This window comes from Populus trichocarpa, chromosome 14 (assembly GCF_000002775.5).
Source record: "Populus trichocarpa isolate Nisqually-1 chromosome 14, P.trichocarpa_v4.1, whole genome shotgun sequence".
Classification (NCBI taxonomy): Eukaryota; Viridiplantae; Streptophyta; class Magnoliopsida; order Malpighiales; family Salicaceae; genus Populus; species Populus trichocarpa.
This window is the reverse complement of record NC_037298.2, coordinates 12,745,667-12,806,614: the sequence shown is the minus strand read 5'-3', so window position 1 is coordinate 12,806,614 and position 60,948 is coordinate 12,745,667. Positions and strand designations below refer to the sequence as shown.

The 60,948-nt window shown below is 33.9% G+C and overlaps 5 protein-coding genes across 6 annotated transcripts in view; 3 read left to right on the top strand and 2 right to left on the bottom strand.

Annotated features, from left to right (window-relative positions):
* Window positions 1–12,603: 12,603 nt before the first annotated feature.
* LOC7469351 (transmembrane 9 superfamily member 12) lies at window positions 12,604–15,625 on the top strand. The gene is made up of 2 exons (XM_002321180.4): window positions 12,604–12,877; window positions 13,316–15,625. The coding sequence occupies exon 2, from the start codon at window positions 13,342–13,344 to the stop codon at window positions 15,304–15,306; it is 1,965 nt and encodes a 654-aa protein (XP_002321216.3). The 5' UTR covers window positions 12,604–12,877; window positions 13,316–13,341; the 3' UTR covers window positions 15,307–15,625.
* A 440-nt stretch (window positions 15,626–16,065) lies between these two features.
* LOC7456027 (uncharacterized) lies at window positions 16,066–22,011 on the bottom strand. Its single transcript, XM_052446805.1, has 6 exons — window positions 21,135–22,011; window positions 17,986–18,062; window positions 17,811–17,865; window positions 17,257–17,326; window positions 17,062–17,125; window positions 16,066–16,757 (listed from the first exon to the last, which is right to left on the bottom strand). The coding sequence occupies exons 1-6, from the start codon at window positions 21,688–21,690 to the stop codon at window positions 16,251–16,253; spliced, it is 1,329 nt and encodes a 442-aa protein (XP_052302765.1). The 5' UTR covers window positions 21,691–22,011; the 3' UTR covers window positions 16,066–16,250.
* A 1,557-nt stretch (window positions 22,012–23,568) lies between these two features.
* On the top strand, window positions 23,569–32,938 carry LOC7469350 (uncharacterized). The gene is made up of 22 exons (XM_024584705.2): window positions 23,569–23,840; window positions 23,920–24,522; window positions 24,615–24,832; window positions 24,939–25,028; window positions 25,330–25,464; window positions 25,589–25,710; window positions 26,020–26,184; window positions 26,457–26,562; window positions 26,897–27,002; window positions 27,092–27,202; window positions 27,545–27,708; window positions 27,818–27,935; window positions 29,127–29,351; window positions 29,721–29,911; window positions 30,272–30,439; window positions 30,631–30,736; window positions 30,967–31,104; window positions 31,297–31,455; window positions 31,551–31,757; window positions 32,109–32,303; window positions 32,396–32,467; window positions 32,557–32,938. Exons 1-22 carry the CDS (start codon window positions 23,793–23,795, stop codon window positions 32,710–32,712), a joined length of 3,603 nt encoding a protein of 1,200 aa, XP_024440473.2. The 5' UTR covers window positions 23,569–23,792; the 3' UTR covers window positions 32,713–32,938.
* Window positions 32,939–35,728: 2,790 nt separating this feature from the next.
* On the bottom strand, window positions 35,729–42,102 carry LOC7456026 (flowering time control protein FPA). 2 transcript variants are annotated; one of them, XM_024584730.2, is made up of 5 exons: window positions 41,893–42,102; window positions 41,467–41,805; window positions 38,133–39,352; window positions 37,269–37,544; window positions 35,729–37,187 (listed from the first exon to the last, which is right to left on the bottom strand). In XM_024584730.2, exons 1-5 carry the CDS (start codon window positions 41,893–41,895, stop codon window positions 36,296–36,298), a joined length of 2,730 nt encoding a protein of 909 aa, XP_024440498.1. In that variant the 5' UTR covers window positions 41,896–42,102; the 3' UTR covers window positions 35,729–36,295. The 2 variants fall into 2 exon arrangements, with proteins under 2 accessions (XP_024440498.1, XP_024440497.1); XM_024584729.2 differs by having other exon boundaries at window positions 35,729–37,544.
* Window positions 42,103–57,403: 15,301 nt separating this feature from the next.
* The window catches only part of LOC7456025 (glucose-1-phosphate adenylyltransferase small subunit 2, chloroplastic), a 3,713-nt gene continuing 168 nt past the window's right edge, over window positions 57,404–60,948 (top strand). The window contains exons 1-9 of the mRNA XM_002321178.3: window positions 57,404–57,749; window positions 58,053–58,349; window positions 58,550–58,819; window positions 58,926–59,105; window positions 59,451–59,554; window positions 59,644–59,755; window positions 60,071–60,169; window positions 60,312–60,431; window positions 60,773–60,948. The exon at window positions 60,773–60,948 is cut by the window's right edge and continues 168 nt beyond it. Of these exons, the coding sequence (XP_002321214.2) occupies window positions 57,480–57,749; window positions 58,053–58,349; window positions 58,550–58,819; window positions 58,926–59,105; window positions 59,451–59,554; window positions 59,644–59,755; window positions 60,071–60,169; window positions 60,312–60,431; window positions 60,773–60,889 (1,569 nt within the window). The 5' untranslated portion in view covers window positions 57,404–57,479 and the 3' untranslated portion in view covers window positions 60,890–60,948. The remainder of the gene's footprint in view (window positions 57,750–58,052; window positions 58,350–58,549; window positions 58,820–58,925; window positions 59,106–59,450; window positions 59,555–59,643; window positions 59,756–60,070; window positions 60,170–60,311; window positions 60,432–60,772) is intronic.

Here is a 60,948-nt window from a genome sequence, read left to right as displayed (position 1 = left end):
AAAACATGCACTAATGCTTAAGTTTATATGAAATATGCATGAGTACTTAAGTTATATGATGATTATATACAAAGTCAAGGTATGCTTATGAGCTAGGATAAGTAGTTCTACTTAATGAATATATATATAAAGCTTTGTGATGATTTATACAGGCTTCAAGAGAATGAAATCATTCAAGGAAATTGTTAACCTAATTTTGACCTATTTGCTATTAATTTATCTTTTAGAGGGGTTAAGAAATAGATATTAAAATATCAGGGATTAATTTCGATTAAAGGTGTGATTTGTCAACTTGTGGGAAAACTAGGTACTATAGTGTGCATTTACCCTTTTCTCCTGATCTTCAATTTGAAAAAGATCATCAAAATATTTTCAGTTAACCCTTTTGATTTTAAATTTTAAACAAATTTAAATTTGAAAAAAAAAGATAGAGTTTGTGTTTGTTTGGAACTTTGAAACTCTCTACTATAAATGCATACCTCATTATACAAAAAAGGGGAGGGGGAACATATAAAAAAAAGAGATAAAAAAGAGCATACACAAAAAAATCACGAGATTAGAGTGAAAACCCAAAAAAAAAATAAAAAAGACCCAAAACCCTGTCTATTTTCTTCCTAAAAAAAACATAAAAGAAAAAAGACAAGACCAATTGCCTTTCCTCCCCTTCCCTCTCAGTCAACCACTCCTCACAGACCAAGACTCTCCCTCACTGTGACTAACAAATAAAAACCCTAAGCTTTTTATTTGTTTCTCTCTCTTTTCAGCGCTACCTAGACCAGCTGCCCCTTTTCTCCCTCAATTTGTTTTTTGAAACCAAAGCCACCAATGATGCCAAGCTCTCTTCCTCTTCCTCCTCTTCCTCCTCATGTCAGCCTCTCTTCTACAAGTAACAACTTTAGCTCCACCACCCACCAGCAACCTAGTCATGGATCAGTAGCTCACCCACCACAACCTTTCCCTTCATTGCACCTTCAACCGACTAAACCAGCACTGAACTGCCACAAGCTTACACACGATCAAACCACCACAAACAACGATCCAACACTAGCCTCCTCGTTCAGTCAACACCATAAGACCGACCGATCAAGACCCATAAAACCACCATAGACCCATTAAACCTGAACTTAAAACATACCCAAAGATATCCTCCCTCTCCTCTACTTCAAGCTTTCAACCTAACACCACCTACACACGACCCATAGACCAAACATGACCCACTCATTAACATATTTCCATATCCACTGTTGTTCCTTTGATTTTCACAAGCTAGACCCTGTTTTCCTTCTTAACCAAAGAAGTATATATATGTAAAAAATAAAATCCAAAACTTTGCTTGTGTGGTGTTTTTGTTTGTATATGATAGTGAATTTCACCGCTAGTATAAAGAGGAGAGGAAGAGTTTCCCAATCCACTCCGCCATGCACCTCTCAATACACCATAACGTCATTTGCACGCCCTACCATCCTCGGCTGTGCGTGTCACCTACATATTGCCATAAACTGACACTGTTCTAACAATTTTTTTTTTGTTAATTTTGACAGTTTCATTTGCCTTTAGAGGTGGATTTTGGGAGCTTAGAGGGATTTTATTTACATTGATATGTTCATTGTGTGTTTGCTTGTGATTTAAATTGTAAATGTGTAATTATAAGTGTGTGAGAGTGGATTAGTAAAGAATGAGTGTGTGCGTTATGCATGATTTTATTTTATTTTGTTATTTTTTTGGTTTGTGTTAACAAATAACATATAAAAAAAGAACGAATAAAGAATACTAAAAAATCATTTTTTTCTTAAAAAATTGCACATGGCCAAGACTAAAAAAATATCTCTTTGTATAATATAGCATAAAAAGTATCATGATTAGCATAAAAAAAAGATGTTTGTGTTTTTAGCATTAAAAGATGTATTGTTTTTTACCCTGATAACAAGTTTATCAAGTTCATTAAAAGTTTGGCCTAAAATAAATGGCTTATTGGGCTTATATACAAAAAACTAAAATCAAACTCATCATTTTTTCATCTTTGAAAATAAACAATGAGAAGGTTTTTAAAAGGATTCAAAGTTTATTTTTGCTATTCTCGAGGGTTCAATGTTCATCTCAAAACTTAACCTAAGATTGTTCAAGATAAGTTGATTCACAATTAGTATTAACTGATGATAGAGTAAAAAATATTCACTAATATCAGTTAGAAATACCAACCCTGGTATTTGCCGATGCCAAAATAAAAAATATCATTCTTTGTATTTACTAACCAAAATCAGAAATAATAAACCTAATATTTATTGAAGCCAGAGTAAAAAATAATATAGGCAAACCATTGATAACATAACAACCCATAGCGATTTAAGACAAAACCAACAATACAACCTCCCTTAAGTAGAATGCTTTGTGGGTAATGATATCTTCTTCTTTTTTGCATGGTTAGACCTGAACCATAAAATCTTTGTTAACCGGCTAGAGTTTCTAATAACTACAATACTAGGTGACAACTCCTTAAACAAGACCTTTCCATCTAAGAATATATGTCATATATTTATTTTTTTCTTCTAATTTTTAAAGGTCACCGAGATATCGATCGTGACAGAAATCATCAAAGTAGCAAGGTATAGATACATGACTGATGTAATGATAATTTTCTACTTCAAATAAGAATCTTGAGACAATAACGACTTTCAACTTAAAATATCAAGATTTTGTAAAGAAGGTTTTACCAAATAACTTTCAAGTCATTTAGGAATAATTTTTCATACCTACAAAACCTCAACAAACTCAAAAGAACATAAGAAAACCAAGAAAATACCAAAGTACACAAAATAGGAGAATTCTTCTAGTAGCTAAATCGGTAGTTGATTTAAAAATCAGGTTACCATTTGGTAAAATGGTCTAAACGGTTTTAGCAATGATCTAACCAATTCTTCAACAGACAAAAATATTTTGAAAAGTGTGCTGAATGGATAATTTGATCTTTTAGCTTTATAAATACCTCTTACTTCAGCAAAATGATTGAAGACATTCAAGGCAAAATTATGATCATATTCTCACTCTTAACAACCTCCTGCAACTTTAGCTTTACTTTTGATTTATCTAGAAACAAGGTTGAATTATTATTGGTAAAGTTTCTTCAAGCGCTTCATTTGTATTCCATTCAATTATATTAAGAGGGTAGTATTGTGGAAAGTATAAGTGACACTTAACACTTGAAAAAACCTCTTAAAGACTATTTAAGTGATTTAATAGTTGTCTAATTACAAGTATGGGTCAGAAAAGGTTTTCTAATCTTGTACTCGTTAGAGGATAAAGTGTTAAGTTTGATCCTTAGCCTGTGCAGAAGGATTGAATTTGATCTTGAGCCCGTAAAATGATTGAGTTTGATCTTAGACCCCAAAAAAGATTGAGAAAGGTTTCAATTTTTGACATGTAAAAAGATTGTGTAAAGACTTGGTTTTACCCATGAAGTAGACCAATTTGCCCTGTTTGATGTGACTGGTATGAGCTAACCAATTTGCCTTGTTTGATGAGACTGGTGCCTTGTTCTAGGCTAAGTTGACCAATTTTTCCTATTTGATAAGACTAGTGTTAGTTGACCAATTTTCCATGTTTGATGGAATTGATGTTTTGATGGGATTAATATGAGTTGATTAATTTGCCCTGTTTGATGAGACTGGTATGAGTTGACAAGTTTTCCCTATTTGATGGGACTAGTGTGAGTTAGCTAGTTTTCTCCTTTTTGATGGGACTAATGTGAGTTAGCTAGTTTGCTCTATAAGATGGGACTGATATCCTGTTCTGGAATGAGTTGACCAGTTTGCCATGTATAATAGGACTGGTGCCCTATTCTAGGCATTTGGATGGATGAATTCCTTAGTTTTTTGGAATGTGCCTGGGTCTGGGCGGTGAGTGTTGGAACCCGGATTGGGAGTTGCCAACTAAGGTTGGATTGTAAGAATTATCCTTGTTTGTGAAGGAAATGAATTAAGTTATTCGATAACTTAATTATAAATAGGAATAATAGTTCGGTTAAATTTGTATTTGTTATGTTGTCACTCTATTTGTCATGCAAATCAAATTTTCTTAATATTAAATTAACTTTTAGGTTCGGCCCCACTTGACAAGATTTAGTAGATTTGAGACCTTACTTTTTGTTTAAGATTAATACATGTAATCTTGATAAAATTAACATATAATTTTGGAAAGGAATATAATTTACATTATTTTGTTTTGCCATTCTTTTGTCAAATTGGTATTTTGTTATGCCTTAGGGTATTTTATTTGAATTGTTAAAGTCATGTAATGAAGGAATTTAAATATTATGATGGATTTAATTTAATCACTTTTATAAATGAAGGAATTTATTACCATGTTGAATTTAATTTAGTTACATATATTTTATGTGAGGTAGCATTAAATTTCTATTATGTCATTTTAATTATTTGGATGAGGAATGAGTTCCTTATGTGGTTGCAATTCAAAAAAAAAATTACTTGAATTTTCACATGTGTGATTGTGGAAAATTCCGGGATGTTACATCTTGAAACACTTTTTGAGCTTTATGAATTCCTTTTTCTCATAACCATGAGCTAGCCTACATTATGTGCTTTTAAAAGTTCTTTCTAATCAAACAAGCAAGCAATCTAGACCAATAAACGGTGCTCTCAAAATGCAAAAGATTTTTTAATAAGAGTCGTGATATCGTGAATAAGCTACTCGTTATATTCATGCTGATAAAATGAGTGCTAAAAAAATTTAATTTCTCTCAAATAAAATCTCGAGCTTTTACTTGAGCCTCTTACTTTGAAACCCATAAAAGTAGAAGATCACCTTATCATGTACCTTCAACAATTTCAATCTCGCCAATACAAGAATAAATCATTTTTTTCCCCAAAAAATTCCAAGAGAGTTGGAAGATTTCAATAGCAATTTATTTTAAACTCACATTGAAACAATTTTTGTTTTTAAAAAATAAGATGTTCAAGATTTCAAAATTCATTATGGATAAAAGATTTCTTTACTGAAACTAAGCAAAAAATAAAGAGAGAAGGGTTGCTCAAAGCCATTGTTTTTTCGAGTAACTAACAAAGCTCACTGAGGGGTAATGGTCAAAACAAGAGGGCAATGTTGTATCTAGAAGGCAATTTGATTCCTTCAAGGTAATAGTGAAAAGGAAATGTTTCTGGTAACGAGACAAGATTGCATTGTTATTTACAAGAGGCAGTTTAGACCTTTTAAGATAACAAATGACATTTAATGTTATTAGCAATGAGACAAGGAAGTAATGAATGATCCCCTCAAATTAATCAACAAGACAAAGAATTTACAGCAAGTAAATGGATCGAGATGAGCACCATAAAGACTGAGTTGTGTAAAATTACAAATACTCTAGAAAAAAACTTATTTGGGCTAGCTTGAGTGGGCTAAAAACCAAACAGCTAAGAAGACTCAAATAAAAAACAACAAGACCTTACCAATCAAGCAACAAAGAGACTGAGAAGGAAATAGGGGTTTATATTTTAAATTAGGTAAAAATACATGCACATCATCTAACTCCAAAGCATGGAACAATGTGTTTTGCAAAATATTTACAAGAAAAATCCTCGATGAGGTCCATCAAAAGGCAGACCACCTAAAAAATGACCAAATTTGAAAATACTTCTGAAATTTTTTCACTTTTGAGAAATCTTTGTATTTTTCACTTGGATATGAGAATTAGACTAACCTAAAAAATCTTTGTATTTTTATCAGTAGATAGGTCACCCACCACAACGAGATCAATGTTGAAAAACTTTTATTTTTTTCACGAATAGGAAGGTCATCTGGAAAAATGAGACTAATCCTAATTTTTTTTTGTATTTTTTCACCTAGGTAGGTCATCCATGAGAATTAGATCAACCTGAAAAATCTTTGTATTTTTCATCAATAGGCAGGCCACCCATTACAATGAGACTAATGTTGAAAAACTTTAATGTTTTTCATGAACGAGCAGGCCATCTGGAAAAATAAGACCAATTGTGTAAAATCTTTGTAATTTTCAATTATACAGGTCGCTCATTAGAATTAGATCAACCTAAAAAATCTGTGTTTTTCATTAGTGGGCAGGTCGCCTAAAAAAATGATACCAATGTTGAAATCACTTTTATATATTTCACAAACGAGTAGGTCACTTGGAAAATAAGACTAAGGTTAAAATCATTTTCATGTATTTCACAAACATGTAGGTCACCTGGAAAATAAGACCATTGTTAAAATCACTTTCATTTATTTTCACAAACGGGTAGGTCACCCATTACAATGAGACCAATGTTGAAAAACTTTTGTGTTTTTTCTTCATGAATGGGTAGGTCACCTGGAAAAATGAGACAAATCTTCAAAATTCTTCATATTTTTCACTTGGACAAGTTGCTCATGAGAATTAGACCAACCTAAAAAATCTTTGTATTTTTCATCAACAAGTAGGTCACTTGGAAAATAAGATCAATGTTGAAATCACTTTCATGTATTTCACAAACGGGCAGGTTGTTTGGAACAATTAGACCACTTTTGTAAAATCTTTGAATTTAACACTAACTACCAGGTTGCCTGGAACAAGTAGACCATTTTTGAAAGATCTTTGAGTTTTTCACAAACGGACAGGTCGCATGAAACAATTAAACCACTTTTAAAAAATCTTTGAATTTTCACACCAACGGGTAGGTCGTTTGGAACAATTAGATCATTTTTGAAAAATCTTTGAGTTTTTCACACCAACAACCAGGTCGTTTGAAACAATTAAACCATCTTTGAAAAATATTTGAATGCTTCACCAATAGGCAACTTGCCTGAAACAAATAGACCATTTATGAAAATCTTTGGATTTTTCATTGACAAGATAGGTCAACGACCAATTTTAAAATCTCAGTGTTTCTCAAGGAAGATCACCTCTCAAATGACCACTTTTGAAGTTTTGTTAGATTTGATAAGAAAGGGGGTTTAATGCTTAGAGGTGCTTTTGCCCTTTTCTCCTGATCTTTAGTTTGAAAAAGATTATCAGAATATTTTTAGTTAACCCTTTTGATTTTAAATTTTAAACAAATTGTTTTTTTTAAAGAGAGTTCGTGTTTGTTTGGAACTTTGAAACTCTCAAATATAAATACATAACTTATACGACAAAAAAAGAGAGGGAGTATATAAAAAAATGATATAAAAAAAAAGTATATACCAAAAAATTACGAGAGAGTGAAAACCCAAAAAACAATAAATAAAGAAGACCTAAAATACTGTTCATTTTCTGCCTAAAAAAAAAGAGATAAGACCGATTGCCTTTCCTTTTTCTCCCTCCCCGTAGTTAGCCACTCCTCACTGTGACCGCCAAATAAAAACCCCAAGCCTTTTATTTGTTTTTCTCTCTTTTCAGCTGCCACTTAGATCACCTGCCCCTTCTCTTCCTCATTTTTTTTTTAACCAAAGCCACCCACGATGCCAAGCTTTCCTCCTCCTCTTTAAGCCAACCTCTCTTTCATAAGCAACAACTTCAACTCCACCACCCTATCAGCAGCCCAGCCATAAACTAGTAGCTCACACCCAACACGACTTTTCCCTTCATCGCACCTTCAACCGACTGAACTAGCACCATATTGCCACCAACTCACACATGGTCGAACCATCACCAGCAACGACCCAACACCAACCTCCTTATTTGGTCAACACCAGAAGATAGACCGATCAAGACCCATAAAACCACCATAGACTCATTAAACCTGAAGCTAAAACATACCTAATGATAGCCTCTCTATCCTTTACTTCAAACTTTCAACCTGACACCACCTACACACCACCCACAAACTAAACACGATTCAGTCACTAGCAAATTTCCATCTCCACTGTCATTCCTTTGATTTTCACAAGCTAGTCTCTATTTCCCTCCTAAACTAGAAGAAGAAGATCTGTGTAAAAAATAAAATTCAAAACTTTGCTTGTGATTTAAATTGTAAATGTGCAATTATAAATGTGTGAGAGTGAATTGTTAAAGAATGGGTGTATGTGTTATGCATGATTTTATTTTATTATTATTATTATGTTAGAACAACTAATATAAAAAAAAGAACAAATAAAGAATGCCAAAAAAATTCATTTTTTCTTAAAAAAATTGCATATGGCCAAGACTAAAAAATATCTCTTTGTATAACTTAACATAAAAATATCATTATTAGCATAAAAAATAGATGTTTGTGTTTTTGGCATTAAAAGATGTATTGTTTTTTGCCTTGATAACAAGTTTATTAAGTCCATTAAAAGCTTACCCAAAAATAAATGGCTTATTGGGCCTATGTATAAAAAAAATAAAATCAAACTCTTTTTTTTTTTTATCTTTGAAAATAAACAATGAGAAGGTTTTTAAAAGGGTTCAAATTCTATTTTTGCTATTCTCGTGGTTTCAATGTCCATCTGAGAACTCAACTCAAGATTGTTCGTGGTAAATTGATTCACAACTAGTATTAACTGACATCAAAGTCAAAAATATTCACTAATAACAATTAAAAATACCAACCCTGATATTTATTGATGCTAGAATTAGAAATATCAATCTTGGTATTTATTGATGTCAATGTAAAAAAATATCAAACATGATATTTATTGACGCCAGAGTAAAAATAATATAGGCAAACCATTGATAATATAACACAACAACCCATAACAATTTAAGACAAAACCATCAATGCAGCCTACCTTAGGTAGAATGCTTTAAGGGTGATAGTATCCTCTTTTTAGTGTAACTAGTCTCGGATCATAGAATCTTTGTTGATCAGTTAGTGTTCCCAATGACTATAATACTAGATGACAACTCCTTAAACAAGACCTTTCCATTTAAGAATAAGATGTCATATATCTATTTTTCTTTTCTTTTTTCTTCTAATTTTTAAAGGTCATCGCGATGTAGAGTGCGACATAAATCATCAAAGAGGCAAGACATGTATACATGAAGTGATGTAATGATGATTTTCGACTTCAAACAAGAATCTTGAGACAATAACGACTTTCAACTTAAAAGATTAAGATTTTGTAAAGAATATTTTGCCAAATAACTTTAAAGTCGTTTAGGAATCATTTTTCATACCTACAAAACCTCAACAAACCCAAAAAAACATAAGAAAACCAAGAAAATACCAAAGTACACAAAACAAAAGAATTCTTCTAGTAGCTAAATCGATCTAGCTGATTTAAAAATCAGCTTACCATTTGGTAAAATGGTTTAACCGGTTTTAGCAATGATCTAACCAATTCTTCAACAGACAAAAATATTTTGAAAAGTGTGCTGAATGGATAATTTGATCTTTTAGCCCTATAAATACCTCTTACTTCAGCAAAATGATTGAAGACATTCAAGGCGAAATTATGATCATATTCTCACTCTTAACAACCTCCTGCAACTTTAGCCTTACTTTTGATTTATCTAGAAACAAGGTTGAATTATTATTGGTAAAGTTTCTTCAAGCACTTCATTTGTATTCCATTCAATTATATTAAGAGGGTAGTATTGTGGAAAGTATAAGTGACACTTAAACACTTGAAAAAACCTCTTAAAGACTATTTAAGTGATTTAATAGTTGTCTAATTACAAGTATGGGTCAGAAAAGGTTTTCTAATCTTGTACTCGTTAGAGGATAAAGTGTTAAGTTTGATCCTTAGCCTGTGCAGAAGGATTGAATTTAATCTTGAGCCCGTAAAATGATTGAGTTTGATCTTAAACTCCAAAAAAGATTGAGAAAGGTTTTAATCTTTAACATGTAAAAAAGATTGTGTAAAGGTTTGGTCTCACCCATGAAGTATACCAAGTGAGTGTTAGTGAAACTCTTAAACGGTGGTTTGGGGAGAGGAGTAGGCGATTGTTCAAACCTCTATATAAATCTGAGTGCATAACCTCTTAACTCTCTTTTCTATTTATTTATGATCGTCTTAAAATGTTGATTGTTTCAATGTTTATTTAAGTTTGTTTCTATTGATACTTGAGTTACTTATTTGGTTTGATCTTTAGGTTGTGTTGTATTGTGCTTTAAGCTATGAAGAAGTTTTTAATGGGTAACCTAATCCACCCCCTCCTGGGTTCACCTAAACTTTCAAATGCTAAATTCGCGACCTAATTGTGATATAATGGTAATCTCGTCAAAAACATATTAAATAAAACTATGAAGCTTAATTATTATAAAACTCAATGTTGAAAGTGGGATAACTTGAATCATTTTCAAAATCGGTGAAAAATCCAATAGAAAAAAAATAAAAAAAATAACAAGCCCAATCTCCAATTAAATAAATGCTAAAAAATGAAATTGAAAAAACATGAGCTTAAAAAAAGAAAAAAAACATGTAAATTCAGGTAAATCTTTTAAAACTATGTTAATCTCCTAAACTCACAACTCATGAAATTCTAGACATGTGCTCAATCAAGAAACTCAATTTTCAACCAATTTAATATTGAAAGATGAATTAAAAAAAATCAACTTAAAAAATTTGCCAAAGGAAAAAAACTATCAATCAAAAGAATGAGGATGGAAAATTATTGGAAAAAACTAAAGAAGGATAAAATCATAAAAAAAAATTCAATTTAAAAAATTACCTTAAATTAAAAAAATAGCAATAAAAAGAAAAATGACTAATTCTGTTATATGAGAAAAATTCAAAGGAGGATGAAATTAAAAATAAATTTCAATTTTATAAATTATTTCATATAAATAAATAGTAATTAAAAGAACATGGATCAAATTTGAAGGAAAAACAAATTGAAGAGTTGCTCTGAAAATTTTAAGGGTTAGACATGAAAATCGAGGAGGAGAAAGAAAAGAAAAGAAAAAGATCATTGGCACCAAACCAGATGTTGTGACCACACATGCTACCTAGGAATGGAGGGCGAAGCATCAACCACTTTCTTTGTTTTAATAATATTTATGTTTGTTAAATTACTAAATAACACTTAAGTGGATCTCATTATAAAAAAACCATAACAAAGAGATTAAAATGCCCCTTGATGCAAGTTAAAGAAATTTTGATTTTAAGAGTATTTTTATCATTTCATTGTGTTTTAAAAATTGATAAGATGAAAAAGCTCATTAACCCAAGTTTAATATTTTTTTTTTGCTTTTAATAGTAATCAAGTTATTTTAGTGTACTAAAAATTATGATAAGACCGATTTATCCAAATCAGTTTGACATTAACTCGCGGATCATGTGGTAAAGATTATATTATTTCTGATAGCAAATTAGTTAATTTTGTTTGAGTAGGGCAAAATAATCATTACACTGTTCTAATTTACAATGGGCCACAATGATTTGCTAATCCCTTGTAGTTTTTTTTTTTAATTATCAATATGACTCTTGGAATAATGCGCATAAGAAACATCTAACCATGTTTGCCTTTTATTTTTCATTTTCATTTTCAAAACTTTTTAGACATAAAATAACATAATTCTTTTTTAGATTTTTTTATTAAAATACAAAAAGTAAAACTAATGACTCCTATAAAAAAAGCAAAGTAGAGACAATGTGAAAATAAAAATGCTTGGTTGAAGAGATAGTGATAAGAACATAAAAATAAACCTACTTCTTAAACAATTTTATAATGAACTTTTACACTTTCAAAATAGAAGCTATAAAGTGGATATGTCTTCAACGACAATTTTTTTTTAAAGTTTTTATCTCTAAAATATCATTGTAAAAAACTCTTAATTCTAAAATTATCCAACTAAGACATGTAACAATAAAAATAATAATTATTATAGTTTTAAGATTTGACTCGTGTTCAAACTGAGATAATGCTTGAGTCATGGTTAGGAGGGTCAACTTGTGTTAATTCTATTTTTTTAAAATGATCAGAATAACATTGTTTTGATAAAAAAATAAAAAAAAGCCAATGGTTTTTTAACTTAGGTTTTACCTTGGGTTGACCTAGTCATAGGTTGATTTGAGTTTTTGATCGAAACTATTTATGTCAATTATTCCTCTATTTTTTCTTAAACTAGATTGGTCTAGGTCTCGGGTTAACTTGCTAGGGTGAACCATATATTATAACTTGGATTATTATATTATTATTAATTTTAATACTCAATATAGACTATAATAAAAAATAATATTTAATTACTTTTTAAATATGTAAATTTAATAATAATATATATTAAAAATAAAATAAATTTTTTATATTTTATTCTCATCAATCAAATATAGAGACCTTGCCTCCTGTAAGGTTAGTTTTCAAAAACTCTTTTGATTTTACGACAAAGGATACATCAAAATTAACTTTTTAATAACTCCTTGCACTATTTTCTCATTAAATACCGGTTATCTTAATCTCCACCAACGGTCGGGGGATTTATGAGAATTTTTGAATACCGACAAGTCGGTCAGCAAATTAAGTTAACCCATCCCATACATAGTGGGGCCAAGCCGTAACGACCCAATTTCTTTTTAAAGTATTTTATGTATATTTATAAATACGGTTAAGATTATATTTTTTTATTTTTAATTTAAAATTTTTATGTTTTTAAATTATTTTAATATATTTATATAAAAAGTAATTTTTTTATAATATTATTTTAATACATTAAAAAAAATATATTTTGAACTATAACCATTCTACATTTTTCTAAAGACACCCTTCGTTAAGTAACCCTGTAACTCTCTCCATACCTCACACGCACCCGATTCGTGCTTTCCCTTTTCATTTCAGTGATTTCTCTTCCCTTTCTCCATCTTCAGTTCACCCACGCACAAAACAAGACAAAAAAAAACCCACAGAAGAATCTTCCACTTCGCGAGAGAAAGAGCGAGCGCTCTGCGTAACGCCCTGGGCATCTCCGAATCCGGATCCGATCTCTCTCCACACGAACCGTTTACGACTTTTCTAGATCTGATTGAGGTAACTAACCTCCTCCTCAAATTTATTGTTAATTTAATGCTATACCTATGGATTTTAGTAGATCTGGGTATGATGCGTTGCTAGTATTGTTTCATGGTGGATTCGGTTTTGGTGTCTGGAATGTGCTTTTACTCTTTTATTTTAAATAAGTAATTGCATTGCTCTGCAGTTCTAAATATCTGATCTGCTATTGATTTTTTTTTAAAGTAAAGCTTCCTAATCAGATCTAACTGTATTAAGATGATGCTCGTATCGATAGATATACGAGTTTATGGTTAATTAATGGATCTATCATTGGCTAAGAGTTTTGGAATTTTGAATGACTCTATTGTTTTGGTGTGGCGTGCGTGTTGATCCAATCATGTTTGATTGATGTGCATTGTGGCATAAGATTGGGTTGAGTACTGAGTTAAAATTGTTTTGTTTTGTTTAATCCAGTGGCTTTTTTTTTGCTGGTATTGAAAATGAGGACGCCCATGATCTGTTGGGCTTTCCTTCTTCTGGTTTTGTTTGGCAAAGCATGCAATGGGTTTTATTTGCCTGGTAGCTATATGCACACGTATTCAACCGGGGATGAAATCGTTGCCAAAGTTAACTCCTTAACTTCTATTGAAACCGAGCTTCCTTTTAGCTACTACAGTCTCCCTTATTGCCAACCCCATGGTGGAATAAAAAAAAGTGCTGAGAATCTTGGGGAGCTTCTTATGGGAGATCAGATCGATAACTCTCCTTACAGGTTTAGAATGAATGTGAATGAGTCTGTTTACCTTTGCACTACCAAGCCTTTGAGTGAGCATGAGGTTAAGCTTCTGAAGCAGAGAACACGTGATCTATATCAAGTGAACATGATTTTGGATAATTTGCCTGTGATGAGGTATGCCAAGCAAAATGGAATTGACATTCAGTGGACCGGTTTCCCTGTTGGGTATACACCACAAAATAGTAATGATGATTATATAATCAATCACCTCAAGTTCACTGTGTTGGTTCATGAGTATGAAGGGAGTGGTGTTGAGGTTATTGGTACTGGGGAAGAAGGCATGGGTATGATTTCTGAATCTGATAAGAAGAAGGCATCTGGTTTCGAGATTGTTGGTTTTGTGGTTGTGCCTTGCAGTGTTAAGTATGATCCTGAAGTGATGACAAAGCACCATATCTATGACAACATCTCACTTGTGGACTGCCCCTCGGATCTCGACAAGTCTCAGATCATAAGGGAGCAAGAGAGGATATCCTTCACCTACGTGGTTGAATTTGTGAAAAGTGACATTAGATGGCCATCTCGTTGGGATGCGTACTTGAAGATGGAAGGTGCTCGCGTTCACTGGTTCTCAATCCTGAACTCACTCATGGTGATCTTTTTCCTGGCTGGTATTGTTTTCGTCATCTTCTTAAGGACTGTGAGAAGGGATTTGACTAGGTACGAGGAACTAGACAAAGAAGCTCAAGCACAGATGAATGAGGAGCTTTCTGGATGGAAGCTTGTTGTCGGTGATGTGTTCAGAGAACCAGATTGCCCAAAGCTTCTCTGTGTGATGGTTGGAGATGGTGTTCAAATTACAGGGATGGCAGTAGTTACTATTGTTTTTGCAGCCTTTGGTTTCATGTCGCCAGCTTCACGAGGAATGCTGCTGACAGGGATGATTCTTCTGTATCTTTTCCTAGGTACTGCTGCAGGCTATGCTGCAGTACGCATGTGGAGAACCATCAAAGGAACTTCAGAAGGATGGAGGTCCATCTCTTGGTCAGTTGCGTCCTTCTTCCCTGGGATTGTCTTTGTTATCCTAACAATTTTGAATTTCATTCTCTGGGGAAGCCATAGTACTGGTGCTATTCCTATTTCCTTGTATTTTGTCCTTTTGTCCCTCTGGTTCTGCATTTCAGTGCCACTCACTCTCTTGGGAGGATTCATGGGGACACGAGCTGAGGCAATTCAATACCCAGTGAGAACAAACCAGATACCAAGAGAAATTCCTGCACGTAAATTGCCATCATGGGTGCTTGTCCTGGGTGCCGGAACCCTTCCCTTTGGGACCCTTTTCATTGAACTGTTTTTTATTCTCTCAAGCATCTGGCTTGGACGGTTTTATTATGTATTCGGTTTCTTGCTGATAGTTCTGCTGCTCCTGGTTATTGTCTGTGCTGAAGTGTCTGTGGTTCTTACCTACATGCATCTTTGTGTGGAGGATTGGCGGTGGTGGTGGAAGGCTTTCTTTGCTTCTGGTTCAGTTTCAATCTTTGTCTTTCTGTACTCCATCAATTACCTGGTCTTTGACCTACAGAGTTTGAGTGGACCCGTGTCAGCCATACTCTATCTGGGCTATTCACTGATCATGGCAATTGCAATCATGTTGTCTACTGGCACCATTGGTCTCCTTACATCGTTCTACTTTGTGCATTACCTTTTCTCATCTGTAAAGATAGACTAAAACGTTGCCATTGGTGTCTGCTCCATAGTATGAGGAAATTCTCTTGGTTCACATCTTTCGCACGTGCTAAATTCTAGCTGATCAACTTGTGCTGTATTAAAGACTCGGATGATATCCTGAATCCATCAAGGCCTGTTATATTACATACGTTTTTTCCAGGTTAGAAGACATGATAGTAGTTTGCAGCTTCATTTGGGGCGCGTAAAATGTTTTGATCATTTCCGTTGCTCTAGAAATGTTGTAGTGTTGATTTACTTTGTTGTATCCTTTTCTTTTTGATAAAAGAAGTGCATATGGCAGGCAATGCAATTCCTTAAAATCTCCAAACAATTTGAATGCATCTTCCTTAGTTTCATTAATTAGCTCTCTCATGGAAACTGGAGAAATATTTATTGGTAACATTGTCCAGGCAGGTTAGGAGTACCCTCAGGCCTCAATAACGCCTCCTGCTCCTATCATGTGTCTGCCAGTGCACTTTAGATACAGTAACTCTTAATCTATAGATAAATTGCCTTGTAATGCAAGATCAAATTTCGTTTTGCACGCCTTGTCACGCAAGATCAAAACTTGCCTTGCTTAAGGTGGGGAGGACGTCAGCCACGTGCCAAAATCCACCTTTGTTTAAACAAATAATTTAAATCTGGATCTTGCAATACCTTAATCCCAAGGTTGAGAGATTTCAGTAGGAAACAAAATTCCGACCTAGAAGAAGGTACGGGCGTTAGCAGATAGAAAATGCAGGAGTAGGTGAGTGGAATATTTACTTGAAACATTCAAAGCACTTTCTTCATAAATAAAAACCATAACACTAACTGCTGAAAGTCTTCACAATCCAGTCTTACTGCTGTTAATTACATCATAGATAGGTAGGGAGGTCACTCCTGATGCAAGGGTAGAAATTCACTGGCCAGACCAACCAAATTCTGATGATTGATTTCGGCCTGTCATTTAGAGGTCCCGGCACCTCTGTCGGGATCGAAGCGACCATAGTCGATAGCTAGGATGTTTGCGCAGGTGTCATCCCAGTTCAAATAGTCGTCCACAGGGCCCTCATATGATTCCCCATCCCCCTCGCTTCCTTGTCCAGGAAGTGTTTTGGAACCTTCCAGATATGAACCTGCTGAATGCCCGACTGGAACGAAGCTGTTCTCAGTCCCAGATTGAACTGTCGTTGGGGTTTGGAAACTACTCCGTGGCATTTCAACAGAAATACCTGCATTGACTGCCTCCATTGAATTACATGCATAACTCGCGTTCAGCTGGTTCTGGTAAAAATACGGCATCAGCAGGGCCGCGTTTCCTGATCCGGTGAAGCCTTGCCCATAGTAATTGCCATTCTCCAGGGCTGTGCCTTCAACGCACTGGTTAGAAACAAACTTACACGCGTTATTTATTGCTATGCTGAGGTAACTCCCTTGTGCATGCAGATACCTATGTATAGTCCGCTGGGCCTGCACACGATGAAAGTAGATGAACTTCAACTCTGGTATGAAGTTCAAAGGAAAATAAAAATAAAAATTATATCCATTTCCTTAAGAAATGAATACAAAATCCACAAGCATAGGAGTAGCTTGTTGATTGCTGTTTTGATCCGCAGCAGACAACCACAAACCAAGTTGTCCATGTAACATTCCGAATGTAGAGGCTATCAAACACATGTGTAATGCTTAGAACTGAATATCAATAATGAACAGTGAGATCCTTTCAACTTAAAGAATAAAGAGAATAATTCTTAAACAAGGAGAAGAAGCTTGCCTGAATCTGCAGATAAAGGCTGCCTCGATCTTCTTTCTTAACCTTTGATTTGCCTTTGGGTCGACTATATATGACATGGAAGCACCAGGAAACAACAAATTTGGAGCTGTTAGCTTGATTGCAAAATGAAAATAAAACCCCAAATACTAGCAGAACAAGGGTTTTCCCAAATGACAACAAAAATATTAATCATACTTCTTCGTTTGCGACGGGGGCAAGTTCATAGAGCTACTTGGGCCTTCGGATCCCTGAGCAGCTGAGATACCTTCCATTCATTCAGAATACAATATCAGGTTCATGATGACATGCTCTACTCAAAGTTATAGAAAGCTTTTCGTTTTGCATAGAAAGATCAAGCATGCTCTCTCTTTCTCTCTGTTTTCTTAACTATCAAGCCCTCGATAGCACCGGCATTAAATCAGAACTTTCCCTTTTCCCTCGTGGGAGATATCTAGAGGATAACGAAGGCTTAGAATAATGAATTTCCAATATAATTCGAACATAACAACCGGAGAAAATACCAAACATTTCACCCTAATATGTATTTCCAATATAATTCGAACATAACAACTGGAGAAAATACCAAACATTTCACCCTAATATGATTCTAAAATGTTAGCACAAAAGGATGTTGCTGAATCTTACAGAAGTTATTTGTGTTCAATTTACTAAATTGATGACCTTGAATTTTCAGATAGAAGAATAATGACAGGTAGATTCCCAACTAGGTGTTGTTTAGAAAGACTCACCATTTCTGAGTGGCTCGCTGAATTCCCTTACCGAATGTCTGCCTTGTCTATACTTCTGCAATAATCATATATAAATAAATCAACACCTCGTATAAAATTAAATTTTCACTCTTATTCTAAAATGTTAACAATTTGAAGTGCTAACATTCAACTCTAGCAATTGAAATAAACATACTTGGAGGTGGCTCTTGACATGGAAAAGGGTTAATCCCTCAACATCCATCAACTTTAGAACAGACCTTGGAGTTGCTTCTGCAAATATGATTCACAGGTCATGCATGGCATGAGATGCTTAAGCTACTAAAACACCTAAAAGAAGTGGTATAAATATAATAAAGAAAGCAAATGATGTAATATTTCGTGAGCTATTATGGTTAGATACTTGAAAGTTTGAAACAAAATACAACACAATTCACCTGCTAGAGACAGTATCAGGCCCGACAAGAAATAAATTTAGTAAATTACTTGTTGAGAATGATACAACATTCTAGGTAAACTAATGAATTTTAAGTAAAATAAAATTGTATCTCATATTATGCGCAAAATATGTGTCGTGAAAAATCTTTTGCAATTATTAATGAATATTGCAATAGAAGAGAAACTAGAAAGAACACAATATTTAACGTGGTTCCGCAACGTGCATATATCCACAGGAGCAACATGCTTTTATTCACTATATCGAAATAGGGTTACATGATATGTATTTATAGTAAAACCTAAACCGCCCAAGGAATCCTAACCGTCCAACAAGTAGACTAAGCAAACAGTTTCATTACCATCCATATAGTTGTTTGGATAATGAAGTGATATGTATATTAGTCAATTCACACAAATTAGGATGATTAAAAACTATAAATGAAGAAGGAATCGAGGGATCCTCCCAACACGTCCTTGGGTTCTTATCCTTCTAGCCAAACCAAGGAAACACCCCATCCTTCACTTCTTATCCCTCCCTCCTCCCCTAGTCCCTCCTAGCATACTATCTTTTTCCCACTGCATCTCAGTCTGATGGAACCAAATCCCAAAGAATATATGGATTGAGCCCTCCAGGCCACTAGGTTTAGATGAGTCCACATTGTCTTCTTTTACTATCAAATGATTCTATTGTGCTTTCCCTGCTTTTTGCACCTATATTCCCATGCATGCTAAGACCAACGTATTGAACCATATAGCTGAATATGATAGTTAGCATTATCAGCTGAAACAGTAATTTCTAAAGAAGGAAACATAGTGAATTACACAACAAATGGCTTTACATATCCTAAGCAACATTTAGTATAAAATTACAAAATGAAAATAATAATAGTAACTCTGCATTACCATGTGACTGAGACTAGTAAGTAGTAATAGTTAGCTCAATTCTAAATACAGAAACACAAAAAAAAAAAGAAAACATGAGTTGGTAATGGACTTCTATGGTAAAAAAAGAAAAGAAACACAAAGCTAGCTAGAGTAAAAATGGAAAGGAGTGCACTAATGGACTTCTATGGTAAATTCTTATCTGTGCAATCAAAACTACTGCATCCTAAGCCATTTATGAAAAAGGGAAAGAATACCAGCAGGAACTCTCAGTTGGTAATGTGACTCAAACTAGGAACAATAAGCTCAAATAACTGCTGAAACACATAAAACCAAAGGAAAACAAAAATTGAAGCCGTGCACGTGTCTGAAAATCAAAGAAGACTGGAAAAAAGATGAAAACAAAAAAGAGAGCGCTAACGGCTATTTGCAATAAAGACTCATTGGTGCAAGCCATGAATTGCCAGATTTTCTCTAAAATCATCCAATCAAACTAGGGGAACATTTACGAAACCAACAAATACGCATAAACGTCCACCAAACACATTTTGAACAACAAATTTCTCATGGTTTTCTATTTATCAAAACTACGAGAACACGACAAACATTAAGAAACAAAAAATCAGTTAGAATTTAAATCCGAGTCGACAAATTTGCGATACTGACAAGCTCGCTCTACGTGCATGGCAAAGGATCAATTATGATCCCAAGTGCAGTTTATGAGAACCACTAGAAATACCAAAATCTCCAAGTAGGGATTCAATAGTGTGACATATAATCCATTAACCAATACAAAAAAGATCTTCCACCAAAAGAACATGCGATTGCTAGATTTCCATCACATATATAGTGATAACAGAATCGAACAAAAGTGTTGCTACCTTTAAGAGAAAACCTTAACAAATCACATCCACAGAACTTCTACGACATGCATGCTTCACAATACCAAACATAGAAAAAAATTTATAAGTAAATCATAACTTCATTTGAGCACCAAATTGGTCTCAATAATATTTCAATAATCGCATCTGGTGAAACTAATTAATAAAAACAACTCATTAAGAGAGCATTACAAAATACTGAACTTGTTTCAAAGAAATCATACATCACAACATTATCCATCACAATGGCTTGCATTAAACTAATCTACACAATATTAAAGATGAAAAATAAAAACTAAGAACATAACACCAGATAATAAACAGAGAGCACAGACAATGACCTGCATGCTAAGAGGACAAAGAATAAGAAAGCCACACAGTTGAGGAAGAATTTCCATATATTAGAGTGACATCTCTTTGAGAGAAAAGGTCACATAGCAGATAGAGACCGTAGTGCTTTATGCAATTGTTTTCTTTAGATGAAAACACAATATGATGCACACAGAAGGGAAGAAAAATAAAGAGAGAGAGGCAAATTCGCTGAAGTAAAAAGCATTTCAAAGAAGAAATCTTTAACAGAAGAAGGAAAAAAAATGATTTTCTTCAAGGAGCGCATGCAAAGGAAAATTCAGAAGGTTATTAAAAAAAGATCCAACCAGGCAAACTTCAGATCTAGATGTAAACAACTATGAATTCTAGTAAAACAAAAAAACTTTGGCTCATCATAGGATGCATGCAGATGAAGATCCTATTTGATCAATAGAGATTTTAGTACAGATAAAATTAAGAAAGAGCAAAAAGATAATCATAAAATCATCAACAACTAGTCATCCTTGGCATATCAAAAGAGGCATATATCCTGTTCAATCGAGTAGAGGTTTTTGTAACTATATTTATTTTTTTAGAAAAAGCAAAAAGATGATCTTATAATCATCAACAACTAGGCCTCTCTAGCATACCAAAAGAAGCGTGCAGATGGAAATTAATGCAGAAAAAAAAGAAACAGCAGAGAGATGATCATATAATCATTAAATATTTCAGAACATGCACTGAGAAAAAGTACTATTAAAACACATAATAATAACTTAAGAAATAGAAAAACCAAATAACGATGTTTTTTTTTTCAAGAGGGGGATAGACTAACTTTGGGGTCCCCCAAGCTCTTTGACAGCATTAACGAAACATGAATGAAGGTCTCGTGTCCATCTAAGACGAGGTTTAAGATCAGAAGTAAAACTAATGCGAAGGTGATTATGAAGTTGTTGTGGAGGAGGAGGAGGGGATGGAGCCTGCTGCTCAAGCCCCTCCTTGTTGTTCTCTTCCTTTTTTTTCTCCACCACCACCCCACCGACCTCCTCGTTAGAAGAAACAATGGCAGGGTGGTAAGTTTCATTTTGAGGCACATGATGAGGAGTTGGGGCTTCTAGAGTTTCTTGGAGTTCAAGAAACGGATCATCATTTTCATCAGAGTCACCAAGTGGACTGAGGTGACCAAGTTGAGTATCATCATGTGGGAGTTTGAGCTCAAAGTACTGATGGTTAGGGTACCCATACCCAAATTCAAGAAACCCTGATCTCCCATCATTTTCCTTGTCAAAACCATCCAAGAAATGATGGCCCTCCATTGAAAACCCCCCCATTTCTCCTCCAAGAAACGTATCCTCACGATCATCATCATGACCCCCTTTCTTGTCACTCATTTCTCTCTGTCTCACAGCTCAAAATCTTCCTTGTTGCATTTGCACTCACTTACAGGGGTTAGAAATACAGAGAGCAGACCCCAAAATTCGCTGACACGTAGGCCCAACCGCTAATCTAGTGGGGCCCATGGAAATGGAACAGTAGCAAAACATCAATAAATAAAAAGCTAGAAGAGTCCAAAGATGCACACAACAGCCACTTTGTATGCATTAGAGAACGGAAGTTAGACTTTTGCAACAAGGAGATGAAACCGAGGCAATTGAGACCCGAGGAGAAGAGAAGGAGCGAATTTCTTCCTCTCGTTGCGCCCCCCACCCCCCCCCCCCCCAACGTACCTGCCTGGCGAGGGTGACAATGGAGTAATTGGGTTGAATTGAGAGAGGGTGCACTGCAACCATGATTGTTCCGTACGTAGTTCAGGGCTGGCGAGGTGGCATTGTGCGATTGTGCTCGGCTGTGTGACTGAGAAGCTCACCTTTTGGCCTGTCACTCTGTGTTGGCGCATGAAGGGAAACGTGGAGCCCTTTTCTCTCGATGTGGCTGTCTTGTTCTCTGGGTGAAGTGAGCACAGTCAAATCAAGGAAGTCCACAATCCTTATCATCTTTTCCTTTCCTTTCCTAAAAAGAGTCATCATAATAATCTCAGTTGTCATTATCGCAGAGAGTTAGATTTCAGGATCATTTCCGACATGGCTTAATGCTAGCAGCTATCTGGAACTGGATCCATCGCATCCTGTAGAGATTTTCTGTCTTTAGGGAAATTGGTTTCCTTTCATGTCGGATTGGAGTTTTTAGGTTAATTCAATTTTTAACTGAAAATATATTAAAAATTTATTTATTTATTTATTTTTTACATCAATTATTAAAAAAACAACAACTAATAACCAATTTAATACTTTTCAGAAGAAATAATATAATTCTTTAAAAAATAACCAAGTACAATAAAAACAAAACATTGACTCTTTAATGCTTAACTCATTAATGAATCCCACATTGTAACTGACTCTAGTTTATTTTTATATTTTAAAAATATTTTAAAAGAAATTTAATTTTTTTATTTTTTATTTTAAATTAATATTTTTTGATGTTTTCAAATCATTTTGATGTATTAATATCAAAAATAAATTTAAAAAAATAAAAAAACTTTATTCTGATATATTTTCAAGCAAAAATACTTTAAAAAACAACCATTACTACATTCACAAACACCCCCTAAATAATTATTATTTAAAATGCATTCAAATTACTATTTAATAAAAATATTTAAACTAAAAACTTGAAGAATTAAAAAAATAATATGATAAAAAAATAATTAATTTTCATTTTATGAATAATTTAAATTTCGACTCTGTTTTATTTATTTAACTATTTTGTTTCTAAATAATAATTAAGAGTATTTATGTCAATTCTCTAATTGTTTTTGGTGATTAATGTTATTTAATGATACCGTGTAATTTACATTTTTTTTTATACCTAGTAAAGGTAATTATTATGAATTATAGTTATTTTAATTTTATATTTCACTTAAAAATCAAATATTTCCATCACCTATTTATTTACAAAGCAATAAGTGGTGTACTTAAGTGTGAGGAACACGGCTCAAATAATATTTTATAAAAACCTATTTTTTATTTAAAATTATTTTAATATATTTTTAAATAATTATTATTTAAAAAAATAAAATTATCCTGCGCAGCAGAATATCCTATTTATTTACGAAGCAATAAATTCCCTTTTTTAACCCTTCACAACAACGCACTTTCCGTATAATTCCCTTTCTATCTGGGACCCGATGAGGGATGGCAACTCACTCACTCGCAGTCGCCACCATATAATAGAAAGAAATGTATATTCTTTTATTTCTTTCTTTTAAATATAAAAAAGGAAGCCTCAAACTAGCCGTTGCCTTTTCAAAACGCTCCCTTCCCTTCCCTTCTCCTTTACCTTCTTGTCTAAGCTCTCCTCTCATTAGGAAAAGGAAATAACAGCCCCTTGAATCTCTTCATACCCCCCCTTTTCTTTTTTTCCTTTTGATTAATTCTATCTTTGAGACGTTGATTCTTTCTCTTGGCAGCAGAAAGCTCAAAAGCAAAGAATAAGAATGTTCACTGAAGGTCTGGATGAATCCGCCATTAACTGGATCAAGCGGGTATTGCATGCTGATCTTTCTTTCTTTTCAAAAATTTATTATTTAATGAGAATGATAGTAGTAATTCATGTATCTGCAGGGATCAGATGCAGAAGAATCTCAACCTAAAGTTCGATCTCCGCTATCTCCGTTATCAGCAGAGAAGCTATCACCACCAGCAGCAGCAGAAAACCCATTTCCGAAATCTCCATTTTTCTACAATAGCTCTTCCCATTTATTGCCTCCGCTTAAATTCCATTCTGGGTTACTGACCCCTCACAGTATAGTCTCTCCGTGCCTTCAGAACAAAGAAGAAGACGACGATAATGTGAGCGTGGCTTCAGTTTCTGATTACGAGATTGGTCGTAGAAACTACACTGAAGAGGATGGTTTTGAGGATATAGGTCCTTCCGATTTTGATTACTTGGAGAAGCCTGTGATGCAAAGTTATCAGGATGAAGATGAGGAGGAGATTTTTGGGGTTACTAGAAATAGGCCTACTGCTAAAACCAAGTTGAATAGAGGGGTTTTGAAGGAGGATTTGAAGATTGAATTGCCTGGTCACTTTAGAAGGCTTAAGAGTGCCACTCAAGTTGATGGTGATCTAGGGTTTAGAAAATCTGGAACACCCAAGAAGAATTCGGTGGGCCCGGGTGGTAGTTTTTCGCTTCGAGAGAGAGTTCAGCTACGCAATGCACAATTGGTATGTTGGGTTCGTGTTTGCTGTTGATTGATGATCTCTTCGGTTTTTTTTTTAGTACCGGTGATTAATGCTGGTTGTGAATGTGATTATAGGATAATTTCAGCAATGAAGCAAATGTATTTAGACCGGTGGAGGAGATGGGGACTCCAAGTGCTCCTCCAATAATTGAAATTGGAGGAGAAGAAGGGAATGTTACGTTTGACACAGAAACTGAGCAAATTGCGTATGGAGTTGGCAAGCCAAGAGAATCAGCGGAAGGTTTATTTGATCAAACATCACAATCTATGCAAAGTACCGAATGTGATGAAAGGTATTGCAATTATTAGTGGCATTAGGCATTTAATAATTCATCTATAATTATCATTTCTTTGTTCTGTTAGTCACTTACTACTAATCTGCTTTATCTTCTGGCGCAGAATAAATAGCTTTATGACAGGAGAAATGGAAGGAAAGATGCCTTATTGGCAGACTAGTTCATCAGACCGTTCACCTTGTTATAACACGGGGTATGATCTGATTTAAATTCAAACTCATTAATGCTATAGTGATATTTTAGTTATTTTAATGGAGTTTAATTTCTAAGTTTGCTATTGGTTGATCCCTTTAGGATTTGAATATAAAAACTAAATGAATTTGTTTTAAATTCTGGATTTTTGACTGAATGTTGTCTGGAACATTTTCATTTTCTGCCCTTTATGGATTATGAGTCTGTTTGATATCCATCTGAACAGGTTTTTTTCTTTTTTCATGCACACAACTATCATTGCCAGCGTGTGTTCTGATGGCTGGTTAATTTAATTGTTGCAGCGGTCAATATGCGTGGCAAACTATGATTGCTTACGATGCATGTATCCGCTTATGTCTATATGCCTGGGCTAGAGGTCGCACTGAGGCTCCTGAGTTTCTGCGTGATGAGTGTCTGATTCTTAGAAGTGCTTTTGGGTAGGATTCCTTATGCTTATACGGTGAAAATATAATATAGCTACTAAAAATGGTGATTTTTTTTTGTTAATTTATGGCTAATATGCAACTCTGATTGGTATTTATTTTGCTATTAATATTGTAGACTACACAAATTTTTGTTGCAACCACGCCGTATACAACCTGTAGCAGTCAACTCAACTAAAATTGCAGAACAAACATGCCCTTTGAAGGCAAAAAAGGTTGTTGGGAAGATAAGAGTTGAAGGTAAGATCTCTTGTGTCATTGCTACACAAGGAAGTCGAATAATTAGAATGAAGCGTTAGAATTTCTTTTCTTTAATTCTGTCCTGTTAATTTGGCTGTCATGTTTTAAATTCCCAGTTCCATTCTTTTTTCATAATTTAGTCATCTGTAGATTCACATCAAGGATATTCATTATTTAGTCATGACAGACAAAAAGGATGTCCAATGCTGAGTAACTGGATATGCAATAATGAGAAAAAATAGTTTTCCACCAAAATTAAGCTTTAATTGTTTCTTAATTCAACTAAATTACACTTGGTGACTTTGGCAGTAAAGAAACTCCGGATAATACCAAGGCGGAAACTTATGAGCACTTACTCCCAGCGTAGTGCAATCTACATGCAAATGGGGAAAGAGTATGTCCAGCATGTTTCATCGCTAGTGAAAACTGGCATGAATTCGCTTAAAATAGCTTCGTTTCCAGTGCCAACAGAAGGTTTGTGTTTTCATTAAAATGGCTGCAAAGTCTATTGCTCATATACGTGTAGCAAGTTAACGACAGATCCACTTTTAATCACATTTTCAGATTATCATTAGGGTAAATGAATTCTGTCTATATCCTAAAGAAGATACTGCAAGTGGTTGTCTTAAATCACATCAATCATGTGGATTCCACTTGTTTTGGCATTTTGAATTGTGCAAAATTTTTGAAACTTCTCTGCTGCACTATTTCGATGGACAGTTAAAATTATTTTTTCTGGTTTGCAGAGAAACTGACATGCTTATTCCAACTGAAGAGTACTACTGAAAATTCTCAAGTTGAACCAGGTTCTGCTATTTGTTTACACCCAGGAAGTGGGGATTACCACATCTTGTAAGTTCTGAACTTACTTTCAACTTGTCATACAGTTGGCTGCTATGAGGTTTTTTTTTTACTACAAAAAAAATATTAGCATGAGATGGTAAAAATTGTAGACAGCTCAGTCTCAATTGAAAGGCTAGCAGATTGGGCCATTAATGTACCTTGTAATATGATATATGGCCCAAAAGATTTTCATTTCTGTTCATCTATCAATTTTATACTTATGAAAATCATATGGTTGACAAAGTAAAACCACTGATCACCCTCACAAAACAAAGGACTGTATAATTTCCGGTATAATTGTTCTACATGGAATGGGAAAATCTCACATGTTTACGTAATTCAGTTTTCCAGAAAGTGAAGGGGAAGCACTTTTGGTAGAGGTACAAGATACAAAAAAGTCACTCCAAGGCCGAGCTACAATTGCTATTTCATCTTTCAATGATAATCCTGTATGTATCTTTTTCCTGTATCTTCCAGCATGAGGTACTTGTAAGTATAAATAATTACTTTAGATGATGTGATTATTCAAATTATGCAGAGTGATAGAATTCGATGGTGGCCCTTATACCATGAAGATCAAGAATGTGTTGGGAAGATACAACTCTTCATTGGCAGTACTATTACACAGGATGAGACTAATAATATTAAGGTTTCAGTTCTTTCAACTCAAATTAGCCGAATAGATAATACCTGTTTATCTTTATGCCTTCTTTTGGAATAATTTTGTGGTAGCAATTATGCTGTTTTGTCTTTTCCATTTTTAGTATAAATTCAATGTTCAAGTGCTAGAATTACGAGCATGTGAATGTAAATGAGTGCTTGTGCAGGCTGTCTTCTTGCATATCATTTGCAGTGTGCATGCATTGTCAAGTGCTTTCATGTGGTCTACAAGTGTGTGCTTATTACTATTATACAAGGTGCTTCCATGATGCAGTGCTTGCCATGTTTTACTTCCATAATTTCATTTTTTTGTGCTGTTAATAATATACAGAGTGGTCCTGTTGTGGAAACAATAGCTTATGATCTACTACTGGAGGCTGCTATGCACGCACAGCTTTTTCATTCTCGAAATTTGAGATTACATGGATCTTGGAAGTGGCTGTTGATTGAATTTGCAGATTATTATGGAGTTTCTGATTCATATACAAAATTGAGGTGCTTATAACTGCAAATTTATTGAATATCTCAGTGGGTCTAGTTGTTCATTTTTACCTTTATCTTTCTATTTCCTTCCATATCTTAACTTGTCTAAATTTCTTTCTAGATATCTTTCACGGGTCATGGATGTGGCCCTTCCAAAGAAAGACTGCTTGGAGCTTGTCAATGAGTTACTTGTACCCATTATGAAGGCTAGGAGTGAGAAGAGTTTAACCGTGCAAGAGGTAGGCTCCTAATAATTGCTGAGATTACATACACTACTTACAAATAATCTCTTGAATGCATATCCAAGCGTTCTATTAACTTCAAAATCAAACCAGAAAATGAAAAATAACCTATTTAAGTAGCTAGCACTCAACACACCGAATTCAGGGAACTTTGCTTTTGATGCTAATTTGGATGAAACCTAATGCCCCCCCCCCTCTCTTTTTTATGCTATAAAAGTATAATTTATATTTAATTTTCATCGTCAGTGACAAAATGAATAGAAAAAAGCTGAAATATCAATTTGATGCAAGTTAACGAAGCTAAACTCTCAAATAGTTTAAATAGGCCTTATATTTTGGCAAGTATATTAGGCAAAAAAGCTTTTCGTGGTTCTCTTACTGATAAGAAAGGATTTTGCCACTCCAGTTATGGTTTGTTTGGAACATGGAAGAAGCAAATTCACAGAAGATAATTTATATGCTAAGTACAATTTGTATTTAATTTTCACTGTTAGTGACAAAATGAATAGAAGCAAAAGCTGAAATAGTAATTGGAAACCAAGTTAACGAAGCTAAACTCTCAAATAGTTTAAACAGGCCTTATATTTTGGCAAGGATAATTAGGCAAAAAAGCTTTTGTGGTTCTCTTACTGATGAGAATGGATTGTGCCACTCCAATTATGGTTTGTTTGGGACATGGAAGAAGCAAGTTCACAGAGGATTTCCCTTGCTGAAGGTTGGCTCTACCATGACCAGTCCATGAATTTGGCGAGATCATCCTTTTGTGTTTGTGATTGTAGTAGACACCCTGCAACACTTCTATTTCTTTTAACTTTTTAGGTAACTGTTTGAACAATGAAGAAAGAAAACACTTGACATGAATGATACATAAATATGAAGATGCTATGAAAAGAATTTAGTAAGAATCTGAATGTTATGCTCGGTCATCAGTTTTTGGATGGTTGTTGAGGGTTTTTCTTTTTATATATATATCCATTGCCAACCAAGCTAGTTGACATCTTGTTATTTTTTTTTGCTATTGTTGTGTTAATGTTTTCTAGAAATTGGCTTGCATGGCTTCCAATGATAGGGAAGAGCATGGCATGGGTGCTACCATCTTATCTGAAATTCACCTTTTATTCTATGCTTTATAAATTGTCCCAGTGCACCAAAGAAATAACTCTTACTGTCCTCATTGTATTACTGCAGAAAAGTATATTTTTAGATTGCGAAACACGAATTGAGAGTCTCTTGGCACAAGTTTTTGAGAACTACAAATCACTGGATGAAAACTCACCCACAGGGTTGGCAGACCTGTTCAACCCGATGCAAGAGTCTGCAGCACCAGCTCTAGGTGAAGCTGTTAAAGTCTACACCCTACTCCATGACATACTATCTCAAGATGCGCAGACTATGCTGAGGAACTATTTGCAGGTAAATTAAAGTTGACATCAATGTTCTCAATGAACCTAACAAGCATAGGGATGTTTATTGTGCAATCTTCAGCCTCTTAATCTTCCAAGTCTTCAATTAGACCTTCTCACAAAAGTTACATGAAATGTTCTCATACAAAAATCGAGTAAATGTCCTCATACAAAAACACTCTCACATTTGAGTTACATGAATGTTAGAGATCAGCTAAGAAAGGGTCTTATGGTACCCAAATTCGCACTGATTTTCGTCCACTGACTGCATTTGTGCTTTGAAATCATGTGTTGGAACTAGAAGTCTATTCATCCTATTTTCGCAACATATAACATATTAGCACGATACAACTCTAAATTGAATAAATATTTTTTACAGACAGCAGCGAAGAAGAGATGTCGAAAACACATGGTAGAGACTGATGAGTTTGTTTCTGGCAACTCTGAAGGCTTCCTCTTAGACTCTATAACTATCTCCACAGCCTATTTAAAAATGAAAAATTTGTGTCTGAATATTGGGAAGGAAATTCAGGCAGACATCAGGATCCACAACCAGCATCTACTCCCAAGGTATTGGTATCTTTCTTTCTTACGTGAATATTATATCCCCTCATTAGCTGATATGACCCAAAATGATCTTAAGTTGAAGTTTTAACTAATGAGCACTACATATTTTGCTTCTATGAAAACCCTAACCCTTAAACCTTACAAAAGACAATTTGCTCCCTTTTGCTCGAGATTAGTTTCACCAAACTAGAGATTTTTATATCGTTCTTTCTTCACTCGCGACAAATTCGAAACTTTCTTCCCTAGTCATTGTGACTTTCATTCTCAAGTTAGTTGTAGGCAAAGTATTGAGCAAATATTGCATGCAATGAACTTCTTAATTGATCATTTTATGCTTATCTTAACACATTTCTCTATTTTCAGTTCAATCGACTTGTCAAACATCGCTGCTGCAGTTTATAGCACTGAGTTGTGTAACAGGCTTAGAATTTTTCTCTCTGCATGTCCTCCATCTAGCCCGCAACCACATGTAAATGAACTACTGATAGCAATTGCTGATTTTGAACGGGATCTTGAGTTATGGAATATCAGGTTAGTGATAGAAAAAAATACAAAATATGTTTTGGTTTCAAGTAGAACGAGTTTTAATATGTTCCCACAAAGAAAATTGAAGATGAAGTGTCATTAATAATGTAGTCCGAACATGGTATCAAAATAATTTACAACCCACTGTAGATGTAGAAGTTGAAGCTCTCTCATATTTTATATTTTGTTTGTTTCAGTCCAGTGCAAGGTGGCGTAGATTCGAGGGGATTGTTTCATAGTTACATAATGGTCTGGGTGCAGGATATGCAAATTAACTTGCTTGAACTTTGCAAAGCAGAAAAGGTACCTGTCATACTTCCTCTTCCTTCATGTGAAAAATTGTGGAAGCGAGGGTGGTCTCCAAATTCAAGTTCAAAGCAATTGTCCTATGTTTGTTCATAGAACATAATCCCTCCCGTTCTCATCCCTTTGCCCCCAACACACACACATGAAACAAAAGTAAAACCAGTTGTACTTTCAATTGAAAATGAGGATTTTCTTTCAATGCTCTAACCATTAACTACCTCTTGCAGGTGCCATGGGCTGGAGTAATGACGAATCATTCCACTTCTCCATTCGCTGAAGAAATGTATGAGAGAATCAAAGATGCACTTATTGAGTACGAAGTGGTGATCAACCGATGGCCTCGGTACTCCTTGATTTTGGAAAATGTAAGTATTGACTATCTTTTGCAAGATTTAGCAAGTTACTAGAGAGAAGCCTTTAGTACTTGTTCTTCCTCTTCTCCACATGTGCTCACTTAGGCATGTCTGGAAACCAATATATGGATGTTTTTTTGCGCTTGTATACTAATTTTTGTGTCACAGCTAATTTTCATTTTTTTATTCTCAATCTTGTCAAAGGCTGTTGCTGATGTGGAAAGAGCAATAGTTAAAGCTTTGGAGAAGCAATACAATGACATCTTGACTCCTTTGAAAGATAGCATTCCAAAGAGGCTTAATATGCATGTCCAAAAGCTGACAAGAAGACAATCAACAACACTTTATTCTGTACCTAATCAAGTGAGTGGTGCAAACATGAACATCCCACACACAAACACAGATGTTTTGCACTCCATTGTGTCCATTTACAACTCACCAATATTTTCTTGTGGCAGTTGGGAATTTTTCTGAATACAATCAAGAGAATCCTTGATGTCTTACATTGTAGAGTGGAGGACATTTTTAAGTCCTGGGCTTCCTATCTACCTCTCGTGGGAGATAAAAAGTCAATTTGCGGGGAGCAGATGAATGGAATTACTGTTCTGTTGAGAACAAAACACAAAAATTACTTGCAGGCAACAGTGGAGAAGCTCGTTAACAATGTAAGCTTCTATCCATTATCTGAGTTCCATTGTATCAGTGGTAGTTGTAAATCTAAAAATCTAATTTCCTTGAGATGATCAGTAATGCTGGTCATTTATTCAATAGTCAATTTGCTATCAAGGGATTGATTCTGTGCCTGATCATTAGGTAACATTGCATTTGAGGATATGTTGTGTATTACTTGCATTCCTGAATACTATGGAATTTTGCATGCTCATCATATACTACTAGTTGATGATAATTTTACTTGGTTAATCATCTTAACGGATCCTTCTTCCTCTTGCCGTGGTTGGTGTTTTTAGAATGCAAAAAGAGAAACTGTAACATTAATGAAATCACAATTCTTCCAGGTGCAAGCTAGTCGAAGCACACGACTAAAAAGAATTTTGGAGGACATAAGGGAAGAAGATGGAGAGGCTGAGGTCCGTGAAAGAATGCAGATTCTAAGTTCACAGCTCATTGATTGTATATCCAATTTGCATGATGTTTTTGCTAGCCGGATATTTGTCGCAACATGTCGTGGATTCTGGGATAGGATGGGAGAGGTAGAGTAACATTTTTATCTAAATTCCGCACTTCACCGGGGTTATTTTATTTCTATCCGCTATCCTGATGCTTTAACTGTGTAATGTTCTAGATCGTTTTGAAGTTTCTTGAGAGCAGGAAGGAGAACAAAGTGTGGTATAATGGTTCCTGCTATGCACTTGGGGTAGGTCTTGGAGTTCATATCTGGGCATTCCATGATTTGTCAATTCTGACCATCTCACATGCTAGTTTCTTCATGGTTTTCTTTTGCAGATACTGGATGACACATTTGCTTCGCAAATGCAGAGACTGCTAGGAAACTCACTTCAAGAGAAGGATCTAGAGCCCCCTCGCTCTGTAATTGAAGCTCGATCTATTCTTTGCAACACGGCGAACGCAACAGAGACATCTACCTACTTCTATGTTTAGCGGTTGAAACATCTGTACAGCAGCAGCAGCAGGGCAACAAACCTTTCAATGTCAGTTTTTTTGGTGATCTTATATTCAAGTACTGTGGTTTACCTTAAACTATACAGAGACCACACTAGTCGGCATGCAAGTGCATATTCTTTTGTTCGTTAGTAACTTGAGCTATATCCCCAAATAGGTTGTGTTTCTTTTTTACTTGATAGAATAAAGGCAATAGAATTCCTCACGTCCATGCTTTTCATTTGTTTTTTTCCCTCTCCCCCTCCCTTCCACTGCAGGGCCAAACCAGAAGTAGTGGATGTAGTGAAAAGTGGGATTGCTTTCTCTGTGTTTTGTTGGATACTTTTATATATATATATATATATATATAGCAATTAACAGAAAGAAGCAATTGATCCGTGCAAATCACTGAAATTTTGCAACTAACAATAATTGTTAATTTTAGGATGCACTCACTAGTTAGTTGAACTATGCTTAGCTAAGGGTTGGATGAGATTTTTTTAACACAAAAATAAAAAATAAAAAAATGCAGGGGTTGTCAACACAATTTTTAAAATCAATGTTTTTTTATATATATTTAACTGGAAGTTTGATGACTTTGTTTAATAAAACAAATTAAGAATGATATGTATAAATTAATAAATGTTAAAAAATATTGTTAATACTAATTAAAAACAAAAATTAAGAGATAAAGTAAATAAAGATGGAACCTTTTAATATTTTTTATTTAATTATATGGTAATTAATTTATTTTTTTGTAAGAAGAGTAGTAATATAAACTCTTTTGAAACAAAATAATTTATTAGTATAATTTCTTCTTTTCTAATTTTTTTTCCTACAAAAAAATGTAACTCTTTTGTTTCGTGTTCTTTACTTAATAAATATAAAAAAGCAATAAGAACAAATGTAAAAAATACTCGGGGATAAGATATCTCTCTATCTAAAATCTTTTTATCTTACCAACTCTCTCTATTTTTTACTTGGGTTTTTTATTAGAATATTTGGTTTTTAGACAAATAAAATTACTTCAGACAAATAAAGTCTATTGATATAAAGATCAGTCTTTTTAGTTGTCAGAACATGGACAACCGACAACTTAAAATGAAAAATATCACCTCGTCTCAACCCGAGCATATAAATCCACCTGATCGATGAAGACTTGAACTAGGATGTAAGTTGCAGCAATTAATTTTGAATGATGAAAGGTAAAAACATTATACTCTTAGACTCAATATATTATTCATTATAATATAACAACAAAATGATATTTTACTCTTTCTTTTTTAAAAATCAATTGACTTTGTGTCAAAAATGTTTTTATTTTTCACATGAGATATTAGTTATTAAAGAATTGTTTGTATTTTTCATCTTTTTAAGCATAATAAAATGATCCCATTGCTCTAGAATAATTTTTTTTTTATGAAACTAGCAAAAAAGAGTATAAATATCTTTTCATTAATCATGTACAATAAATTAATCACGTACAATAAATTGACAAGTATGCCCTTGGGATAAGAAAATTAAAACTTAGGTTTTGGGATGTTTTGGTCTTTTCTTTTAGAATTTTATTTTGTAATTACCGGAGTAATTAAATATATTTTTATCTTTTAGCATCAATTAAAAATTAATTAATTTAAAAAAGTTGTTGGTACGTGTAGGGCACACGCCAGCGTGTGGGAGGCACTCACGCATTTTGAGTGAAGAGTGTGACGCCTCCTGGTGGAAGAAAATAGCCTTTTGTTATGTCGTTAGATGCGCCACTATGTCCCTTTCTCTCAGTGCAACGTCGGTGGCAACGAGGTGGTTTGTCGTCGATTGACCTTTTTCTTCCTTTTTTCTCTCTACTGGTGTGGCGTCAATAGCGACTGGACAGTTTGTCCTCTTTGATCTTGATATTTCAACTTTAGTACTTATTTTTTTGATTTCTAATTTTTTTTCTTTGGTCTTTTGTTAAAGTTTTATTTATTTTCAATTTAATCCTTCAATTCTAATTTATCATATATATTTCAATTTCATCCTTCTTCTTTTAATTTTTAATTTTTTTCTTGAGTTTTTTGTAAAAAGTTTTGATGGTTTTCGATTTCATCATTCAATCCAAGTTTATGCTGAATTATTTTTTTTATTTGGTCATCATTCTTTTGATTTTTATTGTTCTTTTTTTAATTTAACCCTCCATTAAAAAAATTATTTTTGCCTAAATTATTTTTTATTTCAATTTTAACTCTCATTCTTTTAATTGCTATTTTTTTTAGATCCTTTTGCATAATTTATTTATTTTTTCGATTTCATCTTTCAATATTTGATTGGTTAGGAATTAGATTTTATGGTTTTTTCATATTTGGTGTTTCTGGTCTAATAACCTAGATCATGAGCTTGAAAAGTTAATGCGGGTAGACGTCCTTTTTTTTGCATATTTTCTTTTATGATTTCATCGTTTGATATTATTTTAAAAAAAATTAATTTTGTGATTTTTTTTTAATTTATTTTCTATCAAATTATTCGAATCTCGTAACTTCAATAATAAATTTTGCAAATTAACCTGAATTAACTCACTCTTTATTATCCAAGTTACATATTTATCACACTACACTACCTTGAGTTATTTCCGAAAACTCGCAAAAGATTTTTTTGATATTTTTTTTTTTATCAAGTTTTGTAACTCGCCTGCCTCTTTATCATTGAAATTTCACTATTTTCTTATGTTATGTGCCATGGACATTTACTTTTAAACTCGATTTTACATGATCAGCCTCAGTCTCCACAGATCGCACACCAGTTTGCTGCAACATATAATTTGATAAAAACAGCAGGCATCATTTACTTTTAATCCTCAAATTGAGGACACCATTACTCTTATAGTCATCAGTACAACACTGAATCTAACACTAATTATTGTACATTGGTAATTAATTAATCAAATTGAGGGAAACTTAACCAGACACCATAATAAATCTTTGGCGGAGCTGCAGCTCTCCGACCAGCCTTCAAGTACCAAAATTGAAAGAACTCCACAAGATTAAAGGGCTTAAAAAGCGAGAAGCATGTCCATTAACCAGCTCTTCCAAGGCTTTCATTACATAGCCTGCTTAACAAAGAGCATTTTTGCCGAAACTAATTTCTTCCACAGCATTTTTGCACGACTAAGCAACAAACATCAGTGGAATTACTTGAAATTTTCCACTTGAAGTTTAGAATAGATTAGCTGTGCAATGATATATTCCAAACCAGATGCAGAGATCTAATATAGTTCTATTCAACTGGAGGGAGAAAAAAAAAAGGACTAAAGATGAATCATGGATCTAGTTTTAATGGACCTGCATAAGAGCTTGGTATTTCCTGGAGCCCTGATGCAGCTACAAGTCCTCACTCTTCCGATCAAGTCAACAAAGAAAGGAGACATAAAGCAGCATATCATCGCCACACAAAATATAGCAGAATACAGCACTGGCATTACTCAATTGCAGCAATACTTTTTTGGTTAATAGTGCTACTACTGAGACATTCTGTAGCATCATCTGAAGAAAAGCTATTTTACCTACTTCACTCACGTGGTAGTGAAGGAATCAACATAATCAGGCACCACTCAAGTTCCTTTCCCTTGTTGTATTTGCTGAAGAAGAGCTGCTGCGAGCTGTAATGTTGCTTGCAGACGCTTTTGAGGATCTCCATCTGCTTCCTCTTGTGTGCCAGCACTTTCCATCCGTGGATTACCCTGAGCCCCTGGCTGAAGCTCTTTTCTAACTGGGGGTGGCACTGAAGTAGGCACATTTGATACCTGCTGCTGTTGCATCTGTTGTAATTGACTAAACTGAGATGTCAGCATCTCAGAGCCCACTTGATTTTTGTGCAAACCAAGTGCCTGTGCTATTCCAACTTGGTTGCCAGACTGATTCACTGTCCGCTTAAAATCCTCACTAGCAGATCCATTTGAATTATTACCCAATAGCCTCTGCTGCCCTAGAAGCGATGATGCTAATTGTGCAAGTTGTTGTGGTTGCAAACCTGCAATAGGCAAAGACACTGGAACAGAAGGCTTGGTTTCCTGAAAGGTCGACTTGCTGTTTCCAGACACTGGATTGGTTGACATTCCACTTGCAAAATGTGCAGGGCCATTTTCTTGCACTGTCCTTGGCAGGACTGAGTGATGCTCTGGAATAACAGGATCAACAGCAGTATTGGATGCTTGTGATGGTACATTTCTATTACCAGAAACAATGCTCTGGGAATGGTGAGGAGACCAGTTGGGCCTCAATGTGGAGTTCTGCTGTTGGAGAGGATAATGATGCCTACTCTCATTGTAGGAATCAGATATACTTCCAGCAGGATGGGCCGGACCCGAAAATGCCACAGGTGGAGCTGTTGAAGCCACATTCCCTAGGAAAGCTGGATCACCTCCTGATCTACTCAAATCTGAAAAAGACACCATTGCAGGAAACTGACCTGAATGTGTTGGTGGCTTTGGATACGATGGATCCCTGTGAAATGGCAGTATATTCATATCCCTTTTTTCATTTGGATGGTGAACAGGCCCAAGATTTGAACCAGAATTCTCTAACCTCAAAATAACACCAGATATGCTCAATTTGCCAGGTACTCTCAGTACTTTCTCTGAGAAATCAGATGGAGGTACAAGAAACAAGGTGGTCTTATCATCCAATTTAGCAACTGCTGCACGCTGCTTCTCCTCCAGATAGTGCATGAGTTCATTGTAGTATCCCATATCTGCATCACTAGCAGGGACAAAGAATACAACCCAAGCAGAAGCTGCTTGATAGTAGTGTTTTGCAAGCATGTCTAGACCAGTTCTTGCAGTGCAATCCAGGAAATCAGGCCTGCAGAATCAATGTCAATGTTACACAGTAAATCAGAACACAAGTTCACTGAGCAGGTGGAAAAATAGCTGAGCTACACGATGAAATTGTCAATTATCACAAAAGTGCATTTTGTGTCCCCACAAAAACTGCACGTGTACGGTTTTAGAACATCTCTTGGAGATATATTATCTTTACATAAAGTTTTGAAAAGAGTCATGTAACAAATATATTGAAACATCAATATGACGAATTGCACCATCAGATTAAGTTCATAGTCAGATGATATCCATGAAAATAATTTGATATCAGGAAAAATTCTGCCTCGAAAGTTTCAAAATCTGCCTAGTAGCAGACATTACAGTAGTTGAACCAAATCTGGTTGGGTAGAAAAAAACATGTTGATTTTTTTACTGTGGGCTCACAGATCAATAACTGAAAATTATGATACAAGGGCAGAGGATTTCAAGACTTAAAGATGCATTGTAATTTGCATCATAATCACTACAAATAGAACAAGTGGGCAAGAATGAAGTAGCCACTTGGCTGATATCAAAGCTAATCTGTGCATAAGTGAAAGCTTGAAGAGAAGGGTTATTTACTACTTACAACATAAAGTCTAGCGCTTTTCCCACGGGAAAGCAGCGAGCATGACAGACAGGAGTCCCTCCCTTTGCTATAGTCCCTTCCCATTTCCATAACTTCAAAGAGGATGGTTCTGGTTCAGGGGTGAATCTTTTCCTCTCAGTGCGATTTGTGGGCAGAGAACCAGAGCCAGCCTGGAAATTGTCATAAGATACCTTCCAGGGGTCACTCCTTTCTCCATGAGGAAGTGATAAATTGATTGGCCGGTCTTGGATTGGTGTGTATCCAAAAGGTCCAGCTTCCAGGTTCTTATCAAATGCCTCTGGTTGGGGAAAATCAGAAAATGCCCTAGGGAAAGCCCTTCTTTCCTGTTCTAAATCAGAGTAAGGATACTCTGGAAGTTCCTTGTCAGGAGGAAAGGAGCCTGTCTTCAACTTCTTGGCTTCATGATACAGATAGGAATCTTCTGGTAAATCCCATGGTTCTTCATAAAAGGGACCTTTCTGAGGATTTTTTTTAGCAAATTCATGGAAGTGGGCATCCCTCCCTCTTGTAGGACTACCATGTCGTTCATACACATCTGGTGGTGGTCCTAGTTCTTCTCCAAACCTCCAGTTATCAAATGCACCGTTTCCAACCTGGTGCAAGGTTCCCTTCCTGTTAAGGCCATAGACATCAGAATCCGCAGGATCCAAATCTGAGTTGAAACGAGGAGATCTAATACTGGGATCTGTAGCTGTGCTCCCAAAATTCCTATCCTGCCAGAAGTTCTCAGGGCCTCCTTGGCGACTGTTTGGCTTGTAATGCGGAGAAAGCGGGGTCCTTCCACTATTTGAAGACCCAGCTTCATTCTTGGCAAAACAAATATGCACACGAGGGTTGCCAAATAATTTCCCCTGAAGAGTTTCTTTTGCCCTGCAAGCTGATGTTAGATTTGTGAACCTCACAAAAGCATAACTACGACCTGGAAATACAGTGATCTTTTCAATCTCACCAAATGGTGAAAAAGCCTTCCGTAAGATCATTTCATCCACCTTTAGTAAAGCTGGAAAACCTATCCATAATACCTCACTAGGTTCTGCACTATTATCGCTCATCTTGGATTTATCAGGGTAAAAAGTTTCGGGGCTAGCATTACGCACTCTAGAGTCCCTCTGCAAGAAAGGGGATCCCCTTAATGTAAGGCGTTGTTCATCTCGCCGTTGCAAGTAATCTTCATCATGTGATGGTGTTGATGACTTGTCCTGAGATAAGAATCTCATCAAGATGTGTTGGAACCAGTCCTTTCTTTAACTAGTCATGTTATTTTAATTTCCAGTTGGAATTCAATAAAAAGTAAATTGATAGGTTTAAAGCAACTAAGCTTTCATGAATTAATCATCAAGCACAGCATTGGTAAATGCATCATCGGAAAAAGTAAAGAGAAAGAAATGAGAACAATATACTCGTCCATAATTAACCTTCATGAGATCCAAAGACACCCATCTATCCCAGAAAACGTAATCTGATCAAAAGAATTCTAGCATCAGGAGATGGGTCTCGGATGATTGACAAGCAAAACCAATTTTCATAAACATCAGATACGTAATTGATTTAGGGAAGAAGCTAACCAGTTATTGAAAGACTAAGCTCCTGGACAAAAAATTTGGTATACTCAATTCTTTTTTTTACTCACAAGAAGTTAACTGCTACGAGGATGAGTAATGCGAGCAGACAAATAAGCGGGGAAAGAGATTACAGCTACCCGCTATAATGTTCTGCTAGGCTTTTGGTAAATATCACATCATAATTGCTGTTGGGCTACCCTGGGAATCGAATTTTACTCGGTTAAATGAGGCATGGAGAGAAATGGTTCGCAGTTTGTCACTTTACCAAAATCATGAAACATGCAACCCCTTGAGTCTGGGCATTTTAAACAAAGCAAACTCCACTGCGTTGTGTAGACTCACACAGATTGTTCTCAATACAGGTCGAAAAGTTGCCACAGAGTTGCACAGAGCATGACTGTTATTAATTGATGTGGATTTGAATGCCCCATGTGAGATTTTTTTTTATAATTATTATCTGTTATCTTACCACCTAAAAACCAGTCTTATGAAGGCCGTGCATGAAGATTGCAAACTGGGATAAATCCATGAGACATCCCCATGTATTGGTGCAAGACAATGTGACTGTTTCATAGATTCTGCTTCCCTCATGTTATCTTATTTTCAAGTATTTGGCAAGGCCATTAGATAAATTTTTCCTTTTGATTGTTGCTGTTCAGCCTGTTCTAGCTGCTGTAATAGACATCTGGAGAGAAGGAGAGGAATGAACTTGGAGGATTGAGTGAACAACCATTAATTGTTATCGAATCACCGAATTCATATGTTCTTAATCCCAATTTCAGAAATTTTAACTTCATCATCCTCCCTGAAGCATTAATAAAGGTATTTTAAGAAGACTGGTCTCCGAATATCATGTTCATATTACCAGATCCAGCAAGCACAGAACTCAAAATTGGATGGCTGTCAGCTTGGACTAAAGGTTTGCTATATCTGCAAAGACCCTCATGTGCAGGTGAAAAGCTACAAAGCTGGTTTTATAGTTGATAACTAACAGTGTGGAAGATCCCCTGATGCCAAATGAAAAACGAGCTCAATGATCTTCTAGGATGGTATACTTTCAACTCAAGATAAGCAAGTGAAACTGTTGGATTGGAAAAGCAAAGACTCTTTTTAACTGACATGAAACTCATTAGCCATGTGTTATGATAAGTCGTTGAATTAATTAATATAACAATTTATGGATACCAATTATCAGAAGTGCGATGATCAATAGACTATGTGTTTGTGCTTTAATTGAATACAGGATCCCACTTCAAGCCACAACAATGGGGAATGAAAATTGGAATGGAACCTTATCTGCTAGTGATGGAAAGCTGCAGAGAAATGTGCAAAGTCGAACATTCTTTGTTTGTAATTGTGCCTGGTGGTTCCTTCCTGATTGTTTGTCTTATAGTACTACCTCTCTCTCTGTTTGGAGAATTTTTTCACCTTATTTATCAAATCTTTCTTTCAGCCATGAATTTTTCTTCTTCTTCTTCTTCTTTTTTTAAAGAAAAACTACAAAATCCTAAGCCTTTGCCCATCAATTTTAATAGTGATCTTGAAGCAATTCAAGCCTTACTTACACCTAATCTAATTTAAACTCAGCTTTGTTTGGATGGTGAAAACTAATTAATCTGGAGGAGGAGTTTAGTCCTTCTTAATTAGAGCATGAAAACAACCCACTTAGCACAAATACAAAAGCAGAGCAGAATTCCAAGGAATCTGAAATCTAGAAAATAAAAAGGAGAACAAAAGTGGCAAAAACTAACCGCCTTAGCAAACTCAATCCTAAGAGGGTTGCCGGCGAGAGGATAACCCTGGAGAGACTTGATGGCCGCAATCGCATCTTCTTCCTTGTTAAAATTAACAAAAGCATAGCTGCGTCCCGGCTGAAATGCAACGCTATCCAGGTCTCCGAATTGCAGGAATTCATCTGTCAAATCGGTCTCTTCTATACTGTGAGATAAATTCCCCACCCATAGATGCCTCGACGGCGGGTTATTCCCTCTCTTACCGTTACTATTACTCGATTCGAATCGAGAAGAGGTAAATTCTCTTCGAAATCGGTCTCTGCCTACTCCTCCGGGAACTCCTCCTCCTCTACTAGTCTACAAAACAGTATAAATTAGTGAGCAATAGTGATAAAAAGGAGTCGGATTCTGTGAGCGACGCTGGCGAGGAAGAGATAAACTGACCATGCTGGCGGTGGTGGTGGCGGCAGCGGCGGCGGCAGCGTCGGTGGATAAGAGGTCTGGGAATTGGAATATTGAGATAACCAACAATCAGTCACGCATCGAGAGGGTTCCCTATGCCTCTAAATTTATATGTATTATTTGGGGTTTGGAAATCAGAAAGGTTCTTGCTCTTCTATTTTTTAGCTGTCAAACAATTACATCGCCGCCACAAAATCGTAAGCTTTTACTTTTATTTCACTATGACGTGCTACGTGGCAACCTGTCACTCCACCTCTTATCTTTAAACAATAAAAAACAATAATAAATCTACTAATAATTTATATCTTTGGGCTAAATCTATTTTTAATTTTTTTCTTTCCATTTTCTTAAAATATAATTTTGAAATTGCAATCTTTTTAAACCATTTTTATGAAAAAAAATAAAAATCAGTTAAAATTGAGTATATGCACATGTATTGCATGTCTAATAAAAAAAAAACCTTATTGGTTATTTAAATTGATAGATTGAAGAAAAGAGATTAATTATATAAATTTAAGCTTTAATATGCTTATTAAATATTCATTTTTCAAATTTAAACATTCATGGATGCGTGTGTTTGTACCGCTAATGGTAATTCTCTCAATCTCCATATCCACCCTAACTATTTTTTCATTGACATTATTGTTATTGAAATTACTTCTGCAAATACTACAATAATAACAACATCAAGCGTAGATGATTTTCGTTTTGCCTTTGTCATCTTCCCTCATACCACCACCACCATTTTGACATGCAAAAATTATTGTTGATATTATAAAAACACAAAAAACCCAATAAAATTTGGTAGAATGCTAGTATTTGAGAAATTATTAGCATTAGCTTGCAAAATTTCAAAAATTCAAGCAATTTTTAGTATTGATTTACAATCTCATACTATATATGTATATGATGTGCAAGGATACAGAGGAAGAGAATTGGTAGATTAAGGCTAATAGGTTTGAACTCTATGAGAACCCATAAAATAAGTCTCACATATAAGATAAGAGATCTTACAAAGCTTAAATTAGCACAAAAGTAGTAGGAAAGCCTTTAAAATTGTGTTGTATATATTTATAGGGAAGATGTAAGAGATGATATGCAGTTGAAAGATATATTTCTTTTAAGTCTCTAGTGGCTCATAAGAGTTTATATTAGGTTTCTTGAAATACATAAATGCAACAAAAAAAATAATTTTAAAATTTTCTAGAATTCTCAAGGATCTCATTAAACAATCTAAGATCGTTTAAAGTTTGTGCAAAGATTATTTGAATATTAGATCTTCTTTTTGGGTTTGACCAACTCTTCAATGTTGAATTATCACAAATCACAAATTGTCTAATTATTCAGTTTCTAATAGTAATCTACACGAACCACCATATCAGAAATCTTCTAAAATATTTTTAAAAGAAAAGGATTGGATTGTTATGTCTTAAGTGCTAGCTCTTTATTTTCTTTATTCTACCTATATGTATAGGTGTATATGATGTCTAAAGTATGTATAAAGAAAAATATTCTGATAAGTTATCATCAGAAAAATACAAGGCATAATATTATATTTATAGGATAGCCTGACAACCCTATTAATAAAAATATCACCTTGATCCTTGGAAAATATCACACATATTATTCCAAATTAGTTTTAGAAATTTATGCAATCAAATCCCTACTTGATTTTTCTAAATCTAGAATTGTAATTCCCTTTATAAATTACATTATGAATCTCAATTTCTAAAACTTATTTACAATCAAGTCTCACTTGATTAATCATCTCACTTTAATTTATTACTAATAATTCTTAATATGCGTGACCCATTAGGTTCCTAATAAGTTGGTCCAAATACAAATCATATTCCTAATCAAAATAGAATTAAACAAATTAAAAAATTAAAGGAGCAAGAAAAATATGGTACCTAAGTTATTGATTTAAATGGGCTCAACAATCTTGATTAATTTAAGGGTTAATTAAAAAAACTCTTCTATAGTTTGATCTGAATCTCACTTTCCCTCCAGACTTTTATAAATTACACTTCACTTCCTAGATCAAATAAAAAATTCAAAAAAAATGCATTGTTAAGGATGTAAATTGTTATTGAACATATAAGCTCTAGGATGGAAAGTGTAATTTATAAAAGTATGGAGGGAAAGTGAATTTCAAATCAAACTATAAGAGGATTTTTGTAATTGTCCCTTAATTTAACAATATGATTAAAAACTCCAACGACAATAAAAAAACATAAAAAAAAGCCAATGACTAATAAAGAAAATTAATGCTTGCTAATATTACTAAAATATTCCCTCTAAATATTCTTAAAAGGTCTCAAATATCTTATTTGATAACAAGAACAAAATTAAATGAGACGGGATAACCTCATAAAGAGGAAAATGAAAGAAACCCTAACCTTATTACTAGAAAAGCAAATGTTAAAGGATGAACTGAAAAAAAAAATCAATTTGAAAAAAGCACAAAAAAACCTTACTTGAGTCGGCATGCTAAATTTGTAACCTAGTTATGAGACTAGGATAACCTCACACAAAAGAAATTGAATAAAACAATGGATGTCAACTTTCAAGTAAACTAAATGAAAAAAGGAAAAAAAATAAATTTTTAAAAAATAAAAACAAAAACAAATTAACTTGACTAACGCGCGACTCGGGATATTAAATAAGGATAACCCCACAGTAAAGAAAATGAAAAAATCATAAAGTTTAAGGTCCAATAACCTAATGTAAAATGTTGAAATTGAAGCCCGTGAAATAGGTTATAGGATTGAGATTACCCATAAAAGGCATGCATAAAAACAAAATCATGAAGCGAAATTCCTAATCATCTAATTTTTTTTTTAAAATAGTAACCAAAACAATAAGGATCAAATCTGATATAAAAACTAAATGAAAAAAAATAATGAGGGACTAAATTAAAAAATAAAATAATCAAGAAAAGGATAAAGAAAAGCTAGATGGTGAGAAAGGAGTTAAAAAGGCTATATTAACCAAGAAAGCTTATCGAATTTTATAGATTCTGGAATGGTGGTGGGTGATGCTAGTGCTAGAAAGAAGCTGGATGGTGGGAAAGGAGTTAAATTTGATGAAGTTGGTACAAGCATAAAAAAGCAACCACAAAACTACATATTCAAATTGATAAAAATAGGAAAAGAGATCAACGATAAGGATTTAGGCTTTAATAGGCTACTTAAGCAGTCACATTTATGATATGAACATGCATGGATGTGTGTGTTTGTACCGCTAGCAATACTATCTCAATCTCCACTTCCACTAGAACCATCTCATGCATTGCCACCACTGCCATCATAGCTATTATCATAACCCTCCATTTTGAAATTTTAGTTTAACACCAAGTTTCTTGTTTCTTTTCGTCAACAACTATTATTTTAAAGAAAATTAATAGGTCGCAAACTTCTTAATATACCACAAATTTTAAAGGGAATCAATAGTTTCATTTAACTTGTTTCTTTCCATCAACAATTATTCTCACAACTATCACTATATATGATTATATTACATACCTTATCCTTAATGTCACAAGTTAAAAGAGAGAGACTATTTCATAGTCAATCCTCATTCAAATTATCTTTGAAAGCAAGAAAGTTCTTTTGGATGACTAAAGTAGCATTATTATCACCTTGCAAAACCTCCTCACTATCATCTAAAACATCATAAATAAAATCACCCACATTCTTATCATGTTCTTCTACCAATAGATTTTTATCCAAATGACTCTAGTTTATGGTACTAAAAAATCAGATACCCCAACTCACCACTTTTAAAATATCAAAATAAAAAAGCAAATCTAGAACCCTAATCTATAATTTATTTAGTTGTTAATTCAGGTTAAACAAATTATTTATGTTTGCTAGTGCGCACCCCTTATTATTCTATTTAGACTAAAAATCGCCTATATTAGTTACCTTTGAACATGTTGTCTCCTAGCAATCGTTTATTTCTCCATAGTCAAAGCCCTTTGAAGGCTTTGAAAATTGTCAACAAAGATTGCAAACATAACACGCCCTAAATAAACCACCATAATCTAGTTAGGTACTTTCATAACCAGTTGCTTTTCCATTTATGATAGATCATTCATTGCCACCAATTGATAGAAATCATTAGTGTACTCATCAATAGTCCTCTAACATTGTCTCAATGCATGAAATAATTGGTAAAAAGTATTAGTAAAAGAAATTGTTCCTTCATCTTCTTCCAATCATTATTTTTTATTTGCCTTATCTTTCCTAAGAACTTTTCAATTACTTCTACCAAACAGAAGCTCACACCTTCAATCCGATGATGAATAACTTCACCTTTATCTTCCCCGATACTTTTTTGTACTCAAAACCCTCTCTACTTCATCCAACCAAACAACAACTCCTATGCCTGCAAGGTTCTCGTGAACTCATGAAGCTTTATTTGAAAATCTAAATCCCTATGATATATCCCGATCAAGAGGCCATCTCTTTTGTTTTCACTTTTAAAACAAGTTTTCAGAGTTAATCATATGGATCCATGATCACTCTTCTTACGGGTTCTCATCTATACCATATGACAAGTGAATTTTGCTATATATCTCTACATATCTATAACTATCACAAGTTCTTGAACATCTCTTTCCCAAAGGGAACCTCTTTATCCCTCACTACATGATCACATTTTATTATACGACCTTTTCCAGCCATAGTTATTCAATAGCACACAATAATTAATCATTAAGAATCGTTGAGTTCTAATATCAACTAATATAAACGAAAACAAAACAAGAAAGACAACAAGCAAGCAGCATAAAAGTTTGCCAAATAAGGTTGTTGCTACCTAAATTTCGATCCTATTTTTGAATTTTTTTTAAAAAAAATAAAAAATTGCAAAAAATAACAAAAAACCCAAAAAATATGTTCTTGATGTATTTGTGTCGTTTTTGATGTCTTTTCTAAAGAATTTTAAAATTAAAAAGAAAAAAAAATACATTTAATTTTTAGTGATCTAATTATAATTGTGGAAGAAAGATGATCAATTTGAAAGTTGAAAACTCTCTTATCAAGCATCCCATTTTTTAAATCAAATGATTTACAATTATTCTTTTAATTCAAAGTCCATTTTTCTTTGCTTTTTGTCTTCAAGTAATAGTTAAGATTTATTTTTAAAATTTAATAATTGATGTTGCTTTCCTTTCAAGGCAAAATTTTTTTTAATAAAAATATGGTCATACCACAGACATGAAAAGGGGAAAGAATTGGTTAAAAAAACCAAGGAAAAGAGGAAAAGAAAAGTCCAAACCATCTACAGGATTCTCTCCAACAAAGAGACAAACAGTAAACATGAAGATTAGAGAAAAAAATAATTCACTCTGCTCTCCCCAACACTAGCTCCTCCATTAAAGACCAGCGTTGGTTCTCCAGCAAGGGTGGCGGCTCCTCATCAACACTGTAGGCACCACGACGGTAACAACCATAAGAATGTCATCTCCTAAAATCCAGCGGTGTAGCTTCTTCTCCTCCAGCGGTACTGCAACTTCTTCTCCTCCAGCGGTGCAACTTCTTCTTCCACAGGCACTGTGAGCTCTAGAAAGCAGTAGCAGCACTTCCTCCTTCTGCACCAGTGACAACCACACCCAGATGCCTTTCACTTCTTCAACCACCATGCACGACAGATCTTCCCAAATTACCGTCCCATTCTTCCACCCTCACCACTAAACTAGTTGTTAGCCAACATTAGCCATTAATATTTCCTTCCAAAACTATCATCTCTCATCAAAGCAACCTTCTCCCAGCAGACCACTAGTTTTGTTTTCAATCACAGTAACTTCAGCTCCTGTTTCAGCGAAGAACAGCCTCCATAGAAAAAGTTTTTCTTCATCAGCCATAGCCGGCTCTTCTTAACTTCACTGTAAGCAGCAGCAGCCACGCCCAGTTTCATTTCTGCACCATGAACAACATTAACCCAACAACTAACCCTCCATTAGCATTGACCAACCGCGCCAATAACACCATCAGCTCCCATCCTAGATCCACAGCTCCTTAATTTACTCTTCATTTTCCTATGCAAGATCGGCTCCTGTCAGCAAGCTATCTGCATTGTTTGCAGTAATTCCTCAGCTGTCCAAAGTCACTGCGAGCAGCATCAAATTTCAGTAGATATTCCTCTTAATTTTGTCCAAGGCCAACAACTTGAGTAGCAGTAGACCACCAGTTTCAGTCCAGCAGCAACGTGAGCAGTCGCAGCTCCTCTCAGTTTATGCAACGAACTTCAGTAGTACGTAGTTGTCCAAGGCCAACAACTTATTCCAGCAAACTCCAGCTGATTCTTGACCAGACCCAAGCAACCAATGATAATCATACTTGTAGCAACATAGAAAAATCCATGCACATGAGTGATGATCGAAGGACATGCCTTGTTTTAGAAATGGAAGTTTGTTAACCCTCATCATGCGAACCTCTCTCTTGCTTGCTTTCGGTATTTCGCATGTTACTAAAAAAGGTAAACCTGTATCCTTCTTTCTTTCTTTCTTTTCTCTTTTTCTGCATACCCATAACTGTGGTTTGTGGTTCTTGAGAATATGAAGAAATTCTAGATTTTCATTTTGCAAGCTATCCATTAATTAGCATCTATAATATGGGCCTTTCCAATTCGTTTAAAATAAACGAACCTGGGCCATTTTTTTTAAAGCCTGCTTAGTCTTATTCAAGCCTGCTTCATATTTTTTTTTTTTTGTTAGTCTAGGAAGCCAATACACGTGACTAGTAAACCTTAATTTATTTTTAAAAAAATTTTAAAAAATTATTTTACAATTAATTTTGAATTATTTATCTTTTTTACCCCTCATATTTAATATATGTAATGATGACTTATACGTGAGGTGTTTTTTTATATTAAATGAATTAGTTTTCTTTTAAAAAAACAAAATTTCTTTTAAAGAATACAATTTTATTTTAAATTGCATAAGATCAGGTTTCTCAAAAATACAAAAATTATATTTTTGCATATATATATATATATATGGTATTTTAGCATTTGTTTTATAAAATTCAAAAAATATATCTTTACATGCATTTTAAATTTAATAATCAATTTATTTAATCCATTAGAATTTGATTAGTATTCCAATAATCACTAAATTTTTAATTCATGAATTAATGGTTAATATTTTGGTATAAATATTGGACCTACAAGTGAGGCTAATATTTAAATATCAGGAGTTAACCAGGAAATTCTCAAGTTTATCCTAAATATTCATCAATTTTAATTGGGAGTATTTATCCTAAATTTATTCTCAAAATATAAATGTTATACACACACACACACACACACAACGTTGTTACACCTAGGAATGATCTTAAAATGTGGTCACAAGTTTCTGGCCGACATATTTGATTTTAAAACAAAATACAAAACTATAAATAATTTTATGATGTGAATGAAAATGCAAGTCTAGAAATGACAAGATCCTCTACAAACACAGAGCATACTTAATTTTGCAGAAATGTAAATACAGAATAATGAGTAAAATTTAAATATATGTATATATATATGTATATATGTTGAAATGAGATTTAAAGGAATCTTACTTAAATTTGTATAGAAACCAATACATGAGATATATGTTATGTGGTTTAGATCCAAAAATACGGATATGTTTATAGGATAATAGATGGCAATACCAAAGGTTACATGAAATTACAAAAGTATAGTATTTGATGCCTTCTGCAGAGAAACTCGTTTATGTAGTTCTGCATCCAAAGCTTGAGAGGAGGCTTTTTATATAAAGGAGGTTGAGATTGACTTTTTGAAATTTTCATAGAGCAAATGATTTGCTTTTTGAAAAGTTAGAAAAGTTGTCTGTTGCACTGAAAGTTGTTTATCACTCTTATAAGTGGAGGATCAACGTTTTGAAAACTCGAATTGGAATCTTGTTGGTTTAACCACTTGTGCCAACAGGAGGAGCTAGGCCTACAATTTTTTAGAATGGGCCATAATATTTCTAGGTCTAGAAAAAAAAATTTCTTTTTTTTTGGGCAATGAGTGCCTATAATTTTGGTATACAAGGAAGAATCTCATAACAATCATTTTCATTGCCATCGGCTAGGCCGACAATGGAACCTGAAGATGATGAAGATGGAGAGGAATCATTATTTTTTATGCTTTATAGGAGCTGTTTCATGATTTTAAAATACTATTCTTCAGATTTTACTTAGGCAAGAAGAGCAAAAACATGAGATCTTCGGGCTAGAAATTTGGATTGAGAATTTATATCTATAATTAGGTCTTCTAGTGTTACTGAATCCATTCCATTACAACAGGTTTTGAACTTTTATTTTCTGCTGTAAATGAGTCCCATCATTTTACTTTGTCTCTTCTAATGAGGATGGGATACCCATGCTAGGTATTATAGTCAAAATATCGCGAACAGACTCAAATGACATAATTTAAAATAGAACATGAGAATTGATGAGAGTTTCTTCTCATTTTCTTAAGATTTAAAATCATGTTTCAAGTAAATGTAGCCATTTTCAATTAAAGGGTAAGGTTTTATTACTTTGTAAATACAACCAAAGTAATCCCACCATTAAAAAAACTAGTTTAGTAAGTTTGAAGTCTTAATAAGATTGTTAAAATAGAATAGTTTAGAGTGGCTACCTTTATAATTTTGAAGGAAAAAAGCATTGAATCATGCTTGTTGATAATCCCAGTATGAATAAGAACGGGCAATGGAATCACCAAGTTTGACATGGTTGCTGATAAAAAAAAATAGATTGTTTGGTGAAGGGATTGTTTCCAATCAGAATGATGAAGGATATTTTGGATAATACATGTGGAGTAGGCATATTGAAAATAATTTTTGTGGTTGTAATAGAAGGATCAGGATGGAAAAATCTATTTTCTATAGTTAATTTGATAATTTGGTTTTTCAATATAACCAGATTTTTCTTTTGAAACCTTTTGATTGGTTTTGCAGAGTAAATTGCCGATACAAATAGTTTTGTAGGGTTTTAATATTTTTGAGATTTTGAAGACTCAGACTTTGTCTGTGGGTCTTTGAATTTGAATTTGTAAGGCATCGAGACCTGTTCTGGAGGAATTCTCTAGTTAGAAAATTAGGAATATAACTTGTATCTTTTTTTATATATTCTATATCAAAATAAAAAATACTTAATATAACTTGTGATCGAGCAAAAATCTGTTTTGAAGCAATTTTTTGAATATCTTTTTTGTAAAACTTCTTTAGCAAATTTGCAATCAATGCGTAAAAAAAAAATTTGATTTAATAAATCACTTTAAAATTTTGTAATGCACAACACAATAGAAAGAATTCATTTTTTAATAGTAGAGTAATTCTTTTGACAATCATTGTAATATACAGGTATAAATTGAAGAATTTGTTCTTTGTTCTCCTTAATTTGTTTGAGGATACCCCCATACCCCAACTCAAAAACATTTGTCTCAACTATTTTGGGAGCTAAAGGATTGGCAATATGTGGGCAATGAATCTTTTTGATCTGTTTTTAATTTGTCGAATGATTTTATTATGTTCATCAAACCAAGAAACAAGGTTCTTTCTTAGTTTATCATGCAAGAATTTTGTTATTCTGCTCACATTGGGATAAAAGTATAGAACATAATTAAGACTTCCTAAAAATATTTATAGCTGGGTTTTATCTAGAATTTTATTAGGAAATTTACTAGCAAAAATAAGGGATCTCTTTATAGGTGCAATAATTTATTGGGAGATATAATGACCAAGAAAACAAACATGAGTTTGAAAAGGAGAAATTTTTGTTTTTGAAACAACTAAACCATTTTTCTTTGTGATATAAAAGAATGTTTGTAAATGTTTGAAATGTTGTTCTACAGAATTTAAGCAGATAAGAATATCATCAATGTCTACTATGCAGAATTTTGAATATGCATTGAAAATATCATTCATGATTCTTTGAAATTCAAAAGGAGCATTTTTTTAATCTGAATGGATGACATTCAACTTATATTAACCAAATAGAACTGTAAATATAGTTTTGTAACGATTTTTTGGATGAATTTCAATTTGCCAAAATCTTGATTTTATATTAAACTTTGAAAATATGAATGCAGAATATAATTTTTGTAACAAATCTTTTTTTGTTTGGAATTGGATATCTAATCCATTTCAAAGCTTTGTTTAGAGGTTTATAATTTATGACAAACCTTTGTGTGCCTCGTTTAATCTCAGAATTTTTGTTAACATAAAAAGCTACACACAACCAAGGTGATCTAAACTTTTGCATAAGACTTGTAAACTCTAAATCTTTGATCTCAAGACGACAATGTTATTCTAATTCAGCATTCATTTGAATAGGTCTTGCTTTTGTAGGAATTTGTTTTTCATTAAAACTTTATCATAAGAAAGATCAACAACATGTTGTTTTCTTTTCCAAAAAGCATTTGGTAAATCAGAACAAATTTCTTTTTCTATCTTGCTTTGAAATTCTGAAATTCTTTTTTGTAAAATAGGATTTTATAATTGTTGCTCAGTTTTTTTTTAAAGGCATCTTTTCTAAAATGCATGAGATGAGTTTTTTTTCCTTGGATAAATGCGTTGATGTAATGGGTGTGAATACAACATGCTTTCATTAAATTTAAATTCCTAGTCTTTGGATTTTCTAGTAAAGGAAAAACAAGTTTCAAACAATTAATTTTTGAAATAATATTTTCATGATTAATTTTATAAGGAGTAATCATGTTAATAAAATGAGTGTCAAGAATAATAGTATGGTTAATATCATTAGTAATAACAAAGAATTTTTTAAGATAAAGCTCGTTATTAAAAACTGACTCTTGAGTTTTATATTCAATAACTAATTTAGTATTATTTGCTACATAAAGTTTTTCAGAAGTGCTTTGTAAAAACCGTTTTGAAAACTATTCCTTCTTTAATACAATTCAAATTTACACCTATATCAAACAAGACAATAATGTCTATTTTAAAATAATTTGAAAAAATTAATGTAATTTTTATGATATATTTTTTGAAGTAATTTGCGTTAAAACATGTAGAAAATCTTCAGGAACATGCTTAATGTTTGACAATGCATGATTCTTTAGGGTTTGGTCTTTTGTTTTTGGTTCAAAATTAGATTGGATTTCTAATTTTGTGAAAAGATGTTGTAAAATAGCAGAGTCTTTTTATTGAGCTTGTTTGAGGTTTTGTAGTTTAGTCTTAAGGGTTTTGATTTCAAATTGTAGATCTGAGATAATAACAAGAAGTTTAGATTTTTTTTCTTTTTGTTGAGAATTTTGGTAAGGTCGTAGGTGTTTGTACTAGTTATTGGCAATAGTTATGGTTTTTAAACATGCTATTGTATTTCTAAATTGTTAAAGGAAGTTAAGAGTTTGTCTAGGTAGGTTTTTTATAATTGAGGGTCATCAAGTTTTTTGATAGCTTCAAGAATAAACTCTTGATATTGAGTTAAAACATTTATTTGTTTTAAAGTGATGTTGTTTGATGTATTTGAGTCAGAACTGGATGTTGCTAAGTCATCTATTTTGAAAAGTTCTTCAAAAGGATCTGATGGGTTGGAATCAATATCAGATGCCTCAATCAAAAGGCTTTGGATATGGTGAATGACTTCCTCTTTTATTTGTAGTTCATGTAAATTTGTATTAATCCAACAGAATCTAAAGGTATGACCTTTTTTACCACATTTGTAACATGTAATGTTTTTGGGGTCAATTTTTTGCTTGGGTTTTGATTTTTACTGGAAAGGTTTTGTGGGTTTTTTTGTGGTCTTTTTATAGTAAGACTCAATTTTGGTATAGAAATGGTTTCTATATTTATGAGCTATTCTTTTGTAAGGTGGCTTATTTGACTTTGAGATGGTAGGTTTGGACCATGAACCATTATAGGGACAAATTAAACTGTTGACAAAAACTACGTAACTCTTATCGAGTTCTTCTCATCTCCCACTTAAGGTGTCTTTGAAGTTTAAGGTCTTGACAAATCTTAAGACCTTCTTTTTGGGTAAAACTAACAAGCTCATCATATGTTAAATGATCATAAGAGACTGTTTTGAAGATAAAAATATCTTTAATTTTGCTTCTAACTCTTTCTCCTAAAAATATTGGCAATCTAGTAAAGAATTTTTCTTTCCAGAAAGTTTGGTTGGAATCTTCTCAAAGCATGACATGAGTAAGGAAAATTTTTTTGCACCATTAGAAGTCATTGAGTTTTTTACATCTAAAGTTGGAAAGGAGTTCAACATTTTTGTTTTTAAATGGGAAGGATCTCCTATAAAATATAGAGAAATGGTTAAAATAAGGGTTAAGACTGTATCTTGAATGATGTTTCCGTTTGAGTCAATGATGGGTATCTAGTTTTCAGTCATTTGGATGGAGTTAAGGATCTCAAGGTGTTGGGTTTCAGTGAGATGGTAATCCCACCATCCTTTTAATTAGCAAGAAAATCCAACTATAAGAAGTTCAACTATAACTTTGTCTAAGGTTCCAATTTGAGTTTTGTAGGTATTGATAACCATAGTCATTTGTTGTAAGGTGTTTAGGGTATTGTATTCGGACATTCCATCTATATTCCATTCATAGAGGGAAGAGACATTGAATTTGTGTTGATTTATAATGGTTGGTTCATTATGTATGGCTAGATTAGGGGCACTGATTGTTTTAAGAGTAAGATTTCTTAAAACAAGTTTATTGATTTCATGAGTGTTTTCTTAAAAGGCTTCTTCATTAGAGGTCTGAGTTTTGTAATTTTAAATAGTATTTATGTGGCTTGTGGAGATTTGGGGATTATTACTATCTTGTTGGGTGTCAGGAGCAATCAAGGTAGAGGATGAAGCTTCAAGGTGATTAAGATGATCTTTAATGACTCTAAGAAAGTCTTTTTTTTTTTTTGTTTTGGAACTGAGTTTGGCTAGTTCTTGTGATTTAGTATAGCTTGAATACTGGGTTTTTTACTTTTGGTTTATGGATTTTGTATCTTCAACCGGAGAAATAATAGTCCTTTGGATTTGTTTCTTTATTTTAGTCAATTGTGTTTTCTATGATATTAAGGTTGGTGTTGGTGAAGTTGCTCTACTAGATAATATGTTTGGTGTTTATAGTGATATCATCACTTGAATTTTTGTAAGGGGTAACATCTATAGTTTGACTCTTATGAGGGATTTTAAGGTTTCTTAAAAGTGGATGTTCAGACTCAATAAAAGTACCACTGACAAGTTTCCAAACATGAGTTTTACTTCTAGATGTTATAGGATATGCACGTTTTATAAATGAATATGCAATATGATGTTTAGTTACATAAAATGATTCAAACTTTATGTAATGTAATGAAATTATAAAAACATTTTTGTATTTCATGTCTTTCTTTCATGAAGGTTTTGAAAAACCAAGATCTCTTCTTAGAGTTATGGTTGCTATAAAAATCATTAATAAAATTTTTTTTTACTTATAACAAAATGTCCTTTAAGAACATTTAACTCATTTTGGATGTTTTGAGTTACATATGAGAATGTTGGAGAGGTTGGTGGAGAAGGTTAATTAATGTTTGAATATAATGGTTTGGGTATGTTTGTGATATAATTGAATTTTTAGAAACTAGTGCTAGGAATATTAGAGGTCGATTTCCTAGATGGGTTTGTGTGGTAAGACATCTTTATAACTGAGGGAATCTCAGAAATTCTTCCGAGATTTTTTGTACTTAATATAGAAAATTCATTTGAGAATCTAGAATTAGTTGATCATCTATGAAAGGATAGTTTAACTTTACTATCACTATATTGGGTTATTTATTTAAGTTGGATATTTGGTTTTGGTGGTTAAACATGCTTAGGTTAAGTGGCACCTACAAGGATCCAATCTTTTGGTAGGGTAATATTTTTCCACTGTATAGATTTAGGTACAACTATGTTTGATCTATAAATGTCTATTTGGAGAAGTACAGTTTCACTTTTTTTGGATTGGAATTTATGTTTACTAGCAAGGGCAGAAAACATGGCTTTATAATGGATCTTAAAGATCAATGCTATAGAGATTAATCCTTAAAGCATGTTGTAATTATGAGTTTTTATTTGTAAGATCATGCTTTGTAGGATGTTTTTGTCTTTGAGGAATATGGTTAGGTTTGGATACAATCAAAAGAAACAAGGCCACTATAAAAACTGGATTCAATGAAACTAAGTAATAAATCTTGAAAATTTTAGAATCTAGCGTATCTTAGGACAACTAGAATGGAAGTGTTTAGTCCTTCTTTGGTAAGGGGTTTTATTTCTACTTGTACTAGGCCAATATGAATGTATTTGAAATTTCTATCTATTTGTTTGTAGGGATTCTTGAGAAAGGAGTTAGATAGTTTTAAAAAGTTTTGTAAGCTGAATATCCTATTTTTCAATTTTTATTGTAAAAACAGTTTTGAAAAGATTAAAAGAAAAAGTTTGATAGATTTGGTTCTTTTGAACCTTTGAAATTTTCCAATCATCAATATTTTTTTTATAAAAGCCTCAATTGTAATCTCTTCACTATTTATAACCCTTTTATTTTCAGTAGAATCAAAAGTAGAAAAAGCTAAAATGGAAGTTGTTCTATAAAAAAAAAATCTATGATTTAAAAGATAATTTAGAAAACAGATTACAAATTATATAGATTTACAGCCATATCATCATTCATAAACAAGACTTACACCACTTAGTAACATTCATCCATACTTTTAAGGTTTTCTCTTCTTACCAAGTTTCTAAAATTTTGTATAAACAATACTACCCAGGTTCTAATAGTATTTAATACCAAAGATCTGGTATTAAATTAGATTTGTATCAGGTTTCAGGTTGAGTTTGATAATATCAAATATTTAAAAAATATTTTTTTAATATTTTTTTAAAATAATTTGAAAAATACTAAATGGCACCAACTTTTTAACTTGTCTTCCACTAATATTTTTTTATTTTTATTTTTTTTAGAGTGGAAATTTACTAGTATGATGCAGGTGGTCATGCCGAATTCCAATTCCGAATTGACAACTCTGATTTTGATGTATTAAGAAGCGTATATGTCAAAGAATCACCATGGCGACGACGACTCTCTGGTCGAGGAAAGGTCAGAAAATCAAAAGCTAATCAATTAAACCACACATCAAGACTGCATGATTGAGTAATACTATTTATATAAATACAAATAAAAATACTTAAATAAGAAAACATTAAAATAAGGGGACGGTGCTGAGTCCTCCTATGACTCAGTGAAATTAAACAAAATAGCAAGGCCCATGTGACTGTGTCAAAATAATGCAATCCTGAAATGACAGCCACTAAAATTAATAATAAATAACCGGAGGGAGGCCATCAAGGCATGCAGATCTTTTTCCCAGTCACAATTCATCTCCCCAAAATACCCTTAATTCCTCGCCAAATCACGCTAAACAAACCCGTAAATTCCTGCAAAATGAATGGGCCAGTCCCCGAGGACACATCAAAAATCAGAAATAAATAAAAAAAAAAGCAACGAAAAGAGTCCTCATCTTACTAGACTGGACTTAAACAGACTGTAGCCAGCCAGCCAGCTATACTGTACTGATTCTAACAGAAATGGCGAGTATGGCGGCGATCGGAGTTATGAGGCCGCCGTCTTCATCCTCGTTGTCTTCTTCTTCTTCGTCGAATTTGAGCCGGAGAACTGCATTTAGGAGCCTGTCGTTCAGCTCGTCCTCCAACCTCTCCGGTGGGAAGGTTTGCTCCACGGCGTTTTCCGTTCGCCGGGATACAGGTCGTAATGAGAGGACTCCGATGATCGTTTCTCCTAAAGCGGTTTCGGATTCAAGGAACTCTCAAACTTGTCTTGACCCTGACGCCAGCAGAGTTAGTTTTCTCCTCCACCTCCTCCTCCTCCTCCTCCTCCTCCTCATATTATTATTATTATTGTTATTATTACCACCACCACCACCACCACCACTTAATTTAAAATACCGAGTTATTATTTTGTGTTTTAGATCCAACTTTCTTCATTTAGGTTTGATCGTAACGATGAATAATTATGATTAGAATGAGAGAATAAATGATTGTATTGTTATTTATGGGAGATTTACTTACTGAGAATGTGTTATAATCTGTGCTTGATGAGGTTCGTAATTTGATTGAACAATGCGATATGGTTTATGGCAGAGTGTTCTTGGAATTATTCTTGGAGGAGGAGCTGGGACTCGGCTTTACCCGCTTACTAAGAAAAGGGCAAAGCCTGCTGTTCCTTTAGGAGCTAACTACAGGCTGATTGATATTCCTGTGAGCAATTGTTTGAATAGTAATATATCAAAGATATATGTTCTCACACAATTCAACTCTGCCTCTCTCAACCGCCACCTTTCACGGGCTTATGCGAGCAACATGGGTGGCTACAAGAATGAGGGTTTTGTTGAAGTTCTTGCAGCTCAGCAGAGTCCTGAGAACCCCAATTGGTTCCAGGTAATAGTTTCATTCTACGCCCTTGGGCTGTGTACTTATCTTTCTTAAGAATCATTAAACTAGATTGGCGTTTTTACTGATTGGTTTTTAAAAGTTTTTGTTTTTGATCGATAGCTTCCTCACCAATTATCTCTCTAATTTTTGTTCTGATTGGATGCCCAGTTTTTTATGTAATGGAATTTTGATGGAATGATCTACAGGGCACAGCAGATGCTGTCAGACAGTATTTGTGGTTGTTTGAGGAGCACAATGTTTTGGAATTCCTAGTTCTTGCTGGCGACCATTTGTACCGAATGGATTATGAGAGATTTATCCAAGCTCACAGGGAAACTGATGCAGATATCACTGTAGCTGCACTGCCAATGGACGAAAAACGTGCAACTGCATTTGGTTTGATGAAAATTGATGAAGAAGGGCGCATAATTGAATTTGCTGAGAAACCCAAAGGAGAACAATTGAAAGCTATGAAGGTGGACCTTCTCAAAATTTGGACTGATAGTTTATTTGCTTATGAATACGTGCTTCAATTTCCCAAAGGAAGATGATTTTTAAATGTTACTTTATGTTTTCTTCTAGGTTGACACTACTATTTTAGGTCTTGATGATGAGAGAGCAAAAGAGATGCCTTACATTGCTAGCATGGGAATATATGTTGTCAGCAAGAATGTGATGCTGGATCTGCTGAGAGAAAAGTTTCCTGGAGCCAATGATTTTGGAAGTGAAGTTATTCCTGGTGCTACTTCTATTGGGATGAGAGTGAGTATCTTTTTGTTCAATTATCTTTCTACATGTTCCTCTTGTATATTACTTTCAGATATAACTGTATTTCAATAAATGAATTTTAATGGAGCACACACCTTTCCAGCTATGTTGAAGCCATAATAGTGCTCCCCGCATGAGAAACATGGGCTTTTCTTTCTTTTTTTGTTTTTTAATGGACATAAAATCTTTAAGCACATTGGTTAGATGCATCAGACCGTGTCTTTCCTTTACAAATGGATGCATTATAATTTGCTGGATGTTCCAGCATCAAAATTGTCTCTTTCTTGCTTTCACAATCTCTTGAAGTTACAATTTTCACTAATCTTTGTATCTTAACAGGTACAAGCTTATTTATATGATGGCTACTGGGAAGATATTGGTACAATTGAGGCATTTTATAATGCAAATCTTGGGATAACTAAAAAGCCAGTGCCAGATTTCAGGTAGTTCTTATTCCAGTCCAACAATTGTTTCCATGCTATAAGCTTGCTTGTAATTTCATTTGCCTATGTTTTTGGACTTCCCTTTGCAGCTTCTATGACCGTTCATCTCCAATCTACACTCAACCTCGCTATTTGCCTCCATCCAAGATGCTTGATGCTGATGTCACGGATAGTGTTATTGGTGAGGGTTGTGTTATAAAGGTATGTTCTTGGTTGGGAAGGCCTGGTAGTTGATTGGCCTTGGCCATGTTCATTCATTGTATTATACTCTGAGGTTCTAAACCATTGGTCTCTTAAAAAAGTATTCAATAAATCATTGGTCTCCCTCCCAAACTAATGTGGTTCACCTATGAAAATTACTCACAGACCCTACATAAATGTGATTAGAGGGAGTAATGAATAATAATTTCTCTGCCTTATTCATCGTCATGCTGAATTTGCATTTACATCTTGTGGCAGTTATTGTGGATATCCAATGAGTTCACTTAACTCACTTTTTTTTTTTGTCCTTTTCAGAACTGTAAAATTCACCACTCTGTGATTGGTCTTCGGTCTTGCATATCAGAAGGTGCGATCATAGAAGACACATTATTAATGGGAGCAGATTATTATGAGGTAATAGCCCCTGAGAATTAGCAGTCTACTGTATAGTGTTTCTTCTTTGCTTGTAGGCATTGAAATGTCTGGAGTGATCATGTTTTTAAGTACTTCATTTTCATTTGTAATGAGTGTGTTTTTCTAAATTGTGTTGCTTCAGACTGATGCTGACAGGAGATATTTGGCTGCTAAGGGAAGCGTTCCAATTGGTATTGGCAAGAATTCTCATATCAAGAGAGCAATTATTGACAAGAATGCTCGAATTGGGGACAATGTGAAGGTCATGATCCTATTTATTACCTTAGCTAGAAGTTTCTTTGTCTACTAGAATCATTTTTCTATCACCAAAACTCATTTTCTTTGTCTACTAGAATCAGTTAGTTGTCACTAAAAAGGTTTTTAGAAGATAAATATGACTATTGATTAGAAACTAGAAGACCGAAAACATCCAGCATAATAGTTTATTTTCAATCAACATGAGATTATCATCTTACATCATTTAGGTTGGCATTATATGTTGCTTATGATGTTATGCTGGTCATTGATGTGGAGTTGTAGTTGCACACATGCTTATTATATATTCCTGAGATGGATAATTAACGTGAGATAGCAAAATTTCAGATCATTAATGGTGACAATGTGCAAGAAGCAGCCAGGGAAACTGATGGATACTTCATAAAGAGTGGGATTGTCACAGTAATCAAGGACGCGTTGATTCCCAGCGGAACTGTGATCTAGGGATCCTTATTGTTTCAACTTTCCAAGCCAAGTGAGGGTTTCTCCTTCTCCTTCTTCTC

Coding starts and splice junctions, on each gene's coding strand:
- LOC7469351 (XM_002321180.4), top strand. CDS start 13,342: ATGAGGACGCCCATGATCTGTTGGGCTTTCCTTCTTCTGGTTTTGTTT.
- LOC7456027 (XM_052446805.1), bottom strand. CDS start 21,690: ATGAGTGACAAGAAAGGGGGTCATGATGATGATCGTGAGGATACGTTT. Junction 18,063..21,134: donor AGAGCTTGGGGGACCCCAAA/GTTAGTCTATCC, acceptor TCATATTTGCAG/AAGCAACTCCAAGGTCTGTT. Junction 17,327..17,810: donor CAGCGAGCCACTCAGAAATG/GTGAGTCTTTCT, acceptor AATGAATGGAAG/GTATCTCAGCTGCTCAGGGA.
- LOC7469350 (XM_024584705.2), top strand. CDS start 23,793: ATGTTCACTGAAGGTCTGGATGAATCCGCCATTAACTGGATCAAGCGG. Junction 24,833..24,938: donor AGTACCGAATGTGATGAAAG/GTATTGCAATTA, acceptor CTTCTGGCGCAG/AATAAATAGCTTTATGACAG. Junction 29,912..30,271: donor AACCAGCATCTACTCCCAAG/GTATTGGTATCT, acceptor CTCTATTTTCAG/TTCAATCGACTTGTCAAACA.
- LOC7456026 (XM_024584729.2), bottom strand. Junction 39,353..41,466: donor GGATTGAGTTTGCTAAGGCG/GTTAGTTTTTGC, acceptor TTCTTATCTCAG/GACAAGTCATCAACACCATC. Junction 37,545..38,132: donor AAAGCGCTAGACTTTATGTT/GTAAGTAGTAAA, acceptor TTGATTCTGCAG/GCCTGATTTCCTGGATTGCA.